At 42.3% G+C, this 72,089-nt stretch overlaps 1 protein-coding gene and 1 pseudogene across 1 annotated transcript; one reads left to right on the forward strand and one right to left on the reverse strand.

Annotated features, from left to right (window-relative positions):
• Positions 1-2,433: 2,433 nt before the first annotated feature.
• SHROOM4 (shroom family member 4) lies at positions 2,434-55,223 on the reverse strand. Its single transcript, XM_047075790.1, has 9 exons — positions 55,129-55,223; positions 53,966-54,100; positions 49,105-51,601; positions 42,938-42,999; positions 18,431-19,228; positions 13,437-13,586; positions 12,384-12,564; positions 7,308-7,577; positions 2,434-6,013 (listed from the first exon to the last, which is right to left on the reverse strand). The coding sequence occupies exons 1-9, from the start codon at positions 55,221-55,223 to the stop codon at positions 5,744-5,746; spliced, it is 4,458 nt and encodes a 1,485-aa protein (XP_046931746.1). The 3' UTR covers positions 2,434-5,743.
• Positions 55,224-66,245: 11,022 nt separating this feature from the next.
• Positions 66,246-66,345, forward strand: LOC124509771 (uncharacterized; annotated as a pseudogene).
• Positions 66,346-72,089: the final 5,744 nt, after the last annotated feature.

The raw sequence follows: 72,089 nt of genomic DNA on the forward strand, positions 1-72,089 counted from the left end.
TAAAAGTCTAATATTAGATATATGATATGTAAATATTTTTCTGATTATATGGATTATATTTTCACTTTATTGGTAGTATTGTTTGCAGCATAGTTTTTACTTTTAATGTACTCCAATTTATTTATATTTTCTTTTGCCACTTGTGCTTCTGGAGTTCTAAGTAATCATTGCCTAACACAGTATCAAGATGGTTTATTCCCATGTTTTCTTTTTAGCGTTTTGTAATTCTTTTGTGAATGTAATTCTTTAAATGTTTTATTTGTTTATTTATTTATTTATTTATTTATTTATTTATTTATTTTTGAGAGAGGGAACTCAAGCGGGGGAGAGGCAGAGAGAGAGGGAGACACAGAATCTGAAGCAGGCTCTAGGCTCTAAGCTGTCAGCACAGAGCCTGACATAGGGCTGAACCCATGAACTTTGAGATCATGACCTTAGCCAAAGTCGGATGCCTAACCGAGTTACCCAGGTACCCCATGTAAATGTAATTCTTACATTTAGGTTTATAATCCCTTTTTAGTTGATTTTTGTGTGTTGTAAGGAAGGAGTCTAATTTCATTTTTTTCTATGTGGATATCCAGTTGTCCCCCCATCATTTGTTGAAAAACTATTCTTTCTCTATTTTTTATTGTCTTGGAACCATTATCAAAAATTAACTGATCATAAATATAGGGCTTATTTCTGTACTGTCAATGATATTCTATTTATTTACATGTCTACTCTTGTATGTGTACCATACTGTCTTGATTACTGTAGCTTTGTAATAAGTTTTGAAATTGAGAAGTGTGAGTTTTCCAAGTTCTTTTTAAAGATTGTTTTGACTATTCTGGGTCCCTTGCAATTTCATATGAATTTTAGGTTTGACTTTTCAATTTATGCAAAAAAGACAGCTAAGATTCTTTCAGATTGAATGTATAGATCAATTTGGGGAGTATTGTTATCTAAAATAGATTTTAATCTAAGTACTTTTTTAGATTTTAATTTTTTTCAACAATATTTTTGTAGTTTTCAGTATAAAATTCTTACATTTCTTTCATTAAATGTATTCCTGTTTTGTTCTTATTGATGCTATTGTAAGTGGAATTGTTTTATTTTTTATAATTAAAAAAAGCTTATTCTGAGAGAGAGAAAGAGTGCACATGTGCTTGAGTGCATGAGTGGGGGAGGGGCAGACAGAGAGGAAGAGAGCATCCCAAGCAGGCTCTGTGCTGTCAGCATGAGGCTTCATCTCAGAACCATGAGATCATGACCTGAGACAAAATCAAGACTTGGATGCTCAATGGACTGAGCCACCTAGGTGTCCCTATTTTCTTTTTATAATTTTTTAAATGGAATTTTCTTAATTTTGTTTCCAAATTGTTGATTACTAGTGTGTAGAGACACAAGTGGTTTTATGTATCAAACTTGTATCCTCAACGTTGCTGAACTCATTTAGGCAGGTAGTTGGGAGCAGCATGAGAAGATCAAGAATATGCCTGGGAGTAGAAAAGAATGAATTGAATAAATCAGGACTAGAATATTAGGTTGTTACCATGTACTAAGTTTATGATAGGTTAGTGCTTCTCAGCCTTTAATATACATACAAATCCTCTGGGAATCTAGTTAAAATGCAGACTATTAGTGGGCATGGGGTGGAGCTGGGATTCTGCCTTTCTAACCATTTCTCAGTAGACAGCTGGTAACTTTCATTTATTATTTTCAAGCCACAACTATGCAAGGTACATATTATTATTCCCATTTTACAGATAAAAAATGAACTCAAAAGTTGAAAAAATAACCCAGGTTCATATAATAAGTGGCAAAACCAGGATTTGAACACATTTCACTTTAATGCCAAAGCTGGGCTCTTTCCACTCTACCACACTGGATACCTAGGAGATCAGTTGGAATTTAAACAATGTGTAGACTGAGGGAAAATGTATGCTTTTAAGTGTCAGAGTTGGTTCCTGGAGTGCATTTGGGTCTAAATGAGGTTATTTAGAGAGAGCTGGTCAGTGAGAACCTTGTTTTCCAGGTTGCTAAGAGGGAAGGTATAAGACTGGACTATTAGGTAGAAGATAGTAGAACTCAAGATTGGAGGAGGTGTAGAAGGTGTCTCAGCTCTCTGATTAGGCTAGACTCCAGAAGTGCACTATGTATACTACTGAGGTCTATACTTGAGACCTCACTTGAGACTCTACACTTGTTGAGTCTTCCTGAATTCTGAATTATTTTACTGGGGATAATGAATGGTATAGCATCAATGCTATCCCCAATGGGCCAGGGTAAGAGTTTAGGGATGTGGGTAAGACTCTGGTCATACAGTAACATATGAAGGACTATTGATATGTGACCAAATTGTTTTCCAATATTTTTCAGCAGAATATTAGAGAATTTCCATCACTTCAGTCAAAACACGTGAGATAATTTCTTTTTTTTTTTGTCCTTAGCACCTTTTATTGAAGTATAACCCTTGATGACCATCTGGCAGACATATCAATGTCAGCCAAGAAGGGAATGGTGGAGGACACAATTGCAGAAACTATAAGATTCAGAAAAATAATAATATGGCATAGATGACCCCCAACAGTTGTACAACAAACACTGGTTCTTTATAGAAACTGTCCCCTGCCCCACCCCCCTCTAAAGATCTACTAATCTTCCAAGAATACAATAGGCTGTTACAGAAATACTATTGGCATAGACAACTCCTTTGGCAAAGACAGTGGGAGTCACCAAGCTCCAGACAGAAGGGAGTGGCCATATATGTGCCCAGCTTCCTCCATCTGGGACTTGGTACTACTGACAGAGCAGCACCTTCAGGGAGATGGGGGGTTAAAGGTTATGGCTCTAGTGCCCAGGGCAGCTTTTTGACACGAGGTTAAATGGAAAACAGAACCTGACTCTGGCCTTGAAAAAAACTTTTTGTCTTTCACCCTCTCAGTTCCTCTGCTTCCAGTCTCTCCCTTTCTAGAGCTTTTAGTGTGTCTGCCTCTTTCTCTCAGGTTTCCCTTGAGCATTTACCACTATACCCTGGCTGGGTCTGCAACTGGTGGGACTCAAGGAGACTCAATTATCTAGGTGGGGGTGGGGGAGTGAGAAGGGACAAGTGATAGTAACTCATACTGATTCCTCTCTCTAGATCAACCTATTATCCACTGGGGCCTATATGAGTATCTGAAGAGAGAGGGCAAAAATTAAGACCAGTAATTGTTTTTGGGGAAATCCCTTGGCCTGCCTTCCAAACTGCTTACCCCTGGCAGGCCTTGCAAGAGGGCTGAGCCCAGGAAATGAGAACAGGGGAGAGACACCACATCGCAGCTCTGAAGCACTATGAGGCATGATGGCACTGCTGCCTCAGCAGCGCAGGGCATTAGTTCCCTTTTGGTACTTCACCTGTCTGCCAAGCTTCACTGCTCAGTATAGGTTGGTGGTTATATTGTTTTAGAAACCACCCTTCTTCTGTGTGAAAGTGAGCATCCTTGTGTTCTGGTTTCAACTTTAATTTCAGGTGGGATAAGGGACAAAAATAATACAATCAATAGTACTTTTTTGTGTGAGAAATTTAATGTACAAGCAATGTAACACTGACTAGAGAAACCCAGACCACAGTCATCATGCCCAGGCAAGTGACCACTCTTCCCTCGGCCTGTGTTCCCAAAAAGCTATTCTGGCCCCAGAAAATCTTAGAATGATGGACTATATTGGCCTCACCCCCCAATATAGGATGTCTCAACTTATTCATTGTTTATCCTGAGTCTGCTTAAGAAAAAAAAAAGATGGCAACCATAGCTTCTATTCATAGCACTCCCCCACCTTCCTCAAATGTGGCTTGGGTAAGCCTAGCCCTTTACGAGCCATTGGCCTTCGTGAATAGGGTAGACTTCCCCAGTTGAGGGGAGAATGGCAGGTTGACATTTTAACAGTGGTTCTGAGAGCAGCAGTGTACTAAGAGCATACCCAGGGCCCCCCTCAGGACACCCTGCTGGCCAAGATTCTTCCATTGTTTTCAAATACAATGAAAAGGAAACGGAAGCTAGAGACCACTATTTGTGGCAGCAGCAAAGTTCTTTGGCAAATCCTTTGGTTGAATGAGGCATCCCTGCTGCTACAGTTAACCTCCAAGGATCCTGAGGAACTCAGCAGTAACTAGAAGAGATGCCCAGGTTTGTTGGGCAGAGCTGTGCAATATGAACCGTGGGTGCCAGTGAGCAAGGAATGGGGAATTGAGCTGGATAACAAGCCAGAGTTTGGCCGCAATTCCCTTCCTGCCATCACCCACCTGAGGGATTTTCCAGGACAGAAACTGGCTAGTGGTGTCAGGGAATTGGCAACAACAGCAGCATTAGTTGTTTGTGTGCCTAAGATCCTGGCTGGATCATAATTTGCTCTGGGGGGCTGGCCCTGGCTGGAGCTTCCAGCTACCATGACTTTCAGTTCCCTGAGTCAGGCCACAGGCTGAGAAAGCAATTGTGAGATAGAGGAATCTCCTCCTGAGCTCACTTATACCCATTTCCTTAGATGGGAGATAGTAGAAAAATGGGTGATGAACTTTTGTCAGTTTTGGATATCTTTGGTTTTGAGAAAAAATAAGTAAAAAACTGAAATCCATTGGGGAATGCTAAGCTTATGGTCATTGCTGACTTTAGTATAGGGCCAGGCCATAGTAAATTAAGTTCAAGGTGAGAACTCCTTTCTTAGACACTTGTAGTGTTTGGTGGGAAGAATTCAAGGCCTTGGCATTCCCTCATCTAGCCATGGTGAATCCAGGCTGATCTGCAGAACACGCTTTCCTTCTAGGATTCCTTTTCCCTTTCCACCTCCCCTCTTCTCACCTTATTAGTTACAAAAGGAAAAAATAAATCAAAAAATAAAAATAAATAAAATCAAAAGGCCATTTAAAATACAACAAAGAACCCCTCACCCCAATAATGAAATGGGTATCCAGAAGTCAGCTTTAGTAGAGCTATTAATGGTCCATAGTGTGAAGCCCTTAGGGTAGGCACCGGTGACCACTGGCAATGAAAAGGCAAGATGGAACAGGAAGTGGTAAACCAGAAGTATGAGGACAGGAGGAGGGCCACACTAGTTGGAGTAGGCCTCTTCCCCCTCAACCAGATGCTGGGGCCAGTGGAGGTGGAGCCCATTTGTTTAAACCTAGCTTCGGCAGGGCACCTAGGGATTCCTGATCTTTGCTCACATTCTGTTTAGTGTAATTTCTCCTTCTGTGCTTCCCACTGTAAAGCTTAGGTGAGGCCCTTAAACTGGTGGGAAGTGATGCTCTCAAGACAGCCAGATCTCTGTGGGAAATGGCTGGGCTTTGAGCCTTGGGCAGAATGGAGCTGCACAGGCAGCTTCTCTCTGAGCCTTGAGAGGCTGATTGGGGTATGGGTGGGTGGTGAGTGCATGGTGTCTTTGCAGTCCTTGGACCAAGAAGAATGAAGGCACTTTGTTGGTTCTGTGTGTGGTGAGCACTTGCCTGTGCCAACCGTGGGAAGGGGAGTGTGGTTGTATGATCACCCTTTGCTGCAGGCAGCTCCTAGCTCTTGCATCTATTCCCTAGAGTAGAGGCTTGGGGGCCTCAGGAACTCCTAGCTGGTTGGGAGCAATGCTAGGTAAGGAGCAGTGAGAGATGTCCAAGGTAGAGGATATGGAACAAACTGCTAACTAAACTGCTATCTACTTGCTAACAAACTGCTAACAAAGACTGAAAGCACTTCCCATTGTGGCTGGGCGGGGATGGCGTGACAGTCTGCTGGTGGAATTAGAAATTGCTGGGCCCCAGGAGTAGGCTCTCCCTGAGACATTTGAGCTGTTCTTCCCCAAGCTTAATTTTCTCTTCCAGCTCTCGCTGTTCGATGATGAGAGCAGATTTCATCTTCACAAAGTGCTGGTAATCTTGGAGCTGGTCCTGAGGCAGGTAGCGGGAGACCATGCCAAACACCAACTTCTCCCGGCGGTCCACATGCTCCTTCAGCTCCTTGGCATCTGCCAACTGCCCTGTCAGCTGCTGCTTCTTCTCTATCAGCACCAACTGGGGAATCAGATAGACCAATTAAGAGCCATCCCAGTTACTAGTCATCTCCCTAACTCACTGCTCCACAGTGGAGCACGGCAGCTCCCCACGCTGCTAACTGATCAGTCCTATATTTCCTGCCCTGAAGTCCACCTTCAGGCAAAAGCTCTTCTGTGCTATGGCAGGGGGAGGATAAACACAACAGTGATACTGGGCGGGGCTACATGCATTCACCTCTTTCCATCTCTAAGCTGTCTTTAATCCATGGACCACCCCTGGGGTTAGGGTGGGGGAAGGCTCTGACAAAGCCAGCTCAGACCCCTTCCACCTGGAGAATAGGTATCACTATGACAGTACTTTCAAGATGGTATGTGTCTCTGTGTGGGTGTACATGTGTGAGTGTATGTGTCCGTGTGTGTATGCACATGCCTGAGTGCTTCTTATTGTGGATTCAAATTTGTGTCCCAAACCACTTGTATATGGAAAGGTGATGTAGGTTTGGTTCTGGAATGTACACAGTGTGGCCCAACCCATGAAAATGACAGACTCCCAATTTCAACTACTTGGTGAGACCTCTTCCTCTAACTCAGAGAGAAAGTGAGGTAAAATTGCTGCTGCTGCTACTACCACTGCTAGTACTAGTACTAGTACTACTACTACCACCATTATGACCACCAATACCCCCACCACTATTCTACTACTATTACTACCACCATCAGTACCAATACCACTACTACTACTATTACTGCTATCACCACCAATGCCACTACCACCACCACTACTGCTATTATTACCACTATCACTGCCAATACCCACACCACTATTGCTACTACTACTATTACTACCACCATCGGTACAAATACCACTAATACTATTATTACCACTATTGCCATCAATACCACCACCGCCATTACTACTATTACTACCACTATCACTATCAATACCACCACCACCACTACTACTGCTACTACTACTACTACTGGCAGCTAGAACTGATTCAGTGTTTACCCTATTCCAGGACCTGTTTTAAGTAATTACTGTGGACTAATTTAATTCTCACAATCCCATGAGTTAGGTAGTGTGTTCACCCCATTTTTGAAGAGACTGAGGTAGAGTACGGTTAAGTAAGCTGCCCATAGTCACATAGCTAATTACTGGTAGAGCCAAAATTGCAAGGCACTTAAAAGCCAGTGCCCCCACTCTTAACATTATCCTTTACTGTCTCCAAGACAAGCCAAACTTGAAAGAGGGGGCCCTGAGAAGAAGCTAATGACATTTACCTCCATCTATACCCCAGAGACCCCAACTCTACCTTCTCCTGGTTAGCTTCTGAATCAATGCTGTTGAGAGCATTCTCCACCCGGGCTAGTCGTCCAGAGAGTGACAGCAACAGGTTGACCACTTTGTCCAGGTCCCCGATAAACAAGCGGTATTTTTCAAACTCATTGGATTTACAGACAGCTTTCAGGTTGGCCTCCACCTCCTCCCCAAGGGCAGAATTGGCACTGATGTCCTCTAGCAGTCCTCGCTGGGCCTCCCGCAGGACCAACAGTTTTCTGCCAATGCTTTCAATAAGCTGTATCTAGGAGAAATAAACAGGAGAAGGCAAAGGATGAGAATGGGGACTGACAGAAACTGATCTGTGCTTGTAACCTCTGTTTTGGGATCCATGGAACAGATGGCAGGCTCTACCCATTACCAGAAACAAAGGAAACCCAAGCAAGTCATGAGCAATTCAAGTTTTTTGAATAGCCACCCTCCCTCTCATCTCTTCATATCTTGCAGGAGTCAGTCACCACCAAACTTCTTGGCATTAGTAAGTGATACCCATGGGCTAATTCTCATTTGCCAGATGTAACTTAATAAACACTTGCTGAGACTATTTTTTAATAGCTTAGTCTTGTTTAATTTATACTTGCTGAAATCTGTATTTTCAAAATAAATTTGAACCAGCATATATGTATGTGTATATCCCCCTACCCAACATCCCCACCAGCAACCTTCAGTTTGTTCTCTGTAGTTAAGAGTATCTTATGGCTTGCCTCCCTTTCTTTTTATCTTATTTTTCCTTCCCTTCCCCTATGTTCATCTGTTGTGTTTCTTAAATTCCACATATGAGTGAAATCATATGATATTTATTTTTCTATGATTTATTTCACTTAAAATAATACACTATAGTTCCATCCACATTGTTGCAAATGGCAAGATTTCATCCTTTTTGAACACTGTACACACACACACACACACACACACACACACACACCACATCTTCTTTATCCATTAGCCAGTCAATGGACATTTGTTTGGGTTCTCTCCATAATTTGACTATTGTTGATAGCACTGCTATAAACATCGGGGTGCGTGTGCCCCTTTGAATCAGCATTTTTGTATTCTTTGGATCAATACCTAGTAGTGCAATTGCTGGGTCATAGGGTAGTTCTATTTTAAACTTTTTGAGGAACCTCCACATTGTTTTCCAGAATGGCTGCACCAGTTTGCATTCCTACCAACAGTGTGAAAAGGATCCTCTTTCTCTGCATCCTCACCAACACCTGTTGTTGCCTGAGTTGTTAATGTTAGCCATTCTGACAGGTGTGAGGTGGTACCTCATTGGAGTTTTGATTTATATTTCCCTGATGATGAGTGATGTTGAACATCTTTTCATGTGTCTGTTAGCCACCTGGATGTCTTCTTTGGAAAAGAGACTATTTAATAAACAGGAACTGGAATGCTTGTGAGAGCATAGTTTGGAAAAGTATTGTCAAATATTTGCCTATGGCTTCATTCATTCCCCTTCAATCCACTGAAGTACCTCTGGTGTGTATGACACTGTGCCGGATCTTCCTTCCCTCCCTCCATTTGGCCTCTGAGGCCTTTTGGTTAAGACTGTGAGTTCTGAAGTCCCAATGACTAGCTTGGACTACTAGCTCTGCCAACTTCCTGGCTGTGTGACATGTGTGAATGTCTCAGTGTCTTACTTTCTTTATCTGCAGAGTGGGTACAAATTGTAGTACCCACTTCGCTGAACTGTAATAAGGACTGAACGACATGATGCATGCAAAGGACTTAACATGGACTAAGTGTTTAATCAAGGCTGGCTGCTATTGTTATTATTCAGTCTGGCCCTGCCCTACCATTCCAATCTCAGGGCTCCAAAACTTTCATGATTAGCTTCTCGTTCTCCTCTGTGTTCACCACACTCACCCTGGTGTTCCTGATTTGCATCATGCAGTTCTACCTGCTCTCAAACTCTTCCTTCACTTTGGCTATTCCCATTCTTTCTTCAGAGCCCAGCTTTGCTCCCACCCTCCCTGCTGGAAGCTTCTGCTTCCCTTAATAATGTCTTTCTTTTCTGAACTCTCCTGCCTTTCAGAAATAGGACCTATAGTGTAATTTGAAGTGGCTCATTCCCTGTTTCATGTGGGTACGTCTGATCCCTCTCCTATTGATGGTAAGTTTCTTAAGGGAAGCACTACCTGTGTCTTCTGATTTGTCTTCCCTGTAGGTATAACCAGTTCTGGAACTCCACTCCCAGGAAGGTAGTGTGGTAGAGTGGATGCTGCTGCTGCTGCTATTGTTATTATTATTATTACCAGGCACTCTGAGATAATAGATGATTGTCTACTGCAAAGTCCTAACGAGAATTGACCTGCCCCAGCAGATCAAGCATCGCATCATGGTTAAGAGCATGAACTCTAGTGCAAGAACTACTTGGGCTTGAACCCTAGTTCTGCCACAAAGCACTGGTGTGACCTTGAGCAAATTACTCAACCTTTCTGTGACTCAATTTCCCCATCTAATTTTTTTAATGTTTATTCATTTTTTAGAGACAGAGAGAGAGAGAGGGAGTGAGAAAGAGAGTGAGAGAGGGAGAGAGAGACAGAGCATGAGCAGGGGAATGGCAGAGAGAGAGGGAGACACAGAATCTGAAACAGGCTCCAAGCTCTGAGCTGTCAGCATAGAGCCCGACACGGGGCTCGAACTCAAACCACAAGATCATGACGTAAGTTGGAGTCAGGCTCAACAGACTGAGTCACCCAGGTGCCCCTCAATTTCCCCATCTAAAAAATAGGACAACAATAGCACCTACCTCATAGTATTGTTCTAATACAGGTTACATGCTTACAATAGTATTCTGTATCTTGTATGTATATACTGAAGTCTGCTTCAGTGCTTGTTTTATTATTATTCCTTCCCAGGTACTCTGGGACCATACATAGGTTTGTAGTTTTCTAGCATGTGCTCCTTTCTAGTAAGCTATTTAGACATGTCCAAGGTGACCAAGACCAAGAGAGCCTGATCTGAGTCCAGGGCCTATTATCATATTTCAGAACTGGCCAAAGGTCAGGAGATCACCATGATCTTAAATCTGAAGTGTCATAGGTTTACATTTAGGGGAAATTCTAAAACCTACTAGGAATTAGGAATCAATGATAGAAACAAGGCAACACAATTAGATACCAAAGACTCCCAGTTATATACCTACCCTCTGCTCTCCCAAACAGAAGTCAGTGCCAGGGTCAAGGGAGGGGTGGGGGCCAAACGGTCAACTTGGAAAATCACCTACCCACCCCAGCTCTTCAGTTCCCAAGATCTAGAAGGATGCAAGAAAAGAGAACCCTTTGTTTCTTGGCACCTGGGCTTTGCAACCTGAACTTCAACCCTGGAGAAAGTGTACTGGATAGATCTGAGGAGTCATCACAGACCCTGTTTGAGTTGAGTTGCTTTTCTAGGATATTGCAAATAGGTGACCTTCTTCACCTGTCCTCAGAGACAAAAACTGTCCTAGCCGCCCCTCCCCCTCGCACCCCCCCCCACCCTGATAATCACTTCAAATCACTATCTGCTGTTCTGTCCTTTGCCATTTCTGGTCATTTTTCTCTTTTCCTGGTCAGACTCTTATTAGGTTTGCTCCTAAAGAAAGTTCCTGAGTAAGCCAGGAGCAGCCTTGCCATGCTCAGGGAACACGGAATCCAAGGAGGTAGGCATCTGGATCAATAAAACTTTGATACCACCATGATTTCAATTACTTCCCTGACATTTTGCTTCAGATTTGAAAGTGGTGGGGGGGCCTCTTGCAAATGGCCTTCAGTTTTCCTACAGGTCACATCCTGAATGAAAATTATGGGCAGAGGAGCAATTTATGTTGAGTTCAGTTGTCCACAAAGTGGCAAATTGGGCCTTTGGGGTTGCCATGGAAATCCTATTTGCTTATGAAATAAAATGGGTAAGTACAGGGAGGGCAAAGTGATTCCAGGAATTTGATTAGAAAACCAGCCTAGCATAACACTCTCCAGTTCCATCCATGTGAAATAAGCCATACAGAGAAAGAAAGATACCATATGGTTTCATTCTTATGTGGATCCTGAGAAACTTAACAGAAACCCATGGGGGAGGGGAAGGAAAAAAAAAGAGGTTAGAGTGGAAGACAGCCAAAGCATAAGAGACTGTTAAAAACTGAGAACAAACTGAGGGTTGATGGGGGTGGGTGATGGGTATTGAGGAGGGCACCTTTTGTTTTTTTTTTTTTTGTTTTTTTTTGTTTTTTTTAAGTTCAGTGCTTTTATTTTTTTTATTTATTTTTTTATATATATATATGAAATTTATTGACAAATTGGTTTCCATACAACACCCAGTGCTCATCCCAAAAGGAAGGAGGGCACCTTTTGGGATGAGCACTGGGTGTTGTATGGAAACCAATTTGACAATAAGCTTCATATATTGAAAAAAAAGAAAAAAAGAAAACTAGCCTAGTGATGCTTAGAGGAAGAATGGGTAGGCTTCAGAACAACATAATTTCTGTTGATCATTCTAGTGCTTTTAAGAAATTATTGATTATTCTTGCAAATAAATACTAAAGTTTACCAGGCCATAATTTCTCCTTCTCTTGCTTAGTCAATCTATTCCATCTCCCAGAAAGTTACAGAGAATACAGTCAGTGGCTGGATTGGTTAGAACTCATTGGCAAAAACTCTGATGTGCCACGGGAGGTGAGTTACTTGCAAGGCTGGCTTATTTCAGAGGGGGATGTCATGATAAAGTAGAAAGTGAGACAGTCTTGACTTCAAGTCCTAGATCTACCACTTAGTCTGTAACCCTGGGCAATCTAATCCTCTCAACCAGCAAAAAGGGGATCGTTGTCGAATTATTTTAAAGATTCAAGAGACACAGTGATGATGATTATGATTTCTACTACTATTATTACTAGTATTTGCTGGGTCAAAAGGAGACTGGAGAAACATTTCTGAGAAACACAGAGAAGCTATTTGATTTCCATACTGAAAATATGGGAATATACCAAGTTGTTCTGGAGAAGCATAGAGGACAGGTCAACTTCCAGATACTTAAACTAAATGCTGAAAATCTAAGTCATATAAAAAAATGTCACCTTTTTTTGAGCCAGTTCATGGTCAACTTCTTCCTCTCCCAGGCCAGTCTCTGCCATCTCAGGTTGGTCTTTCAACTTGTTCAACAGCTCTGCCTTGGCCACCGAAATATTGTAATAAGCTGAGTAAGAGGTGGGGATCCCTGGGGCCCCTGGAGGAGGTGAGACGTGCTGAAACTCTTGTCTGTGGAAACAAAGAATGACCATTTGAGCACTTCTGCTGAGAGGCTCTTGACCTTTCTGCTTCTTGATTTCCCCATTTGTAAAAATGGGACCCTGCTTCACCAATGGAGCTATGAAATAAGGAAATAATGGACCAGGAACCACTGTTGAAACGTAAACAGGCCACATGAAGATTACCTAGAAGCCAAGTCAAGGCCAACTTTGAGAACTTGGGAGGCTATTTCTATGCCCCTGACTTTCATAGGTAGGGGGACTTCTTTAGAGATGATTTGGTTTGTTCATCACCCCACTAAGATCCAGAAAAACTGGCAGGTCCCCAAAGTTCTGGGCTTCTGATCTTCCATGATGCCCATGGGTTTATGGCCCCAGTGTATGAATCCCCAGGGAAGGAGGCGGTGATAGGGATATGGCTGAGACCTTACCTCTTCATTCTCCAAGACTGCTGACCTCCCTCCTACCCATCCCAGATCCCCACCTGCTTCTGCTCTATCTAGTCGGCTTGCTTACAAAAGCACCCTGTGGCTTTCCTGGACACTCTCATCATTTCTTCTTTCCTGATGGTGCCACTCCTGCTTGAAATGGCCCCTCCACTGCAGATCTCCCACAGCAAAGAGGTCACCCATGACCTCAGCAGTGGTCACCATGTTGGAAGCCGGGGTTAAGACCCGTGCCAGGGACTTGTCACGGCCTACCGCATATCTCATGAGCTCTTCTGAGACTGCCTGTGAGGCAGGCCTTCGGCCTGGGAAGGGATAGGATCTCTCCACTTCTGGCATATCCCCAGTGGCCCCAGTCTCCTCCATGGTTGCAGAATGAAATGGGGAAAAAATGGGACCAGTGGCACCCAGGGGCTTGACAAGTGGAATGGCAGACCCTGTTGTCTTGGATTCACTGAAGCCCATGGGACTGAGGTGCTGCTTCTCAGAGCTCCAGCCCATGAAAGAGAACTGCTCCTCAGGAAAGAAGTAGCTCTGGCTCCATGCTGGCTTGGGTTTGGACTCTTCTGCCATCAAGGCTTCTGGTCTGGTGTGAGGAAGGAAATAGAAAAGCTTCAATGTCAGGTTTCAGTGATGGAAGGGCAAGTAATTCCACCCATGGTTTATGTGAGAAGGAGGCCAACCCCCCAGTATATTCTTGTTGCCTACCAGCCACCTCTACCCTCCACCTGTCTGTGTCACTGCACCTTTGCTAACCTCTAGTTGTCTGAAAGGAAAAATAGGAGTAACTCATTAGTCATTTTCGCAGCTACTTGCAGCTCTTAGATAAAGGTCAAAAATAATGGTTAAAAGGCTCCACAGCTATTTACTGATTCATGCTATGCTGTCTTCTAATTCATCACACAAAAGAAACTTGGGCATGCCAATATTGCTCATCTGAGGTATTCATTTTACATGTAGGTTTTTAAGCTAATAACACTAACAGACGAGCAATACTAGCTAATATTCACATAGTGCTTACCATGCCCTGGAAGCTGTCTTAAGATATGTGTGTGTGTGTGTGTGTAGATATATCTATAAAATTTAATGCTCATGACAACCATTTTATAGATAAGGAACATGAGAACTGAGAGGGAGAGTGAGTTCACCAACGTCACCAGCCAGTAAACGACAGATCCAGGATTTAGACCTAGGTAAGCTAACTCCAGAATCTATGTTTTTAGCCATAATGCTATATTGCCAAAGGGACAACTTGATATAATATAAAACTTTGCATGTAAGGGCTTTTCTGGCTGGACTATATCTATATTAGCAAACAAGAGAACATTCTGGAGGGAATATGAATGTATGAACTTAGGGAATTCTTACTTATAAGAAAAATATATTTAGGGTATGTGTGAGAGTTCTGACTCAGAAGTTACTAAAAACACAGAATGAAGAGGAAAAAGGATGTGGCTGTATGTCAATTATATCTCAGTAAAACTGGAAATATATATATGTATATATATGTATATGTATTTTGATGAACCTGGGTGGCTCAGTCAGTTAAGCATCTGACTTCGGCTCAGGTCATGATCTCACGGTTCACTCTGCTGACAGCTCAGAGCCTGGAGCCTGTTTCAGACGGTGTGTCTCCCTCTCTCTGCCCCTCCCCCACTCATGCTCCATCTTGCTCTCACTCTCAAAAATAAACATTAAAAAATTTAAAAAAAACACCTGGAAATATTTCTAAAAGGATGTGCTAATTATAGACTGAGTTCACAGCAGACACAGCCCTGCACCATATTACAGTGTATCATATTAGGCACCATATGTCTTAGTGTTCCTTTCCTCATAATCTCCACTAATAGGGCAGGGGGTACAGGAGATCTTTGAGAACATATTCTGCAGTTGATAATGAACATTGAAGCAAAAATCAGTTTCCTTCTGCAGAGCACTGAGAGGAAATGCATGGAGTTCAGGAAGCAAACTATACCTATACTTGAACCAGTTTTGAGACTTAAGCAACACTTGGAAATTTCACTAACTTGCTCCTACATGTATCATAGTGTTTTCTAACTGAATAGTAGGTGGGTTACAGAGACACTCTGGTTTGACTTGGCTGAAATTAGGATGTCTTTGGGGTTTTTTGCATTTTAGATTCAAAATATGTATCTACTTGTTCTAACACTTCTCCCTTTACAAAGCCTTTTTTTAAAACAAAATTTAATGTTTATTTATTCTTGAGAGAGAAAGAGAGAGAGAGCACACAAGCAGGGGAGGGGCCTAGACAGGGAGACACAGAATCCAAAGCAGGCTCCAGCTCTGAGCTGTCAGCATAGACCCCTACACGGGGCTTGAACTCATCGACTGTGACATCATGACCTGAGCCAAAGTCGGATGCTTAACCGACTGAGCCATCCAGGCACCCCAAAATCTTTTTAAAAATTTTTAAAATGTTTATTATTTTGAGAGAGAGAGAGAGAGAGAAGGAGAGAGCACAAACGGGGGAGGGGTGGAGACAGAGGGAGACATAGTATCTGAAGCAGGCTCCAGGCTCGAGCTGTCAGCACAGAGCCCAACGTGGGACTGGAACTCATGGACCTCGAGATCATGACCTGAGCCGAAGTCCGACACTTAACTGACTGAGCCACCCAGGTGCCCCTCCCTTACAAAATCTTAAAGCCACTTCCTTCTGGTTAGAACTCTATGTTCTGCAAGAATCTGGAATAAGATCTCAAGGAGCCCAGAGATCCTATGAGGATGCAATGGGCACAGTGAACCAGACGGCCTGGGTTCTGGCTACCTGTGATCTTCTGCAGGTTCCTTTAGCCACCTGTAATTCCTCATTCTAAAAGATGTAGCACACCAATGATATCTATTTCATAAGTTGGTTGTGAAGATTAAATCAATCAACACATAAAAGTGCTTACTTTAGAACAATGCTTGGCACATAGTAAGCAGGCCAAAAATATTAGCTATGTTGGGAATAATGCTGTTCCTTAAATCTAAATCATTCAAAGAAGCATCTATAATTGATTTTTTGCAGCCACAAGCTAAAGCTGTGTGCAAACAAATGTTTCTCCTCGCATCCCAAAGTCATCAAAAGAAATAAATCTCTGGAACAAGTTACAAGATCTCTAGTAATAGCAGTTTCTTTCTCTCTGGCCAAGGGGCCAAGGTACATGAAGGAGGCACATGAAGGAGGAAGGACTAGGAGGCTGAAAGGGGCAAGTCTGGGGCCTGGAACTACTACCTCTTGTACACACTGCCCTACAGGGAACAAGAGGGCCTGGTAAAGGCCCAGCCTATTGCAAGAACAAGATCTCTCTGAGAAAGGCTGCCTAGAATGGCAAATTAAGCATAGGTTTTAGAGTCACAAAGATCTAACTTTGGAATCTTTGCTGTGTAATTCTGAGTTAGTCTCTTATCTTTCTTAGCTTTAGTTTCCTCATCTGTCAAATGGGAGTAATTAATGGCCCGCAGTCATGTAAAATGACTACTAGTGTCTGGCACACAGCAAATGCTTAATACATGTTTGACCCTTCATTTTTTTGTTCTTTCTTCTGAAATGTTAAGTGCCTACTGTGTTCTAGGTCGCCTTCCCTTCTCCCTGCTGTGACCAGTAACAATCACAGTCACTTTCCACAAAATGTTTTCTAATTACAGTAAGAACACTTCTGGCTAGATGGATAGCTTGAGAAGCAGGTGCTAGGGATCTGATAGATTCTCACAGTATCTAGGAGCCAGGCCCTGTAGTGCCTTGCTGGTGGCACCTTATGCCAGAAAACTTCTCACTTAGCTCCAGATAGCCCAGATCTCAGTAAAGGATTTGTGTGCCAGTAAAAGACATGATAACAAGGTTCTTCTAAATGCTTTATTTATGTTTGAGAGAGCGTACAAGCGGGGGAGGTGCAGAGAGAGAGGGGGACAGAGGATCTGAAGTGCACTCTGCACTGACAGCACAGAGCCCGATGTAGGGCTTGAACTCACGAACCTCAAGATCATGACCCGAGCTGAAGTCAGATGCTCAACTGACTGAGCCACCCAGGTGCCCCAACAAGGTACTTCTTTTTTTTTTATGTTTTTATTTATTTTTGAAGGAGAGAGAGAGACAGAGCATGAGCCAGGGAGGAGCAGAGAGAGAGGGAGACATAGAATTTGAAGCAGGCTCCAGGCTCTGAGCTGCCAGCACAGAGCCTGATGCAGGGCTTGAACTCACGAACCGTGAGATCATGACCTGAGCCGAAGTCGGACACTCAACCGACTGAGCCACCCAGGCGCCCCCCAACAAGGTACTTCTAATAGCAACAAATCTCAGGCAAGTTCCTTCTATAAAGGGATTTAAAGAAAGCACTTCTGGGATAGATACCAGGCCCCCCCACCCCCCACCCCCATCAGAGCATTGCCTGAGCTCTCAGAAGGATGACTGGCAGAACTGAGGCCCAAGCTCCTCTGCTTCCGAACCAAGCGGACAACCAGGTGCTACAGGGCATGCAGATGAGCACTGGCACAGGGAAGCCGACACCAGCAGTCCTGGGGCTAGACTACACTCCTGCTTTGGTCTCTCTGCCCAGGCAGCTCACCCAATCAACTACCACCTATTGCCCACTGAGGCAAATGCAAAGAGGCGGGGGGACAAGGGTGGGGGGAATAGAGAATGTGGAAGAGGAAAAGAGTGCCATTACCTATTATAAGGAATAAGCAGGGCATAAAGGGCCCAACTCCAGGTATACCTTTGCTGCTGGGGGTAAGGCAAGAGCTTAGAAGCCCAGGCAGGGCCTAGAATGGAGGTAGGTCAGGTTGTGAGCTGGCCTCTTATTCTAGAGAGCAAGCAAAAGAGAAGGCAGAAAAGGGCCTGAGCCAGGCTTTTGGGAAATGCCATAAGGGAACAAGGGTTTATGCCTTCTGGCTCAGGGGCGCCTGGGTGGCTCAGTTGGTTGAACATCTGACTTTTGATTTCGGTTCAGGTAATGATCTCTCGGTTTGTGAGTTCGAACCCCACATTGAGCTCTGTGCTGACAGTGCAGAGGCTGCTTGGGATCCTCTCTCTCCTTCTATCTCTGCCCCTCCCTTGCTTTCTCTCTCAAAAATAAATAAACTTAAAAAAAAAAAAAAAGTAATGCCTTCTGGCTCACAAGCCTGAAACTGATGCATACCTTAAAGACAAACTGAGGAATAATAGTGTATTTTGATAGTGATATTTAAGAACACCAGCAGCTACTATTTACTGAGAACCTACTATGAGCTACACGTGGGGCTCTCGGCTTTATACAGATTATCTTCATATTTACAACTGTGTAGAATAGGTATAATCATGCCTATTTTCCTGGTGAGAAAAATGAAGCTGGGAACAGTTTAATTCATTGATCAAAGGTCACACAGCCGGGAGGTGATATTGCAAACTCATGGTGCAGCCTCTTTGGGGAACTTTCTTTCATAAGCACTTACTTGGGGGAATCAGTGGTCTCCTTCTCTGATGTTCTCCAAAGGCCACCAATACCATAATAGCAAGGGGGCTGAGCCTTCTCAGGTTGAGAGCCCAAGTGTCCCCTTATTGGAGGCAGGAGATTGCTGGAATGGAGACCAAAGGACTCTTGCTCTGCTGAGAGGCTTTCTGAGCCCTGCCTTGAATCCTCCAGGTGGCCAAAGACCGGGGGTTGTGGCTGCTCCAGGACCTCTTCAGGATTGAGGGCACTGGTACCAGTGGTTTCTGAACTGAAATACTGGGGTGGCAGCTCCTCCTCCTCCTCCCCCTCCTCTTCCTCCTCTGCCCCTTCCTCCTCTTCCTCCTCTTCTTCCTCCTCTTCCTCCTCCTCCTTCTGCTGCTGTTGCTGCTGCTTCTGCTGCTGCTGGGCTGCACGGAAAAGCCTGTACTTCTCCCAGTTGGGAGGAGGAGGGCGAGGAGGAGGAAAGGCCTTCTTCCTGGCTCCTAGAGGATTCGGCTGGGTCTCAACCTTGGTAAAGAGCTCTCTCCTATGCTGCCGCCAGGCCAGGGAGCTCTGGGGCTCCAAGCTTATATGGCTTTCAGAGAAGGCACGGTTGCGCAGTGGGTGGGGCATGGAGGCCATGGAGCTCCCCTCCTCATAAACAGAAGTTTCCTCTGTTTTTTTTGAAGAGTGCTTGAAGTCTGCAAGGAGGTCAAGAGAAGAGACTGCTCGGTAGCTTGACAAGCCCAGTGCTGGGTTCTCAAGGCAAGGATCGAACGGAGTTGCCCACGAAAAGCTAGCCTTGGAATGAGCCATTTCTCTGCAAAACAGCAAGATGAGGATTGTGTAAAACAAGCAAGTTGCAGGTGGCCCCCTATTTTGGATAAAATCATTTATGTAAAATTTACAACGGCCAAAAACAGATGCAAATATTCATAGTAGATGCAATAATAAGAATAGTAATACTAACACATAATATTGATAGCTAACACTTATTGAGTGTGTACTAAATGCCAGGTACTGTTTTAAGTGCTTTCCCAGTGTTAACTTAGTTAATACTCAGAATAACCCTAGGAGATAGCTATTATTATCATCCTAATTTTACAGCCAGGAAAACTGAGGCATGGGCAGTTTAAGTAACTTGCTCAGGGTTGTAAAGCTAGTAAGTGGTAGAGCTGGGATTTGAACCTGGACAGTCTAACTCCAAAGTTTGGATACATGCACTACGCCCACTCTGTAGCACTCAGATTGAATGTGCTGTGTACTGGGGCTTACAAATCTGGTTATCCTGTTATATTGTTTTTGTTTGATTTGTTTTTAGTCACAAAAATTTTAAATATTTAGAAACATACAGAGATTGCTATAATAAATATTCATGTTCCCACCCACTGCCCAGGATTAGCACATTTTATTAAAAATTTTTTTTTTACATTTATTTATTTTTAAGAAACAGAGTGAGACAAAGCGTGAGCAGGGGAGGGGCAGAGAGAGAAGGAGACACAGAATCTGAAGCAGGCTCCAGGCTTTGAGCAAGAGGTCAGCACAGAGCCTGATGCGGGGCTTGAACCCACAAACCATGAGATCATGACCTGAGCCGAAGTTGGACGCTCAACTGACTGAGCCACCCAGGCACCCCGGATTAGCACATTTTAATACCATGCCATCTATACTTTATGATTTTTTAAAGAAATGCTAATAGCCTTTGTTTCACTCCCCACTTCTATTCCCCTGCTGCCTCTCCAGATGCAAGCTATATCATGAATATGACATGTTTTCTGTCCAAGCTTTTATATTAGCACCACAAAATATCAAGCAGGAAATTTACAAATGCTTGCTACTTGGGGTTTAAAATAGATCCTCCTAATGCAATTCTCCTCAGAATTCTCAACAGGAATTTTTAACAACAGCATTTTTTATTAACCTGCAACATAAAGTAAGATATAATATTAAAAAGTATTTTGCTACAGAAGAATTGAGGGTAAGGGATTAAGCATGTTATAAAGCAATTATAATTAAAACAGTGTGTTACTGATTAATATAACAGAATGAAAACTCCAGAAACATATCAAGCTATCTATAAAAACATCATCTATAATTCACCTTCCATAACAAGGAGATAAAAAATGATATTAAAAAATGTTTTGAGATAACTGCAGAGCAGTGACATTTAGAGCTGTACCTTCTATTATATACCAAAATAAATTGCAGCTTCAAGAGTTAAGGGTGTGTGTGTGTGTGTGTGTGTGTATTTTAATAGATATATGTGTATACATGTATATATAGTATATGTTTATAAGAAAAAAACACTATGAGAAAATTAAAAAGACTATCACTTGTGAGGCAAAATGAGATTCTTATAAGCAATAGAAAAAATATTTCAAGAAAGAAGTACAGGTTTATTTAAATATATACAAAAACATGCATAAAAAGGCAAACTTCTGTCTAATAAAGAGTGACCAAAGTCAAAGGACATCTCTTTAGGCTCAGAGTATAAAGAGTTAAGCCCTCTATACCAGAAGATCTGGGCTTCCTGCTGTAGCCTGTGAGCAATCAGCATCATGCTAAGTAAGTACTGCTTAGTGACAGGAAATTCCAGCAGTTTAATTAAATCATCAGACAGAATACCCATTCAATAGTCATGTTGAAAACCGAGAATATTTCTTTAAGAAATAATAATATACATAATGATAGCCAAGCTCAGATAGAATGAAGAACAAAATCTCTTTCACTTAGCTCATCTCCAGTCCCCATCCTGGCTAGCTCATCACTCACATGGATCAGAAATTCACATCCATAATCTCATTTGGGCCTTTGGCCACCTATAGTTCCTTAGGATTATAACAACTCCTTGTGTGCAAACTGTTCCACCTGGCATTTCCTCCATCAGGAAACAAACAAACATGATGGTTACTGTAAAGTAAAAGGATGACAAATGCTATAAGCAGAGGTCTTTCCTGACCACCTTATCTAAAATAGAGATGACTTATCCTTAATTATCCTTTTTCTATTTTGTTCTTTCTCAGTACATACATCCCCACCTAATATTATATCACATATCTAATTTTACTTGTTTATTTTGTGCTCTACTAACTAAAATGTAAGCTCCATGAGAGCAGATATCTTGTGTGTCTAATTTATCTAGTACCTAGTGCCTGGTACACAGTGGGTATTTAATAAATATTTGCTTAATAAATAAATTAATGAACAGAAATACCACATTATCCAGTAATTCCACTACTGGGTATTTAGCCAAAGAAAATGAAAACACTAGTTTGAAAAGATATACGTACCTCTATACATTCACTGCAGCATTATTTACAATAGCCAAGATATAGAAGCAAGCCAAGTGTCATCAATAGATGAATGGATAAAGAAAACAGATAAATGGATAAAGAAGATGAATGGATAAAAAAGATGGTATGTGTATACACACACACACACACACACACACACACACACAGAGGAATTGTACACAGCCATAAAAAAGGATGAGATCTTGCCATTTGCAACAAGATGGACCTAGAGGGTATTATGCTAAGTAAACTAAGTCATATAGAGAAAGATAAATATCATATGATTTTCTTCATATGTGGAATCTAAAAAACAAAGCAAACAAACAAAAAGCAGGAATGGACCCATAAATATGGAAAACAACCTGATGGTTGCCAGAAGGGTGCAGGTGAGGGTGGGGGTGAGCTTGATGGGCAAAACTGGTAAAGGGAAGTGGGAGATACAGGCTTCCAGTTACCTTTGTGAGCATAGCATAATGTATCGACTTCTCAAATCACCATGTTGTACACCTGAAGCTAATGTAACATTGTGTATCTACTATAATTCAATAAAAAAATAAATGAATTCATGCCAAAAATGAAAAAAAAACAACAGCCATGATATTCATAGCATAAAAAAGTTGAATTAAAGGCAAAAATCAACAAATAAGACAAAGAATGGTGCTATAAATTAGTGGTTAGAATGCATGATTAAGATCTAACTACTCTGAATCTTTATGTATCAAATAACATAGCATCACAATTCAGAAAGCAAAATCCATAGGAAATGCAAAGGCAGAAAAAAGGAGAAATAAACTATGAGACTGTTTCAGCTGATGACAGACATGACAGTCAAAACAAAGATAATGGGAACATTTCAACTTCTCTATTTTCAAGGGTCCATTGAACCTTTTTAAAATTGACTACATATTAAGCCAAAAGGTAAAATAAGTACAAACTACAGCACCTACTCATAACACAACAACACTAGAAATTAGTAACAAAAATGAGAAAATTTTCTATGTATTTCTAGTACATAGAAAATAAAAGGAAAAAAAAATATTCTCCCTTCTAGTCAAAGAAGAGCTCTAATCTGAAATTGTAGAATACCTAGAAAATAACAACAAGAAAAATATCAGAAGCTAGAGAATATGACCAATTAAAGCAGCAGTCAAAGGAAAATCTGAAGCCTTTGATGCTTACATTAATAAATAAGAATAAATTAAAATCACTGAATTAAGCATTGAGCAAAAGAAGTCAAGAAAAGAGCCACAAAAATCAACCCAAACAAAGCAGAAAGAGAACTGATGGCAGAAATTAACATACTTGGAAATAAATGATAGAATTAATAATTAAAGCCAAAAGCTACTTCTTCAAAAGAAAACATAAAACAATAAAAAAGATAAACCACTTGCCAATCTAATTAAAACCCTAAACACACAAAATTAGAAATGGAGAAATAACCACACAGAGTAAATGAAAAGAGTAGGAGAATAATTTGCTCTACTCTATGAAAAGAAATTTGAAAACTTAGAATGGTTTTCTAGGAAAACAAAAATTACCAAAACCGATTGCCAAAGAATGGGGGGTATCTAAACCCACCTGTTAACCATTGGAAAAAATGTTGATAAATTTGACAAAAAAGCACACTCACATGGTCTTGCATTAATTCTATCAACCTTCAAGGAACAGACAACCTCAATACTATTTATACTTCCTAGACTCTAGAATCTATTGAGGGAGAAGAAAAGAATCCTGTGTAATGTCAATACCCAAACTCAACAACTAGAACATACATAATGAAAAACTGGAAACCATTTTCACCTAAGAATATGAATGCAAAATTCTCACCATTTTTTCTATTTAAAAACATAAGTATTAGGACATTAGTATATATCAGGAATTTATTTATAAACTACCAACATATATTGAAAGTGCATGCTCAAAAAATTCTTTCTGAAAAAGGTGCATGATCCAGAAAGTTGGAAAACACCAGTCTGGAACAGTTGTTCCTAATCAGCATGGCTCCTGATCGAAATTACCTGGAGAGGTTGTTTAAAATGCAAATTCACAGCCTCCCCCCCCCCCCCCGCCCCGCAAATTTGGACTAACTACCTCTGTGGTGGCGCATAGGAACCTGCCTTTTTAACAACTGCCCCAAGGGATTCTAATACAAGTGGTTCAGGGACCACACTGTGGAAACAAAGGTCCAGGGTGAAAAGGATGGGAGTGCCGTGGTCTGGGGTGGAGGTTTGGGGGCAGAGTTATTTGTTACAGTTAGGTTGGTTTCCAATCTATACAGCCTGACTTCCATCTCTCACCACACACATTCCCACATCCTTTCCCTGCCTCTCTCCCCCTTCTCCACCTTCATCTCCAATCTAGATCTTATGAAATGCAGGTGGTTGCAGCCACATCTCCATGATAGTACTCAAATTTACCACTCTTTCCTTTTCCCTCACAAGGGCACAGGAAAGGCAATAGAGCAGAGTGGAAAGAACAATGTCAGAAAGACTTGGGTCTGAGTTCCAGTAAAAATTTAAAATCTGGCTCCATAACACAAAAGCTGCATGACCTTGAGCACAGTAATTTATCTCAGTTTCAGTAAAATATTTATCTTACAAAGCTTCTGTCAGGATTAACTATATAAAAAGGACCTAGAAATGATGCTGGGCACATGGAAAGATGATTAATAATAACAGAACTATGTTTATTGTTAGAACAAAGTCCCTAACTCAGGGCCACAGCATATCGTTGTGCAAGTTGTGCAGTGTACTACCTTCACTGCTGTGTGTTTCAGCCTTTTTCCTCATTCTCATCAAAGGAATTGGACTGCAAGGTCCCCTGGTTAATGTTTAGCCCTGCTCAATAGCCAAGAAACCAGGAGATCTTGGGTCTCAGCTCAGCCACATGTCTGCTAGCCAGGAGGCCCTCACCAACCAAGGATTTTAACCCGAGCCTCATTCACTCACTGTTCTCATCTACTAAAAATGGACATATAATAAAAGGCAAGTTGAGGCTTAAGAGCAGTGTGAAAATCAAAAGGATTAGATATTCTAAGTTATCTTGTTTGGGCACCAATTGCTTATGTCAGCCTTACAGAATTTGCCTATAGGTAGCCAACCCCAGAATCAGTCGGAAGAAACATACAGTGCTCTTCTAGACATTTGGTGTCCCAATTCTTGGCACTGTAACCTTATCTGGAGGCACTGGGCTCTGGCAAGGCAACTTGGAAATTTCTATTCTCTGCATCAATACTGATTTTAAAGGCACTCCCCTCTCCCCACTTACAGGGCCAGCATGAGCTTTGCAGAGTCACTTCTGACAGGGAAGCAGAAGTGGGAATGACTCCACAAAGGAAAAGAACCTTCAATGGGATCAGCTGGGTCAATGAGCACATATTCTTTGCAAGGTGACCAGATCAAAGGGGAGCAAAACCGATATAGCCCCTCCCTTCCAGGCACTACAGATGAAGCAGACTGGTGAACAGAAGGCTGCCATTGAAGTGTGTCAGGCTCAAAGAAGGATACTGGCCCCTAGAGGTCCTATTTTCAGCAGGCTCGAGGTTTCTATATGCACAGATATCTACATCTGTGGCTTTGGGACCAAGTGGAGTGGAGTGAAGGATAAGGAGTTTCATGAAGGGAAAAAGAACTAGAGTTTCTTTCAAGTGTGTCTTAGGCACTGTTTCAGGCACTTTCATGTATGTATTTCTATTAGTCTTCCCATCAACCCGTCAAAGTCGGTGCCATTATTGCCAGTTGGCAGATGAGAATCCTGAGGCTTAGAAGGAGTATATCATTTTCCCAGCTAGTAAGAAACAGTAGTGTCCAGACTGAAAATTGCCTTATCTGACTCCAAGGGACAATCCCATCGAATCAAGGACTCCTAAGGTGAGGCAAAAGGTACTTGCACAGCAGTCATTTCCAGGTGTCCATGGAGACATTAGCTCTTTCCATGGCATCATGAAAGCTAAGTGTAAGAAAGGGCTTTGTTGACACCAGCAAGGAGACTACATCTCAAAAACAAAAGCAAGTTGCCTGCCAAGACCTGGGCTGTTCTCTTTTCCTCTTGGCACAGGTTACCTTTTCTTCTGATGAATAGATTTGCCTGTTTTGTTAAAATCTTTCTTTTTTTTTTTTTTTTGAGCCTAATAATGACTGAAAATGAAACCCAGTATTTGCCGAGACTGAAAAATCTCCCCTGCCTCTTCCTCAGCTCTTCTGAAGTTTTCTTGTTTGGAAATTTTACTTTTAAACCCACCACAATAGCTTGGCATTCCGGGATCTCGGCAGCAAGGGCACACAGGTCAGCCCCTCTCCCCTTTCCCTTTCCTCAGCAGCCAAAAGATAAGGTTGCTCCAAGAGAAACAGCCACTCCCAGGTTATTGCTGAAGGAAATATTTGCAAGATCCAGGAAGTGAGACACAAGGAGGCTTGCACAGGGAGGGGAGAAGGGCCAAAGAGTTTGTTGTTGCCACCCTTCTCTGCCTCTGGCATCACAGAACTTAAAGTAAAGAACAACTCATCTGGCAATGACAAATGCAAGTAGCAAGACTCATCCTGAACCTTCTACAGCCCCCCAGGAGGCTGTTGTAAAGTGTCCTTTGAAGACATCAGAGAAGTCATTGTATTATTGGGACTGTCCTGGGTAAAGACTAGCTCCCTTTCTCCAATGGCCCCAACTTAGAATTTTGAAGAGGTCTTCCCATTACTCCTTTGGATTTTACATAGTGTCATGGACATGGTGGCAAGGGATGATAACAATCGGTCTTGTTTACTGAGAGCCCATCATGCATCGGGCATAGGGCTGGACAGCAGACAGACCTGATTTCATTTAACTCTCAAAACATCTCCTGGCATAGGTTTTCTTTTGTCCATGTTAGAAATGAGGCTCAGAGAAGTTAAACAACTGGGTGAACACAAAGGGAATAGGGGCCAGGAGAAGTAACAGCTGAGGTCTGACTTCGATGCCCACGCTTTTGCTAATAAAACATGCTGCCTCGCCAGGGTTCTGATAACCTCCTCAAGAGATTTAATAAAAGGCATTTTAGGAATAAATAAAACACTGTCAAGGGACCTGGATGGTCTGATATCCACAAGAACAATTCCGCTGAGGATCAGGCTGGCCAAGGCAATCAAGGTTCTATTCTCTGATATGCAGAGGTTCTGAAACTTGGGCATGCATCAGAGCCACCTAGAGGGCTTATTCAAACACAGACTGCTGGGTTCTATCCCCAGAATGTCTGATTTAGTAAGTCTGGGGAAGGGTGGAGAATTTTTGTTTCTAACAATTTCCCAGATGATGATGGTACTGCTGGTCTGGGACCACACTTTGAGATCTGCTCTAATCATCATTACCTACCAGGTTCCCAACTCATCAGGTTATCTTAAGAGGTATAAAGCCATTTGGAAAAAAAGAAAACTTCTCAAAACTAAATTCATTCAAGTAACTATATATATATATATATATATATATATATATATATATATACCATCCATGTGACAACTGGGCTGAAGATTTACAAAATAAAATAATGGGAATACTGGAGGTCCAAAAAGTTCTGGGAATCCTGATGTTATTCAAGGAAATTTGGTGCCCAACCATGGTTAAGCAATGGATGGGTCAGGGAAAGAGAGGGAGTGTTGTCTATTTGAGTCCTCATGTATACCAGATGTTAATGTACTGAATTTTAAAGAATACAATGGGAAAGTTATAAAGAACATGATTCTATCTTGTTTAAAAGTTTAAAAGGCATTTTTGGGGCACCTGGGTGGCTCAGTCAGTTAAGCATCCAACTTCAGCTCAGATCATGATCTCGCGGTTCGTGAGTTCAAGCCCCACATCAGGCTCTGTGCTGACAGCTCAGAGCCTGGAGCCTGCTTCAGAATCTATGTCTCCCTCTGTCTCTGCCCTTCCCCTGCTCATGCTCTTGTGCTCTCTCTCTGTCTTTTTTTATTTCTCTCTCTCTCTCAAAAATAAACATTTAAAAAATAAAAAAAGACATTCTTGTTCAATTATTAATGAGAATTATTATTATGGAGTAGTTTTCTGTGATGCATGTATTTAACATTTAAGAGTAACCCTAAAAATTCAGGAAATGTAGTAACTGGTCATTTTGCAAAGGATATGAATTTGACTTCAAGGCATCACAATACTGGCTTATAGGACAAGTCACCAAAGAAAGGAGAGAGCCTAGTCAACAACTTGGCATTTCAATGTGGCTTGGTGGGTTTCTATTTGCAGTTGATGTACACAGGCGCAGTAACTGTGGCAGAGAGAAAATGTGCTTCTTTTGAATAATGGCACTGAAATGCAAATTATCTGCAAGCTAGTACTGGACACAGAAGTGATGGAAAGTTCTTAAGAAAGTGATGCTTCTCAGCTAGAAAATACAATGTTTATTTGTGGGGTTGGGGAGGTTCTATGTTGGGGTGGTAGTGACAGATTTGGAAATTCGCAAAGGTCTGGTGATGTACACCCTCAGAAACATCAAAGCTCTTACAGATTTAAATAAGCAGAAGTGTTGGTTGATGGAGAATTATATCAAACTGAATTCTAGGTAACAGTGAGATCAAATGTGTTTAATAAGTAATATTGTCTATCTGTCATTAGTATGTGGATCTTTCCAAAGTCTTTGATCTTTAACTTCCCAGGCCTAAATCAAACCAACCAGTTCTCTTCTTGAGATTTTCTTTTTCATTATAAAAATCCAGCAATTTGACATATACCCAAAAAACACCATGCACATTCAATTCCAGCTACTTACACTTTGCCAGTTGCCTTTCTGAATTTTCTTTGTGTATGGCTACTATCAGATTCAACATGTGATTTAGGATTTAGCCCTTTTTTGGTTAATATTATTACAAATACTCATTTCTGTGCAAGACCCAATATTTGTACACCTGCCATTATTAATGGCTATATTCTGTTCCACGATGATAATATATTAGCATGGTAAATGGTTTCCCCAATTATAAATAGCACTATTATGAATATATTTAAACAAATCATTTTTTCCTTTTTAGGTTATTCCCTTGGGGGTCTGCTGGGCCAAAGAGTATGAACAAATAGCTTTATAACTTCTGTCACATATTTCTAGATTGCCCTCCAGAAAAACTGAATCAACTTATACTGCTCCCAGAAACTGTTTCCCCACAGCTTTGTCAAGATAGTGTTTTGTAATTTCTATTGATCATTTCCATTAATTGTTGATAGTTTAATAAGCAAGTTGTGATATGTGGAAGTTGTTTTTGTTTGCATGTCTTTAATTGCTAGTGAGCTTGTACTTTTCCATGCAGTTATTTTACTGCCTTTATTTTCTCATGTGTAAAGTCCCTGCCCAGTTTCCTTGCTCTTTTATGAAGCTGAATCTGAAAGCTGACTTTCTATATCTATATCTGTTCTTTATATTTTTTGGACAGTCAACTGTTATCAGTGATGCTGGCCCCAGATATTTTTCTCATTCTGTTGTTCAGCTTTTTATTACATTTTGTTGTACAAAGGTCTCCCCCCCCCAACTTTCATATATTTAAAATCATCCATCTTGTCTCTAATGGTATCCTCCATTTAACAGACCCAAATTTATCTTCTATCCAAGCTGGAATAAATATGCTATTTCACTGTCTGCTTTTTTGAATTTACTACGGAGTAAAGTGTGTACTAGTTATCTAAGTTAATCATTCTTGGGTGCCTGGGTGGCTCAGTTGGTTAAGCATCCGACTTTGGCTCAGGTCATGATCTCATGGTCCATGAGTTTGAGTCCCGCGGTGGGCTCTGTGCTGACAGCTCAGAGCCTGGAGCCTGCTTCAAATTGTGTGTCTCCCTCTCTCTCTGCCCCTCTCCCACTCGTGCTCTGTCTCTGTCTCTCAAAAATAAAATAAATGTTAAAAAATTTAATTATTCTCCATAATGATACCTACAATTCCAACATTAAAGAAAGAATGATTGCTTTCTCCAGTTCAGGGATGTTTCCAGTGCTCTATATTCTTAGAATAGCTTGAATCTATACCTAGAATCTTTAAAAAAAACATTTCACTGTTTTCCTGTTTTCAACCCACTATCATATGGTTTTGATAATTGTCACTTTATGACAGGCTTTAAAATCTGATAGGGTAGGTCTACCATCATTGCCTTTTTAAATAAATGTATTCTTTGGTATTACTGCCTACTTGTTCTTCCAGATAAATTTCACTATGAATTTGGCAAGTTCTATAAAGTCCCACAGTGACTCTAATCAGTAGTGCATTACATCTATATATTAACTTAGGGAGTGTTATAATCATTGCTATATTTAGTCTTCCCAAATTGAAGCAGAGTACAGCTATGCATTTATTCAGGTCTTTATTTCTCCCATTAGAGTTTTATAATTTTCCTTGGATAAGTTTTGTGTGTCCAGGATTAAATTAATACCCAGATATTTAAATTCCCTTTGTCACGCTTTTGACAAATCCTTCCATGCCTCGGAAGACTGCATTCTTCTTAGATGCAAAGCCTTCCTGAAAAGTGTACTCTTCCTAATACAATGAGATTCAACTCTGAATTATCCATTTTCTTTCACTCAGCAAATAGGAAATGTGTACTAGATATTCTATACTCTGCTCATGGTGTGGTTTGATAAAAGGAAGGAAGAAAGCCCTAGGCTGAGAACTGAAACAACTGGGTAGTAGTCCAGTTTTGTCACATACTTGCTTTATAATCCCAGAAGCAAAGGGCTTTGGAGTCAGATGCCTGTTTGACCTTGGGAAAAGGACTTTAATCTATCTGTAAGTTCCCTTGTCTGTAAAATTGGGTCAATAAATGGTAACTATCTTGTAGGGTCATGATAAATAATGAATAATGAAAGGGAAATGCTTATAGCACTGCCTGACACATAAGAAACACTTAATAAACGTTAGCTATTATACCTTTTGTTGTCGCTGCTAATAATAGTATAATACTACCTTTCCTGAGTCTCAGCTTCCTTCAGTGAAATGGGAAAAAATAAGGCTTAACTGCATAGGGTTGTTGTGAGGATTAACTGTAAATGTGGCCATGTGTATAAAAACACTCTACACACTTTAAAGCTCTGTGCCAAGTGGTAAAATGGAAAGGATCACAGGAAGCAATTGTAGGTACAGAAAACCAAAAGAGATAATCTGGAAAATACTTTCTTTTGGCTTTTAAATACATAGCTTATGTATATAGCTTTTTCTCCCAGCAGAGCTACTCACCGCCGGTTTTCCCTCCTGCTAATATTATAATGCATTTGCATTCTCTGCACACAAACCAAATTAACAGTGGAGGGATACAACCAAGAGTGTAACTACCTGGAATTAAAATTCATTGCAGGCTTCCAAACAAAGACAGTGGCTCAAGAATATACATTTGATTTTCCCACCTACACCCATCATTCCAATTGAGACAGAAACGACATAAGAAATGTTAAAAATTTGTGTTGTGGTGGTTGGAGGGGAAGGTGAGTGGAAACTCCATCAAGATTTCTCTTCTTAAATGTCATCTCTGCCCTTGACCTTCTCATCTTCCCTGAGGTCATAAACTGTCATCCGTCTTAAGAATCCATACTCTTTTTCCTTCCATTGACCTCTCTCTTCTGGTTTTAAATTTAAACCAGTCTCCCAGATCCTGACCAAACCTTCACTTAAACCAGTGGTTCTCATCAGTAGCTGGAATCAGAATCACTTTCAGGGCTGTTAAAACACAGACTGTGGGCCCCATCCCAGTTTCTGATTCAGTAGGTCTGAGTGGGGCCTTGGGATTTTCATCCCTAACAAATTCAGAGGAGATACTGAGGGTGTTGGTGCTAGGAACACATTCTGAGAACCACCAACTTAAAACTCATTGCTCTAATTTCCACCCCATTTATCTCCTTCCTTTCCCTGGCCAACTTTTTCTTTTAGAGCATTTTGAAGTGTTCAAATTCTTCCTTTAAAATGTTTTTCAACAAATGGTGCTGGGAGAACTGGACAGCAACATGCAGAAGGTTGAAACTAGACCACTTTCTCACACCATTCACAAAAATAAACTCAAAATGGATAAAGGACCTGAATGTGAGACAGGAAACCATCAAAACCTTAGAAGAGAAAGCAGGAAAAGACCTCTCTGACCTCAGCCGTAGCAATCTCTTACTCGACACATCCCCAAAGGCAAGGGAATTAAAAGCAAAAGTGAATTACTGGGACCTTATGAAGATAAAAAGCTGCACAGCAAAGGAAACAACCAACAAAACTAAAAGGCAACCAACGGAATGGGAAAAGATATTTGCAAATGACATATCGGACAAAGGGCTAGTCTCCAAAATCTATAAAGAGCTCACCAAACTCCACACCCGAAAAACAAATAACCCAGTGAAGAAATGGGCAGAAAACATGAATAGACACTTCTCTAAAGAAGACATCCGGATGGCCAACAGGCACATGAAAAGATGTTCAACGTCGCTCCTCATCAGGGAAATACAAATCAAAACCACACTCAGATATCACCTCAGGCCAGTCAGAGTGGCCAAAATGAACAAATCAGGAGACTATAGATGCTGGAGAGGATGTGGAGAAACGGGAACCCTCTTGCACTGTTGGTGGGAATGCAAATTGGTGCAGCCGCTCTGGAAAGCAGTGTGGAGGTTCCTCAGAAAATTAAAAATAGACCTACCCTATGACCCAGCAATAGCACTGCTAGGAATTTATCCAAGGGATACAGGAGTGCTGATGCATAGGGGCACTTGTACCCCAATGTTTATAGCAGCACTCTCAACAATAGCCAAATTATGGAAAGAGCCTAAATGTCCATCAACTGATGAATGGATAAAGAAATTGTGGTTTATATACACAATGGAATACTACGTGGCAATGAGAAAAAATGAAATATGGCCTTTTGTAGCAACGTGGATGGAACTGGAGAGTGTGATGCTAAGTGAAATAAACCATACAGAGAAAGACAGATACCATATGGTTTCACTCTTATGTGGATCCTGAGAAACTTAACAGAAACCCATGGGGGAGGGGAAGGAAAAAAAAAAGAGGTTAGAGTGGGAGAGAGCCAAAGCATAAGAGACTGTTAAAAACTGAGAACAAACTGAGGGTTGATGGGGGGTGGGAGGGAGGGGCGGGTGGGTGATGGGTATTGAGGAGGGCACCTTTTGGGATGAGCACTGGGTGTTGTATGGAAACCAATTTTACAATAAATTTCATATATTAAAAAAAATAAATAAATAAAATGTTTTTCAAATCACACGGTCACCCTAACACATATTCATTGTATTAAAATTAATGAAAGGAAACTGAAACCTTCCTACAGTGCTAGTGGAAATGGGAAATGGTACAGCCACTTTGAAAAACAGGCTGTTCCTTGTAAAGTTAGTTAATAGAATTACCATATGGCCCCCAAATTCCACTCCTAAGTATGAGAGAACTGAAAACATGTCCACACAGAAACTTGTACATGAATGGTCATGGCAGCATTATTCACAACAGCTAAAAAGTGAAAATAACACAAATGTCCACTAAATAGATAAGTGGATACATAAAAAAGTGGTATATCCATACAGTGGACTATTATTTGGCAAAGAAAAAGCATGAAATACTGATACAGGCTACAACGCAATGAACCATTTTAGCACACGAAGTGAAAGAAGCCAGACACAAAAGCCCTCATATTGTATCATTCCATCTACTGGAAGTGTACAGTATAGGCAAATCCACAGGAACAGAAAGTAGATTTGTGGTTGCTTGAGGTTGATGGTGGGAATGGGGAGTGACTATAAATGGGCACAGGGAATCTTTGTAGGGAGATGGATAGGTCTTAAAATTGGATTGTGGTGATGATTGCATAGCATCATAAATTTACCAAATCTCACTGAATTCTACACTTAAAATAGGTGAATTTATGATGTGTAAAGTTCTATACATTTTTCTTCTATGAATACCCGTCACAGACCATCATGCCATCTACTTGCTATGCCCACCGCTTTACTAAGTTTGCTTTCTTGAAGGTCACTTGCGATTCCCAATTGTCAGAGCCAGTAGTGATTCTCTCTGTATCTTCTGTGATGGTGCACTGGCCAACCTCTTCTGCCACACCAGCTGCTTGCCCATTCAGTTTCCTTTACTGGTTCTTCTTCCTCATCCTACTCCCTGCCTGGATGATTGACAAACCTCCTGCAAAGAATCCACCTGTCTTCCTCACTAATTTCAAGTTCAACATATCTCAACTCAAGCTTATCTTCTGCACCAAGCTAGCTCCCCTCTCTCACCTGTCCCAGCTACTTCAATAACTTTCTCCAGGTCACCTGGGGCTCAGAGTGTTGTTGTTTTGCCCAGAGTTATTTTTGACTTATTTCCTTTCTTTCCCAAATTCCAGTCACCAGTTCTCTCTACTCTTCCCTCAAAACGTGTCACTTATTTGTAAGCAAATCATTTGAACAGACAATTCACTTGAGAAACAATGCAAATATTAAATAAACACACTAAAACATTTCAAACTAGAATAATCAAAGTAAGCCAATTAAAATTATAATAGGTGCCATTTATGCCCATTGCATTAGAAACATTTTCCACAGATGGCAAGATTTGGGGGAAACTGGTATCCTTATATATTGCTAATGCCTCCTGGGAAAACAATTTGGTGAAATCTATCAAGAACAAGAAGAATGTTCATATTGCTTCAACTAGTAATCGCAACTCTAGATAATTATTTTAATGAGATAATTCACAATGATAAAAAGGTTATAGCTACTCCAAATTTTTCTGCAGCATTACTTTATAATAGCAAGAAATTTGAAACAACCTAATTATCCAACAATTTGGGAATGATTAAGCAAATTACAGCACATTAAGCTGGTGAAATATGCAGCCATTAAAATTTATAACGATTGAGGAGGCCTGTATAGTAACATGAAAAATTGTTTGCCAAGTAATGCTGAGTGGGGAAAAAAAGAAGCCGGACACACAAAAATCGCATCTACGTAGTTTTTATATAACTATGCCAAAAAAATCTCCATACCTATAGATAAAAGCTGGTAGGGAAATAAAAACAATCAGGGTGTTTGGGTGGTAGGAATAAGGCTACTTTTTCTTCTGTTTTTAATTTTCTGTAATTTTGTTTTCACAGTAAACATCTCCGCGCCCCCCCCCTCCAAAATATCACACATACTTATCTATCTTTTCTGCTTCATTCCTACTGCACCTCCAACTTCCCAATCCAAGGCCCTCCTCTTTCATGCCTGGATCACTTACCCTAATTTTTCTTCCTCCAACCTATCTAGGCTACAAATGCAGCAAGGTTGCCTCAGTACCACATTTATCACATCATTTACCTGATCGATAACCTGCAGTATCTCTCATATTTGTGATACTATATAGTTTTCAAGGCCTACCTATCCTGGTCCAATATTTCACTCTTCACCCCTTTCCTCTACTGTTACTGCTGCTGCTGCTCCCCCGTATTCCTCTTTATTATTACAACTAACATTTACCGAGGGTTTACTGTGCCAGGTTTTGTTCCAAATGCTTTGTACCTATTTTCTAATTTAATCCTGGCAACAATCACCTGAGCTAGGTACTCTTACCCCATTTCACAAATAAAGAAACTGATAGGGCAGAGAGAGGAAGAGCCACCCACTTGCCAAGGTTACACAAGCTAGAGAAAATAAGAATCTGGATTTGAAACCAGGCAGGCTGATTCCAAGGCCAGAACCATTAACCCGTGAAGTTTATTTCTCCAACATACTCTGCTTAGCCCCCTTGGGTTTTTCCTCCTGTAGGTCCCAGCCTTCAGTTTTCTTACCCTCCAGTAAACTTAAATAGAAAACAATTTATCATGTATTGGCTCCTTACCACGTGCCAGATACTTCTTGTTTAAACCATGTATTTGACACTTTTCATCTTACAACAACTTATCAGAGTAAGCAAAAGTTAAGTTTAAATCCTGGTTTGTCCCTTTGATAGCCATGAGACCTTCAGTAAACTACTATAACTTCTCTGAGCCTCATATCTTTCTCTGAGTCAGTGGTTCCCAAAGTGTGATCCCAGGACCAGCTGCATGAGCATCACCTGGACGACCTTGTTAGAAATGCGGATTTTTAGTTTTATTCCATACCTACTGAATCACAGTTTCTGGAAGGGGTGGGGGGGGGGTAAGTGTAGGATCCACCTGTCTGTGTTTTAACAAGCCATCCAGGTGTTTCTAAAGCACATTCAAGTTTGAAAGCCACTGTTCTAGTTATAATAATACATACCTGACAGGATCTTGGAAAATACAAAACATAACATGTGTAACTTAGCTTGCAGCACATTGTTTTGTAAGTGGTAATTTATGATTATTGCTACTTAACTTTGTGTGGGTTAGTCTTCCTTGCCCAAGCTGTGGGTGGACAGGCATTGTGCTTCCTGATGCTCGCTCTCTAATATTCCCCTGCTTGCCTAGAAAAAGGCAGTGCATACACTAGGTTTTGAATAAAGTCCTCTTAATTCACTGGCTGACTGGGAAGAGAACCATTTTGTAGAAGCACTGTAGTTGAGTCTAGTGTCTCTAAAGGTAGACCACCTGGGTCTAATCAACTCACTACACCTGTGGGATTTTAGGCAAGTGAATTTATCAGTTTCTTCTGCCAGAGAGACTAATAATAACTACCCCTTTAGGTTATGGTGATAGACACAGTTGACCTTTGAACAACGTGGGGGTTAGGGACACCAATCCCCACCCCCCATGCAGTTGAAAATCCATGTATAACTCTCAACTCCCCCAAAACTTAACTACTAACAGCCTACTGTTGACTGGCAGCCTTACTGATAACATAGTCAATGAGCTCATATTTTGTATGTCTTAGGTATCGTATGCTATGTTCTTATGAGGAAGTAAGCTAGGGAAAAGAAAAATGTCATTAAGCAAATCATAAGTTGTGGGGGGGGCACCAGGATGGCTCAGTCAGTTGATTTCAGCCCAGGTCACGATCTCATGGTTTGTGAGATTGAGCCCCGTGTAGGTGTAGGACTCTGTGCTGACAGCGTGGAGCCTGCTTGGGATTCTCTCTCCGTTTCTCTTTGCCCCTCCCTCACTTTCTCTCTCTCAAAATAAATAAACAAACATTTTAAAAAATCATTAAGGAGAGAAAATATATTTAAAGTACTGTATTGTACTCACTGGAAAAAAAATCCATGTATAAGCAAACCCATGCAGTTCAGACCTGTGTCATTCAAGGGTCAGCTGTAAATATTTGTAAAGTGCTTTGGTGCCTAGAATAGAGCAATGTGCTCAAGAAATGCTAGTTAGCATTATTATTTTTGTGTCATTTCACCCATTCAATGGTGGAGGAGGCTCTGTTTCCTCAGTTGGTAAGCCAACGGCAAATACCTCTTGAGAGACTTCTCTGTGTCAGGCGCTATGTTAGGCACAGAGGATAAGTCTCTGTGGTAAGAAGAAAAGGCCGAGATGTGGTCTCCTCTCTCAAAGGTCTCAGTCTAATATGGGAAACTCAGCAGATCCACAGCAGGGAATCAGACCAGCCAGAGAGTTCCAAAGGCCTCAGACTTCTGAGACAGGATGCTTAGGGATCCTTTTGAAAGGTTTCCTTTGGGATCCTAATCGATGAAGTTGTAAGGGGAAAAGCATAAACTTTGGGGCCAGGCAAACCTGGGTCCAAATTCTGGCTTCATCGCTTATTGGTTGTGTGACCTCATCTATAAAATATGTAATGAAATGAAATGTTGTGGGGAATAAATGAGATTATGGGTTAAAAAAGATCCAGTCAAATACAAGGATAAAGAGAAAATTCTGAAAGCAGCAAGGGGTAAACGTGCCCTCACATATAAAGGGAGACCTATAAGACTCGTGACTGATCTCTCTTTTGAAACTTGGCAGGCCAGAAAGAATTGGCACGAGATTTTCAGGGTGCTAGACAGAAAAAATATGCAGCCGAGAATCCTTTATCCAGCAAGTCTGTCATTTAGAATAGAAAGAGAGATAAAGGTCTTCCCAAACAAACAAAAACTGAAGGAATTTGTCACCACTAAACCAGCCCTACAAGAGATCCTAAGGGGGACCCTGTGAGACAAAGTACCAGAGACATCACTACAAGCATAAAACATACAGACATCACAATGACTCTAAACCCGTATCTTTCTATAATAACACTGAATGTAATGGATTAAATGCGCCAACCAAAAGACATAGGGTATCAGAATGGATAAAAAAACAAGACCCATCTATTTGCTGTCTACAAGAGACTCATTTTAGACCTGAGGACACCTTTAGATTGAGAGTGAGGGGATGGAGAACTATTTATCATGCTACTGGAAGCCAAAAGAAACCTGAAGTAGCCATACTTATATCAGACAAACTAGACTTTAAATTAAAGGCTGTAACAAGAGATGAAGAAGGACATTATATAATAGTTACAGGGTCTATCCATCAGGAAGAGCTAACAATTATAAATGTCTATGCGCCGAATACCGGAGCCCCCAAATATATAAAACAATTACTCATAAACAGAAGCAACCTTATTGATAAGAATGTGGTTATTGCTGGGGACTTTAACACCCCACTTACAGAAATGGATAGATCATCTAGACACACGGTCAATAAAGAAACAAGGGCCCTGAATGAGACATTGGATCAGATGGACTTGACAGATCTATTTAGAACTCTGCATCCCAAAGCAACAGAATATACTTTCTTCTCGAGTGCACATGGAACATTCTCCAAGAGAGATCATATACTGGGTCACAAAACAGCCCTTCATAAGTTTACAAGAATTGAAATTATACCATGCATACTTTCAGACCACAATGCTATGAAGCTTGAAATCAACCACAGGAAAAAGTCTGGAAAACCTCCAAAAGCATGGAGGTTAAAGAACACCCTACTAACGAATGAGTGGGTCAACCAGGCAATTAGAGAAGAAATCAAAAAATATATGGAAACAAAGAAAATGAAAATACAACAATCCAAACGCTTTGGGACGCAGCGAAGGCAGTCCTGAGAGGAAAATACATTGCAATCCAGGCCTATCTCAAGAAACAAGAAAAATCCCAAATACAAAATCTAACAGCACACCTAAAGGAAATAGAAGCAGAACAGCAAAGGCAGCCTAAACCCAGCAGCAGAAGAGAAATAATAAAGATCAGAGCAGAAATAAACAATAGAGAATCTAGAAAAACTGTAGAGCAGATCAATGAAACCAAGAGTTGGTTTTTTGAAAAAATAAACAAAATTGACAAACCTCTAGCCAGGCTTCTCAAAAAGAAAAGGGAGATGACCCAAATAGATAAAATCATGAATGAAAATGGAATGATTACAACCAATCCCTCAGAGATACAAACAATTATCAGGGAATACTATGAAAAATTATATGCCAACAAATTGGACAACCTGGAAGAAATGGACAAATTCCTGAACACCCACACTCTTCCAAAACTCAATCAGGAGGAAATAGAAAGCTTGAACAGACCCATAACCAGCGAAGAAATTGAATCGGTTATCAAAAATCTCCCAACAAATAAGAGTCCAGGACCAGATGGCTTCCCAGGGGAGTTCTACCAGACGTTTCAAGCAGAGATAATACCTATCCTTCTCAAGCTATTCCAAGAAATAGAAAGGGAAGGAAAACTTCCAGACTCATTCTATGAAGCCAGTATTACTTTGATTCCTAAACCAGACAGAGACCCAGTAAAAAAAGAGAACGACAGGCCAATATCCCTGATGAATATGGATGCCAAAATTCTCAATAAGATACTAGCAAATCGAATTCAACAGCATATAAAAAGAATTATTCACCATGATCAAGTGGGATTCATTCCTGGGATGCAGGGCTGGTTCAACATTCGCAAATCAATCAACGTGATACATCACATTAACAAAAAAAAAAGAGAAGAACCATATGATCCTGTCAATCGATGCAGAAAAGGCCTTTGACAAAATCCAGCACCCTTTCTTAATAAAAACCCTTGAGAAAGTCGGGATAGAAGGAACATACTTAAAGATCATAAAAGCCATTTATGAAAAGCCCACAGCTAACATCATCCTCAACGGGGAAAAACTGAGAGCTTTTTCCCTGAGATCAGGAACACGACAGGGATGCCCACTCTCACCGTTGTTGTTTAACATAGTGCTGGAAGTGCTAGCATCAGCAATCAGACAACAAAAGGAAATCAAAGGCATCAAAATTGGCAAAGATGAAGTCAAGCTTTCGCTTTTTGCAGATGACATGATATTATACATGGAAAATCCGATAGACTCCACCAAAAGTCTGCTAGAACTGATACATGAATTCAGCAAAGTTGCAGGATACAAAATCAATGTACAGAAATCAGTTGCATTCTTATACACTAACAATGAAGCAACAGAAAGACAAATAAAGAAACTGATCCCATTCACAATTGCACCAAGAAGCATAAAATACCTAGGAATCAATCTAACCAAAGATGTAAAGGATCTGTATGCTGAAAACTATAGAAAGCTTATGAAGGTAATTGAAGAAGATTTAAAGAAATGGAAAGACATTCCCTGCTCATGGATTGGAAAAATAAATATTGTCAAAATGTCAATACTACCCAAAGCTATCTACACATTCAATGCAATCCCAATCAAAATTGCACCAGCATTCTTCTCGAAACTAGAACAAGCAATTCTAAAATTCATATGGAACCACAAAAGGCCCCGAATAGCCAAAGGAATTTTGAAGAAGAAGACCAAAGCAGGAGGCATCATAATCCCAGACTTTAGCCTCCACTACAAAGCTGTCATCATCAAGACAGCATGGTATTGGCACAAAAACAGACACACAGACCAATGGAATAGAATAGAAACCCCAGAACTAGACCCACAAACGTATGGCCAACTGATCTTTGACAAAGCAGGAAAGAACATCCAATGGAAAAAAGACAGCCTCTTTAACAAATGGTGCTGGGAGAACTGGACAGCAACATGCAGAAGGTTGAAACTAGACCACTTTCTCACACCATTTACAAAAATAAACTCAAAATGGATAAAGGACCTAAATGTGAGACAGGAAACCATCAGAACCTTAGAGGAGAAAGCAGGAAAAGACCTCTCTGACCTCAGCCGTAGCAATCTCTTACTCGACACATCCCCAAAGGCAAGGGAATTAAAAGCAAAAGTGAATTACTGGGACCTTATGAAGACAAAAAGCTTCTGCACAGCAAAGGAAACAACCAACAAAACTAAAAGGCAACCAACGGAATGGGAAAAGATATTTGCAAATGACATATCGGACAAAGGGCTAGTATCTAAAATCTATAAAGAGCTCACCAAACTCCACACCCGAAAAACAAATAACCCAGTGAAGAAATGGGCAGAAAACATGAATAGACACTTCTCTAAAGAAGACATCCAGATGGCCAACAGGCACATGAAAAGATGTTCAGCGTCGCTCCTTATCAGGGAAATACAAATCAAAACCACACTCAGGTATCACCTCATGCCAGTCAGAGTGGCCAAAATGAACAAATCAGGAGACTATAGATGCTGGAGAGGATGTGGAGAAACGGGAACCCTCTTGCACTGTTGGTGGGAATGCAAATTGGTGCAGCCGCTCTGGAAAGCAGTGTGGAGGTTCCTCAGAAAATTAAAAATAGACCTACCCTATGACCCAGCAATAGCACTGCTAGGAATTTATCCAAGGGATACAGGAGTACTGATGCATAGGGGCACTTGTACCCCAATGTTCATAGCAGCACTCTCAACAATAGCCAAATTATGGAAAGAGCCTAAATGTCCATCAACTGATGAATGGATAAAGAAATTGTGGTTTATATACACAATGGAATACTACGTGGCAATGAGAAAAAATGAAATATGGCCTTTTGTAGCAACGTGGATGGAACTGGAGAGTGTAATGCTAAGTGAAATAAGCCATACAGAGAAAGACAGATACCATATGGTTTCACTCTTATGTGGATCCTGAGAAACTTAACAGGAACCCATGGGGGAGGGGAAGGGGAAAAAAAAAAAGAGGTTAGAGTGGGAGAGAGCCAAAGCATAAGAGACTGTTAAAAACTGAGAACAAACTGAGGGTTGATGGGGGGTGGGAGGGAGGGGCGGGTGGGTGATGGGTATTGAGGAGGGCACCTTTTGGGATGAGCACTGGGTGTTGTATGGAAACCAATTTGTCAATAAATTTCATATATATATATATATAAAAAAAAGATCCAGTCCAGTGACTGACACTTAGTAGATTATTCAAAAATGTTGGGTTCCTCTCTTTTCTCATGGCCAACCAGAAACCTGATGGGTGTCCCATACTTTGGAGTCAAAAGAAAGCCAAAATTAATCCTGAATGTACCACCAAATCACAGGGGGTCAGAAGACCGGGATTCTAGTCCACTTCCTTGATGCTCCCTTCATTGGTGCCCCCACAGAGGCACAACTAAGGGCCTTCTTCCTCCTTCATTTCTAGAGTTTGAGTTAAAGAATCAATATAATTTCAGGGTATCTTGTATAATTTGACCTAGAGAAGAACTGGCTAAAAGAACACATCAAGGAATTTCATGAAAAAGAAGGCTGCCAGGCTGATTGATGGAGAGCAAACTGGAAAAACTGTCCACTCCTTCTAGTCACCTATGGCTTATCTCTGGGGAGCATGAGCACTGGGTGCCAAGCTCCTCACATTACAGGAGTAGACTCTCTACTTTTTTTTTCCTTAAGGGTTTTGCCCAAGCAACTCTCTTCCCTTTAGTCCAGGCCATATGTGCTGTTTGCAAAAATGTCCCTACCTTCTTCCAGGAATTTTAATCTATCGTTAGCATGATCTGCCCCTGGATATGCCTTAAGTTCTTCACAAGCCCTGTAAAAAGAAAGGTGGCAGAGGCCAAAAAACGGGTGGCTCCAACAAAGGAGGCAAAGGCACAGTGGTAGCTGGACAGTCTTATCTCGTCTCTGTCCTTTCCAATTAATTGTCCAGTGGCTGCTGTGGATGTGAGCATACTTTATGCCGTCTCACCTATATTTCAGCATGATCTGCTCCCACATGTCCTTGTGGGTGGGCAAGACTGCCCCAGGCCTCTGAGCTGATGGGCACACTTCCCCACAACATACTGACTACTATGTATTCCAAAACGTCATAGTGATCAGTTTGGTCTGTAGCCTAGCTGTCTGGGGAGCAGGCTAGATTACATCTGTGGTATGAAGTTCTTGGTATGGACACACCAGGCCAGGTTCCTCAAAAGAAACTGAGCAAACAGAAGATCTTAGCAATTTCTATAGAAGTCTCAGAGACATCAACGCACCCCACTCCCTGAGTGATCACTTACCTCCCTGATGGGCTGGTCTTCCTGTTTCCTGTTACTGGTTTCCATTTATCCCCAGAAAATTCCTGCAAAGCAAAATTCTGATAAATTAGGGAGCTCTGAGCAGCCAGGTATCCAGATGTCTTCAAAAATGTGAAGAGGTCAGAAGCCTGTCCCTGGCCAGACCCCGCTCCCCGCACTTGGTTTCTTCTACTTTCCCACACAGGCTAGAGAAATATGCACCTGGAGTGCTGCCTTTCTGTCCAGAGGCCTGGTGAACTGCTGGGGGCATGCAGAGACTAAGAGAGTACTCAGAGACCTGGATCATGTGCTCTAGAAACTCCGTGTTTCCCTCTCTTTCTCCACTCCCCTCCCAAACCATCTTGTAAACCAGTTTAGCACGTTTGCTGTTTGCTCTGGCTCTTGTGAAGGAGGTCTTTTTGTTTATTCTGCCACATGAACCTGCTCATTCCTCTTGCCTCTTCTAACATAGAAAGCATCTTCTTCGAAGCCCTGGCCCTTGAAGGGGCTTTCAGGCCTGAAGCCCCGTGCTGCTCTAACCTTTTCCCAAGGTGAGGCACACACAGAGCATGCATGCCAGCACACCTTTGTACTGCAGGGGCCCTTCCTTCTCCTCCCAGATCCACTGGTAGCGGCTGAGGCGGGCTCATCTCTGGGGAACACGAGTGCCAGGTGCCACGGTCCCCACATTACAGAAGCATTCTCTCCACCCTGGCCATTTTTTCCTTAAGGGCTTTGCCCAAGCAAACTGTAGCTCAAGCCATATGTGCCATTTGTAAAAATGCTCCTCCCTTCCTATTCTAGCTCCAAACCTGATGCAAATTTGCCTTTTGACATTCTCCCTGACTTTGCATGCAGCATTCTGTACCTGGCAACCCAAAGCTTAACTCAACAGGAAAGCACAATTTTTCCTAAACCTCACTGATCTCCCAAATTCCCTCTTCCTCCAATGCTGTCATTAGTCCTATTCAAAGTTTTATTAACCTTTGCCCCAGTAAAAAAAAAAATTTGCTCCCTTTTGGGGGTAAGATACTTAGTGTCTGTCATTCTGGCTAAGACACTTATTAGCTGTGCTGTCTGAGGGAAGTTATATCACCTCTCTGAACCTCAGCTTCCTATCTAGTAAATAAGGGCTATGCCATCAAGCTTTGCTGGCTTCCCCGGAGTGAGTACAAAATGGGATATGCATAGAGAATGCCTAGCACAATGCTTGGCATGCGAGAGGCTGTAGATGTTAGCAGTCACAAGAAAGATGAGGTTTTATAGCTTTCCCAAGACCAGAGCGGTCCCTGCCTGTACTTGTCATATTAGAGCAGCTCTGACCACTTGTTAGACTTCAAACTCTGCCTCAACACCCTTCTGAGATGTTCCTGCCCTCAAAGACACTATTACTCCTTCAGGCACAGTGGGAGCCAGGATTTCCTGTCCATGCCCTGTGGAAAGTGCTCAGTAAATAGCAGTGGCCAAACCAAAGTCCTGTCCCAATTTGCAACCTCCTTGTCAGCTCCCCAGTATCACCTTACTTTGTTTCCTTGAATCACTTAAGTTGGTGTAAACTGCCTGTACTCTATGGACCAATGAGGCAGTGAGCCCTACAGCTTGTCGCAGACGGGGTTCAATTGTTGCCCCAATCGAAGTTATACTGCTAGAAGGCATCCTGCCATACTGGAGAGGGCCTGGGCTTTTCTTTCTCTTTCTTTTTGCATTCCAATTTTCTCTTTATTTGATTGGCCCAGGTTAAACTTAATGAAAATGCTAAATATTAACAAGGTTATGGGGAAGACAAGCACTGTCTTCAGGAGGAGAATTTGACAATATCAACCAAGGCTTTTATTTTTTTATCTTTTAAATAGTATACTCTATTTTTTTAATATAATTTACTGCCAAGTTCGCTAACATACAGTGTCTACAGTGTGTTCTTGGTTTGGGGTGTAGATTCTCATGATTCATCGTTTACATACAACACCCAGTGCTCATCCCAACAATGCCCATCATGCATTTTCCCCTCTCCCCTTTCCCCCCATCAACCCTCAGTTTGGGCCTGGGCTTTTCAATTAGCTTATGGAGAGGCAGTGTAGCACAACTAGGAGCTTGGCCTCTGAAGCTAGATGACATGGATTCAAATACCACACCTGCCCTTCCCTAGTGGTATGACTTCAGGCAAACTACACAGCTTCTCTTTAGCTTATCTCCCCCAGCTATTTAATAGTGAGATCATCATAATAACAGTACCTATTTCCTGACTGCTTCCAGGACTAAATGAGTTGATACATATAAAGTGCCTAGAATAATACTGAGTGCAAAGTGGATACTCAAATGTCAGTTATGGTTATGTTGCTCAAGTTTTGCATTTGCCACTTGCTAGATGTGTCACCTCTGTAAGCCTCAGCTTCCTTGGCTATAAAATGGGGATTCTAGGGGTGCCTGGATGGCTCAGTCAGTTGAGTGTCCGACTTCAGCTCAAGTCGTGATCTTGCAGTTCGTGAGTTCGAGCCCCGCATCGGGTTCTGTGCTGACAGCTCAGAGACTGGAGCCTGCTTTGAATTCTGTGTCTCCCTCTCGCCCTGCCCCTTCCCTGCTTGCACTCTGTCTCTCTCAAAAATAAATAAACATAAAAAAATAAAAAATAAAAAATTATTTAAAAATGGGGATCCTATTATACCTTAATCTCAAACAATTGTTAAATGAAATAATCTGATAATATGTGAAAAACTAACTGGCATGAAGTATGAGGAATGTAAGTGCATGCTGATTTTAGTTCTCTTAAAGTACTAAGGAGCTAATTAGCTCCCTAACCTCTTTCAGGGGCCATAAGGAGCAGAATCTCAACCCTACTTCAGACAGCCACCGACCATCACAAGCACCTTGGTCATTTGACCTGGGGTGTCCTATCCCATATTGTAAGTTTTCCTATGTCTGGCATGTACATGTGTGTGTTCAGGTGGCAGGGGAAGAAACAGGCATGAAGTGGCTTCACATATCTGAAAGCCTAGTGTATAAGTAGACTTGCTGAGCTGGTCTAACTGGCATCGGGAACCCATTGTGTCCCCTTCCTTCAGAGTACAAAAGGAGAGGCATGGTGTGGGCACAGGCACACCTGCATTGCTGCTACCAACTGCTGCAACCTTCACATTTCATCTCCTTCTCTTATGGAGCTACCAGCTCTGGGCCAATACTCCTGCAAGCCATCATGTCCTTTCCCCCAACTTCAGCCTACTTCCTCTACTGTCTACTCGCAGGACCTTCTTTCAGCAAACATTTCAAACTAAGCTCAAATCTCCCTTTAGTTTAGGAGACAATAACTCACACTCAAAAGATGATAACTCTCTGGTAGTCACTGTTCTAAGTGCTTTACCCTTGTTCCACCATTTAATCCTCTCAACCAACTTATGAAGTAAGTTATTACTTGCATTTTTTTTTTTCACATGGGGAAGCTTAGGAATTTGAATGCAGGCAGTCTGGTTCCAGCATCAGTGATTTTTTAATCATTATTTTATATTTCCTCTCCTCTTTGCTTCAACATTTTGTCTTAAGTATTTCCAAGCATCCAGAAAAGTTGAACAAGTTTACAATCATCTATATACCCACGACTTAGATTCTGCAATGATTATGTTACTACATCTGCCTGATTCCATACCTATTCACTCCTCTACCCATCCACCAATCTATCTTACATTCTTGATGCATTTTTAAAGTGACAAAGAGATTTATCCCCATAAATTTGAAAACTTAAAGAAAATAGACAGATTTTTCTTGATGAATTACCAAAGCTCACTCAAGAAGAAAAAGATAATTGAAACGACCTGTATCTATTAAAGAAATGGAATTTGTAGTTTAAAATATTTCCACAAAGAAAACTCCAGGTCCCGATGGCTTCGATGATAAATTCTACTAAACATTTAAGGAAGAAATAATACCAGTAGTATGCAAACTCTTTTTGAAGATGGAAGAGGAGGAACAACCTCCCGACATATTTGGTAAGGCCAGCACCTTGTCATGAAAACCAGACAAGGACATTATAAGAAAACTACAGACCAAAATCCCTGATCATCATAAACACAAAAATCCCTAACAAAATATTAGCAAATCTAGTCTTGTTCTTATTTCAAAAATCAATCAATAGAATTCACCGTATCAATAGAGTAAAAGAGAAAACTATAAGATCACTTCAATAGATATAGACAAAGCATTTTAAAGAATCCAGCATCTGCTCCTGACGAAAGCTGTCAGCAAATTAGGAATGGAAGGGAACTTCCTCAAGCCGTCAAAGGGCATCTATGAAAACTTATAGCTAACATCAAACTTAATATGGAGAGATTAGGAACAATGCAACACTAGCCACACTTACTATTTCTACTAAACATTGTGTTGGAGGTCCTAGACAGTGCAAGAAGGCCCCCCCCCCTAGAAAATGTATACACAATAGAAAGGAAGATAAAAAACAATTTCATTTGCAGATGACATGATTGTCTATATAGAAAATCTTTTTAAAATCTACCACAAAGCTACTAGAACTAGTGAGTTTGGCAAGGTTGCAGGATACAAGACCAATATACAAAATTAAATTGTATTTCCATATAGTATTAACAATGAATTTTAACTTGACATTAAGAAAACAATACCATTTACAATAGCATCAAAAACATGAAATTCTAGGGATAATAGCTAAATATTTGCAACATTTGTATGCTGAAAACTATAAGTTGTATACATCAATATACTTCAAAAACATCAGCATACATATTAAATAAAGTTTGATATTTGTTTATAATATTTGTAGGCAAAATTTACTTGCAGGGAAATGCACAAGTATTAAGTGCACATTTGTTGAGTTTCAATGAATGCATACACCTGTGTAACTCAAATGGTTATCAAGATACAGAACACTACCACCATCTGACAAAGTTCCCTCATGCGTTTTCCTGCTCAGTCTCTGTGGCACCTTCCATAGGTAACCAGTGTTTTCTTGTTTCCCACAGAATAGCTGTTATAGAATGTTACATAAAAGGAATAGCATATACTCTTTTGTGTAAAGCTTCTTTCACCCCTAAGTTTCCTTTTTTTGTTCTTCAAAGAATGTGTATTGAAGAACTCCACACACTAAGTCATTCAGGAGTGTCTGCCTCTGCAACAACAGTTCAACACAGGAATTAACTTCTGATTTGAGTGCACCAGCCAAAAGGTGGCGCTAGGGAAGTCATGGGGAAGGAACCTGGCAGTGAGCTGGTAAGGACATAGGGGATCCTCTCAGGAGTCCCTTGGGGGATTGGCGGTAGCCTGTGTTTGGGGGTGGGGGGTAGGTTATAACCAGAGTATAACAACAGCTAGTCTAGACCTGGGCCTCTGACAAAGATAGGCTGGAGAAGGGCATAAGGATTTGTTTTTTAGAAAACCTGGGGGACATTTACAAGTTTTGCAGGTCCAAGTAGTTTTTCAAGCAGGAATTGGAAGGGAATAAGTGCTATTTTCTGTCAGGCATTAGACCTGTTTGATCTTCACAACTGATATATGAGGCAGCCATTATTTTCCTCTACTTTAGAGATGAGGTAATAAGACTTCTCTCAGTACTGGCCATTTTATGAGGTAAAAGTTCTGTTTTTTTCCCCTTTAAAAATCATGTACCTGTGGGGCACCTAGGTGGCTCAGTCGGTTGAGCATGTGATTCTTGGTTTCGGCTCAGGTCAAGATCTCACAGTTTGTGAGTTCAAGCCCCACATCAGGCTCTGCGCTGACAGTGTGGACCCCACTTGGGATTCTCTCTCCCTCTCTCTGCCCCTCCCCTGCTCATGTTCTCTCTCTCTCTCTCTCTCTCTCTCTCTCTCTGTCTGTCTCAAAATAAATAAATAACATTTTTAAAAGGTCATGTAATGCAAGTTTTGGTGGTTGAATGACTTACTTGCTCAAGGTCACTCAGATACCAATTTTACAGTCAGGATATACATCCCAGTTCTGTCCATTTTGTGAGGCAAATGTCATTTTCATCTAAAGATGGGTTAACTGCAACTTTGGTGGCTGAGTGTCTTACCCAAGGTTACTAAGCTACCACTTGGATAAGCCAGGGCTATACAGTTTAAAGGAATTGTAATCATTACATTTTCCAATGATTTGCCTCACTTTCTCCTCACCAAGAGAATAATGGAAGCAAAACTATCCAAGAACCAAGTCCTTACCTGCACTGTCAGCTTCCTGGGTTTCCAAGTGTTGCTAGGTGCCAAACTGCCATCCTCAGGGCTACTGTGCTGGGGATTATGATAGCAAGCTGAACACCGGATGCATTGGTGGTGGTGGCACCGACAGTTGTAGCAGTTTGGCATCATATTTCTCTTTCGCAAAGCAGGGCAGATTTCCCCAGAACAATACATGCAAGGGTCATGGACTATGGCTCCCTGGACACTGCAGGAGTAGGAGCAGGTCCTGTGGTAGTCAAAATCCCCACAGTGCAGCGACTTACAGCACATGGATGGTTCTAGACCTTTGCTTGCAAAACATTCTGAGTATGTAGGAGTTTCTGACTGAAGGGGTGACACCGAATGATATGATTTGTCTGTGGCATGATATGGTTGGTCTGTAGAATGATATGATTGGTCCATTGGATGGCGCCTCAATTCCCTATAGCTGGAGCTCATTGGCTGGAAGTTTTGGTCTATAGGTTTTGGTCTCTGGGTAAAAGTCTTATTGCTATGAGTGGTTAAACCTGGCAAATGTGATGTAGATAAGGATTTGCTACTCTCTTCAAAGAACTTTCTTCTGTCTGCAAAGGGAAGGAGGATGGCTTCCTCCCCAGCTTGGGCAGTAGAAACCTTCAATTCCTTGCTGTCACTTGGGTTAGAAGGGCCTTCTATGGATAGTGCCACATGTGGCTGTAGGTTGTTCTCTGGAGACCATCTCCAGTGACCTCCACAGACTCCACGGTGAACATTTGTTTTCTCAGAGTCTGAGGAGGACAGGTCAGATGCTTTCCACCAGGTGTTCAGGCCAAAAGAGGGCTGGCCAGGCCTCTGGCCGGGGCTTATTTGTCCCTCTAAGCCTGTCCTGGATTCATGGCTCTCAGTGGCTTGGGTGAGGCACTCTGAAGACCTAGCCTTGAGTATCATGCTCTTGTTGAAGAGCTTGTCCCTGGGGCTAGGTGGTTTTTTATATGAAGATAGAAGACATGAGTTCGAGGCAGAACGTGGAGTACTTTCTAGGGGCTCCTCAGTCTCTTCCACTGGCTCCTTAGTGTCACACAGCTGTGACAAGGGATTCTTGCTCTTCTGGAGCTGGGCCTTCCTCCTCTGAATCTCATTACGCAGATTGGTAGCAAAACGCTCACTCTTACGCCGGTTTTGGATTGAGCGGCCCCGGGGCCCTCTATTTCGTCTCTCACCTACCTGGCCACGTTCCTTGGGTTCACTGTCCCCTTCTTCAGTAGCCTCCATGCTGCCAGCTACTTTAGTGGTTGAATAACAATCCCTTATTTGTTGAACAAGGGAGCCAGAGGCAGAGGGCTGCTGGCTGGCTAATTCACTGCTTGCTCTACAGGCTCTGTTTGGGTCCCGGAAACTTATCTCTGGAGGGTGTCCATCAGCCTCTCCATGTGGGGAACTGCTTGGGCTCTGGTGTCCTGAACCCAAAGACCTGTCATCCACTTGCCTGGTCTTTCTCTCTTTGCTAGGCTGGTCCTGGGTTCTTCCTGTGGAGGAACATGGACTTTTCTTCCCTGTGTGGCTGCTATGCAAAGGTGACAGAGTCCACTCATGCCCATCCTCCCCGGTTGGGAGCTCCATTCCCTTGCTGCCCCTCATATCAAGGTGTACATGCTGTAAATGGGATTCCAGAAGCTGTTCAGGGGCACTATGACGATGCCCCGTGGGTCCTGTGAGGTGTGGAGGGCTTCCAAGAGAAGCAGCCTTAGTTGGTTCTGCTGAAGCCTTCTTGAGTGGGCTGGAATCTATGCTGGAAGCTTTGTCATACACTTTTGGGAATCCAACGGCTTTGGCTGAGGCCTCCATCAGTAGATGCTCAGAGTCCTGCTGGCCGGATTCAGGACCTTGGCTGAGCTCACAGTTCTGATGGCCCTCATTTGTCACTTGGTCTTGCCCGCTGAGGCAGCAGAATCTGTTAGGGTTCCTTGGGGATAGCACGGTGTCTAAGCTCACTATCTCCTTCTGTTGCAAGGAGTCCACATGCTCAGAGGTCCAATGCTGCTCTCCATTAAGGAGCTGGGCTCTGGAGGCCTGAAGGCTGTCTCGCCTCACTGGAGGCTGTGGTGGGCCTCTGATAGCCTTGGCAGGCCCAGAGTGGTGGGCCTCCTGTGGACAGGATGACATCTGGGAGCTGGGAGTCAGGTGACCCCCATTGGTGGTGCGCCGGCTACCTCCAGAGGTCTCAGTCACATTGGGCTGGCCACTGGCAGCTTTTGTTGGCCCCGGGCCTAGCATGATGCAGTCTGCAGAGCCTGGCTCTTCTGGCTTGAGGGAAAGGGCACAGTCAGAGGCATTTGAGCTGGCTGAGAAGGAGCTATAGGCTGAGTCACGCTGGTTGGGGTACATGTTCTGATCCATGGGCAAGAGGTGGCCCTCATAGGAAGGTTGGCCTGGTTGCTCCAGGCTCTCCATGCTGCCAATGGAGCTGCTTTTCTCAGTGCTGCAGTGCCGGGAGAGTGGACACCACTGCACACACACGTCACTGCAAGACACAGGGCACACTGGTTAGTTAGCCAAATTACCACATCCCTCTCCCGCCATGGCCAGCCCTGCCATGGGAGAAGGCAGAACAACTCAGAGGCACCCGTGCCACATATAAGAAGGAGATAAGGCAAAAAAAGGAAGAAGGGAAACAGAGAAAGATATGGATAATGGGGCGCCAGAGAGACGTGGTAAAATGGGAGACAAAACAACATATGGAAACAGGAGAGGGCAAGATCCCAAAGAGTAAAAGTGTAAGAACTCCACTGGGGCTTGTGCTCTGTTTCCCTGCCGCCAGTGAGTCTAGAATTGCTTCTGGCCTGTCACTGTCCTTAGGAAGTCAGCATGTGGCTCTCTGCCAGGAGAGACAATCACAGAATATTAGTATTAGAGAGAGACTCTAAAGGGTTGATTCAATTTCAGCCAGCCCACTTTGTAAATCACTGGCTGTCAAATTTGAATGTGCATCAGACGCACAGGGAGGACTTGTCCAAACAACACAGGTTTTCGGGCCCCATCCCCAGAGTGTTAAGTCTGGGTGAATCCTGAGAATTTTTGCCTTTGACAAGTCCCCAGGTGATGTTGGTACTCTTTGTTGGTCCAGGGACCACACTTTTGAGAATTGCTGGAGTAAAGTGAGCCCTGCAAAAGGAAGTGATTTTGTGGAGGTGATTTTCTCAAGATCACCCAGCTGTAGCTTGTGACCCAGACAGGGCTGGAATTTAGGCAGCGTCTGGTTCTCTTCTTGGTAGTAGTGACCATTTACCAAGGACCTACAATGTGCCAGGCACTTTACAATGTCTCATTTCAGACTGAAGGGGACAGATTATTATCCCCCCACCAATAACTGAGAAAACAAGCTTAGCAATGTAAATTGACAAGCTCACATAGCTGCTAAAGAAGCAAAGCTGGAATTTGAACCCAAGCCTCTGTGAGTCCAATGTCTTAGCTCTTCTGCTATACTATTTGTTAAATTGGAATAATAATAATATCTGTATTATTAATAATAATAATATAATATCAGGTTGCTTTGTTGGTGGCATCAGTTAATAAATGTAAAGCTCTTGTCGCAGCCCAGGCACCTAGCAAAGGTTCAATACACAGCTAGCTGCTGCTCTCTTGCTTTTTGTTTTAATTTATATTGTTATCAGCACCCTCTGTATCACTAGTGTTGATATTATGGCTGGCCCTGCATACCCATCACTCCCTCATCCCCGATAGCAAAGCCAAACCAGGGAGACCAAGGAAGGAACCGGGATAAGACACAATCTTGAATTTTAAGTACCATTTCCCACAAACAAAGCCAAAGTGAGCCAAGTCATGCCAGTAACTCCCTATGCCTAGAACCTCTGAGGTCACAGACTGTTCTCAGAAAGGCCATAGTTCATAGACCCAGAACTGAGAGGTGGCAAGGGCTCCCGAGATCCCCAGATCAGCCTCCCTTCATACTTGCTTCCTGCCTTGCCACTTAGCCACTCTGCTCATGTGACTTCTGGACTAAGAATCCATCAATTCCTTGTTAGTAAGGCAACCTGCCACCCACCCTACCACCCTTCCTGCTGCAGACAACCACACTCCCACTCAAACAGGAGCCAAGCTAAGAATGTGTTTCAGTGTATTCTTCCAGAACAGAACTGCCTCTGCCCGGAGCTCCTGTCTTTTGGTGCTAAATAAAGTCATTGACTGAGGGCAAACTCAACCCTTAGCTTCCCTGAGCCTCATCACCAGAAATTCCTTCTTAGAGGGAAGTTCTTATTGTGGAATGGAAAATATAGCTGAGGCCAGCAGCCCTCTGGGCTCCGAGTTTGCAGAAAAATTTCTCTTCCCCTTCTGGGCAGCTGTTTTCACAACAGACAATACTAGGCCCCCTGAATTGAGAGATCCTCATGGCAAATAGACCCTGTTCTTCAGAGAGGTGCCCATTCTGAGGGCTTTGGCCCTGTGACAGAGCTGGTGAACTCTGGATGAGATCACCAGTGAGTCATTGTAGCTAGAGAAGAGAACCAGAACTGAGCCCCAGTGCCCTCCTGCACTGAGACCCGGGGGGATTAGGAGGAACTAGGGGAAAAGACTGAAAATGAGCAGCCACTGAAATAGGATGAAAAGTAGAAGAGTGTTGTGTCTTGCAAGCCAAGTGCAGTATTTCAGGGAAACATTTTCTAGAAGGAAAGGGACTGTCCCAAAGTCACAGAGAATTAGCAGTAAGTAGCCTAGGACTAGAACCCAAGTACTATGGATTCCCACTCCATTTTCCATTATAGCACTCTGGGCTCTATAGCATGCATCTGGAACTAGAGCAGAAGGGTAGGAGTGGCCAGATGGTCTACCCTCCAGTTCATCTTGAAGGGGAGGGCTCTAGACTCACCTTGTGTTGCAGCCGGAATGCCAGGACAAGCTGAAGGCTTCAGAAGGGAAATGCATGGTGGTAGCCACTTCAGGGCATCCTTCCAGCAGCTTGGCCACATGCCATGAGTGTGGCCTACTGACAGGGGTGTTTCTCCTACAGCAAGAAAGGGACAGGAAGTCAGCTTAGGGAACCAGAGCTGAAATCACTTCCCATGCAGCTTCCACCCCCACCCCCTCTTTCCCTTAAATGAAGTAAAACATCTTGCAAGGAGCTGGTATGGGAATCTTAGTGGCCCTCTTCGGCTCCCAGCACTCAAATCTCCTTCGTGCTGAGGATGAGGCATGGACATACAGAATGTCAGTTTCACAGGGCTATCTTGCTCATGGGTGTATCCCAGGCACACACAGCAGTGCCAGACCCATAGTAGATGCTCAGTAAGTATTTGTGGAATAAATGAGTACTGCTGCCCAATCAACAGTGAGCTTACCCTAAGTTGTCTTTGAGGAAAAAAATCAATCTGGACAAACATCCCATTTTTCTCTAAGAAAAGAATAGGCAAGGGGTGCGTAGGTGGCTCAATCAGTTAAGTGTCCATCTTTGGCTCAGGTCATGATCTTGTGGTCAGCAAGTTTGAGCCCCACATCGGGTTCTGTGCTAACAGCTGGGAGCCTGTATCCTGCTTCAGATTCTGTCTGTCTGTCTGTCTCTCTCTCTCTCTCTCTCTCTCTCTTCCCCTCCCCCACTCACACTCTCTCTCAAAAATAAATAAACATTAAAAAAATTTTTAAAGAAAAAAATAGGCAAGTGATAGAGAAGTTCAAAGAAGTCAACACCAGGCTGCAAATCCTCCAATTTTCACTTGTTCCTGTGATAAGCATTCGTTATATGTTTACTTCTTCACAATGTACCGTCTGTGTATAGCTCTGGGGATACAGAGATGAATCAAACATAGTCTTTGCTTACAGATTAGTGGGAGAGAGAGCTAATTTGAATAAAGCATGGTGAAGGCACTGAGGGAGTGAAGGATAAGATGGGCACAGAGGTGAGATGCCTGAGTTTGTAGGCAGAGAGGGAAAAGGAGCCCCAACTCCTGCCAGGGAAAACAGCACGAAGTGGTGAGTGATGCAGTGCTGGGCTGACAGACTGTCTGCTCTGCATGGAGGGGGTACATAGAGGGATACAGGTCTGAGGCCAATGCCCTGGAGGCAACCACAAGGTGTCTGGTGCTGGAGGCTGCAGCCATACTCTTGTACTGACTGGCATATACAAGACCCATTCCTGTCCTCTGGTATATTCCCCGTGAATAGATGCCACCCTTACAAGTGGAGAAGAATGACATGGGGAAGAGCACACGTGGGACCTGGGTAATTCACCAGAAGATAAGGAGAAGGTTGATTAGATGGGGGGGGGGGGGGAGGAAACAGAGAAAAAGAAAGAAAGAGAGAGAAAGAAAGAAAGAGAAGAGAAGAGTGAGAGAGGGAGGGAACCTGGGTGGCTCAGTCAGTTAAGTGTCCTACTTCAGCTCAGGTCATGATCTCACAGTTCATGAGTTTGAGCCCTGCATCGGGCTCTGTGCTGACAGCTTGGAGCCTGGAGCCTGCTTCAGATTCTGTGTCTCCCTCTCTCTCTGCCCCTCCCCCACTCATGCTCTCTCTCTCTCTCTCTCTCAAAAATACATAAACATTAAAAAAATTAAAAACAAAGAGTGAGAGAGGAAACAAATGACACAGTGGGAGAAAACTGAGAGAGATTATAGAGGAATACATAGTAGAGAGAAATGGTGATAGAAAAAGGGATGAATGACAGAGTAAGAGGAGGATAAATAAGTAGATGAGAGACAGAGACAGAGACAGAGAGAGAGAGAGAGATGATAGCCTCTTTAATTTATTCAGTCATTTACTGTGGCAGGCTCCATGCTAGACACTAACAGTGCAGAGTTGACTAAGATAATGGCCCCTGTTTTGAACAAGCTTGTAATCTAGTGAGATAAATCAGCTCTCTACCTCCTAGGAGCAGTAGTGGATAGACTTGAGCTGGATTCCATCCTGGCTGGGAATGCCCCTCACCCTAGTGGAAACACAGAAAATCCCAGCAGTACAAGGTTCTAGAGGCCCAAGGCCTAAAAAGGCAGTCCTGAGGAGAACAGCCTTGCTAGGGAAAACAAGGGTTGAGTGGTAACAGGCCAGACATGGACAAGGAGGTGTAAGAGGAAGGGCAAGGGAAGCTGCTTGTCAAAGGTCAGGAACCAGAGCCACAGGTCAGCAGCACTGGCTAGATTTATGGGGAGAAAAGCCAAGTGAGGCCCCCACTTTTAACTATAGTGTTCTATTATGGGTTTCAGAATGCCCAGCAGGGAATCTAGAGGTACAAGAAGACCTTAGAGCAGGAGGAGGTGGGGTGCCTGTTCCAGAGTTTCACACACAAAGCCATGTTGTTAGAAATCTTTCCAGCTAATATTACCTGGTAGTCATCCAATAACAACTGTAGATAAAGCAGCTGACAGAAGTACTGTGTATTGCTACATACTAAGAGCCATGTGTTTCTACTAGGTACTATGCTTCCAGGTGCTGAGATACAGTGGAGAACAAGGCACCTCTCTTATTTTGGGCCCTTCTTCCACATCCAGGATTTCTGAAGAGTCCAGGATTTAAAATGTGAGTGGTCAGCCTTGATACCATCTTCCCCCAGCCATCCAATCTTTCATTGAGTTCTACTGGGTCTTCTTTTATATCTTTCTGGCTTTGCCTCTTTCTCTCTCTCTCTCTCTCTCTCTCTCTCTCTCTCTCTCTCTCTCTCCATTTTCATTGATTCTATTCTACATAATTACACTTCTCCACAGAACCCACCACCAACACCTTCTGTTCTAGTCCAGGCCCTTAACACTATAATGTCCAAAATACCGTGTCAGTCTGCCAGCCAGTCTCTCATTGTTCCATCTCCAGTAATTGCTTTTGGGTCATATCACATCAAACACCAATTGAATTGTGGCATTCACCTATTCAAGAATCTTCCCTGGCTCCATGTTTCTTCCCCTGTCTTGCATCAAATATAAACCGGGTGAGATGTTCAAAGCTGTCTATGAGCTATCTTTACCCACCTGGCCCAATCTCCCATATCTGTGCTCCAGTCATGTCCTGTAAGCAACTTTGCACTTTTGCCATTGGTTCTCCAATAGAATCTAGCACAGGCTCTGTAGATGGACCACCTTGGTTTGAATCCCAGCTCTCCCACTTATGAGACTATTACTTTGCACAGGTGACTTCACTTCTCAGAGGTCTAAAATGGGGATAAAAAACCTAATTCGTGGGGTTGTAAAGATCACATGAGACAATGTATGTCGAATGCTTAGAACAAGGTCTGGTAAGCCCTCAGCCTATCTTAGTTATTACTCTGACTATTCTCTTCAGCTGGAATCCCCCTCTAATTTTGTCAGTCTGCATCCCACCTATTCTTTAAGGTGCTGCTCAAGTACCATGTCCTCCAGGGTGCTTGCCCTTACTAATCTAGTCCTCACAATTTATCTTATAATAATATTATGTTTTATATTGCACATCATCATTCCATGTATGACAGTCTCATCCCACCAACTGTATCAGGCCAGTAAGGAAGGAAACAAGCATGAGTGAGATGGATCTCGGTTCATATCCTAACTCTACCAATTTGGATGTGTGACTGTACGCAAGGCACTTAACCCATCTGAGCTTTGGTTTTCTTATCTGAAAAAGGGAACAATAATCCTTACCTGGCTAGGTTATGGTGAGGATTAGGGATAATATTTTCAAAGCATCTGAGACACAGCCTGATACATAACAAGTAGTCAATAAATAGCACGTACTATAATAAAGGTTATCAGCTCAGACTTGTCCTTCTGGATTGTTCAAAAGTACTCCCACCAGATTTGTCTATCTGCTATCAAGGTTTGGCTACACCACTCCTCAGCCACAATTTGAAATGTAGCTAACAAAGGCATCTACTATCTAGGGTCTCTCCAGGAGTTGGAAACAATCCCAAAGAGACAGAAGCAAGGCAATAGGGATTTGGGACCACTGAGAGAAAACCACAAGTTATGGGAAGGAAAATCCTAGCAGAGGAACTGTAGCCAGAGCTGGAGACTTCTAGCCCTAGTTTGGAAAAGGAGAGGAAACTACCAATAGGGTCTAATACTCAGTCTAGTATTATTACTAAACATCCCTAGACTTGGAGACAGTCTACACTGACATTCCACTCCTAGCTGTGTTACCTTGGGCAAGTCACTTCTCTGAGTTGTAGGTTCTTTGTAAAACTATGAAGAGAACCCCTTACTCACGAATTATAACCTGGATTAAATGCAACCCTGTGTGTGAAACCACTCAGTGTAGTACCTGACATACCATGAACTTTACAAAAACAGAACAGGGACCATTAATTGACCACTTAGATGTGCCAGGCACTAAGCACTTTGTATATATTAGTTGATTCAGTCCTCACTCCAACCTTATCAGTAAGAGCTATTATTATCCTCAGTTTACAGATGAGGAAACAGAGACGCAGATAAATTGCTTTTCCAAGAGCACACATAATGAGGATGAGGCTCAGAACCTCCAGCCCTTTCTAGGATACCACAGGACTCCTCCTCCCCAAAGAGGGACTTGACTCAACAAGCTTGTATATCTGAGGCTTCTAGCTGTTTCTACAAGAAGCAGTCAGAAAGGGAAAGTCATGGTGGTCCTTGAGTTTAAACCATACCCTCTTCGGGCAGTGGGGAAGAGTGATGAAGAGAAAGAAGCAGACAGTTGAGAAAATGCCAACCACCAAACATGCAGCTCCAGGCTTAGCCATGGAAGGAACGGCGTCAGTGCCTGCCCTTTCTCCCAAGACTGGCTCAGGTACTGTCATGAACACATACCGTACCATTCATTACTCCAAAGTTCCTTTCTTAGAAAGCAAAGATAAAGGGATACTGAAGAAAGAAAGCAGAAGGGGGAAGAGAGGCAGCAGCCATGGCTACCAGCAGCACCTACCATGGAAGTTGCTCCTGGTGGGGAGACGGCTTAGGAGAAAAACTGGGTATCCAGCCAGCTCAGGTGCTCAACAACCCCTCCAGCCAGCTCCTAGTGCTTCTTTCTGCAGGCTGGATCTTCCCTTAGGTGAGACCCATCTGCCTTCCTGTTAAGACCTCCTGAGATGAGGGGCCATCAGCCCAAGCTGCTGAGTGCGATGCAAAGAGCTCAGGTACAGTCAGGTCCCAGTTCCAAGAACAGAGAGGAGTGGCATTGAAGGCAAGGTATGGCCATCAACCGTTGGACCCAGATGCAGCCACAGCCAGAGGAAGGAAAGCCAGTGTCAAGAGCAGGATAGGAGTGAAGACGCTGCTCCAGAAACCAGCCAGTACCCTGGTGGCAAAGGGAAGGATGAAAGGCAGTTCCAGAAGCATAAACAGTCCCCCTGTTCCCTACTCCAGCCTCCTCTGAGCCCTGGCCCACCCCCTTCCACAGCTCAGGGGCCAATAAGGAAGCTGGGCCCCCAGCCACTGCTAGAACTCAGGAAAGGAGCAAGGAAATGATGTTTGGGAAAGATAAAGCTAGTGTCTAAAAAGAATTTTTAAAAATACACGTAAGAGAGAAAAATACCCCAGACACATACACTTAAAAGAATTCCTGTGCTTCCTGAACTGAGCTGACCCCACCCAGCCATCTCCGTGGGTCCTCTGGGCCCCAGAAAAGGAAAGCCTGGAGCAGCCAAGCCTAGCAGACTCCAGGTCCTGAAGAGCAAGTAGTAAGTACTACAGCTTATTTTACATGGCTGGGGGATAGTGACCTAGAGATTTTCCAAGGTGAATGTCCTGCTGAGCTATACAGACTTACAAACCAGTCTCAGTCATATTTACAGGGTCTGCACTTCCTATGGGCACCTGGAGAGATCCAAAGAAAACTTCATTTTGCAACTGAGATGGTGGTGCTTGGAGTCAGCATCCCTGGCCCTGCCATGAATTCTCTCTGAACTCTGACAACTTACTCCCATTCTCTGAGCTTCTGTTTCCTCTCTGCAAAATAAAACATTGGACTCCATTGTCACAAACAACCCTTCCAGCTATAGCATGTTATGATGTAATAGTCCTAGGCCCCAGGCTGGGGCTTCAAATGATGTCCTCACTGACCTATGTGATAGCCAGAAACCAGAGTGGCCCCACATGATTTTGTTGTATATCCCAGGCCCAAAATCAGGCATCAGGGTTTAATTTCTCTCAGGAATTTAGGGTTGGGGGTTTCCTTTTGTAATACTCCTGATCCCCACTCCAGGTTCCCTTGGCGTCTGGTCCTAATTCCAGCAATTTCTGGCCCAAGAAGGCTTATGTGAGCTCCCTCAGGACAAGAAGTATGCTCAGGACATTTCTCTCTGGGGAAATCATGCCTGGAGGCCCCTTCCCTTCTCTTTCCTCTGTACCACCTAGTGAAGTCTGGGTTGACTTTTTGTCGACTCCCTAAAAGACAGGTGCCATCCAAGTAAGCCCATAGGCTCTCCTTTGGTAGTTAGTACTGTATGGGCAAAGTTTGGGGATTTTATGGGTGTATAATATGGCTTATAGTCTCAGCTTTATCATTCACTACTTGTTTGGTCTTGGGTATGTCACAGAGCCTTCATTTTCTCATCTGCAGGCATTCAACAAATGGTACCTTCTGTTAATATTATCTTCTACACAAAATAGCAATGGGCAAAGTACTGTTAATAGCATGAAAAATGACTTCTTCATTCCAAATGAAGATTAATGAGAAAGGACTAATTTAAAGAAGGTTCAAAACAGATGGTTACCAGAGGGGAGGTGGGTGGGGGGATGGTTTAAACAGGAGATGAGGATTAAGGAATGCACTTGTTGGAATGAGCACCGGAAGACATACGGAAGTGTTGAATCACTACATTGTACATCTGAAGCTCACATAAGGATGTATGTTAACTACCCTTGGATTAAATAAAAACTTAATTAAAACATTTAAAAGAAGAAAAGAAGGTTCAAAAGCCAAACCTATACTCTAGAGAAGAGCTTCTCAAACTTTAATGGGCATATTAATCGCCTGTGATCTTGCTAAAATGCAGATTCTGATTTAGCAGGTCTAGAGCAGGCTCCAGATCTAACTTTCTAACAAGCTCTACAGTAATGCTGATGCTGCTGGTGTGATCACCATCCTTTGACAATACACTGGGGAATACAGTACCATTAACAGTATACTAAAGAATAATTCTTGGTCTGAAAAAGCATGAGGATGAACAGTTTCTTCTCATGTCATTCCTCAGGCCTGGGTGCCCAGCCTTCCCTAATCTTCTGGTTATCAAGTACCTTCCTCCTTTCACTCAGCAACCCAGTGCAAAACAGTGCTTTCCTGATGAGATCTGCTGATCCCCACATCCTAAAAAAATAAAGAACAATGAATTTGATAGGAGTTGGGTCCTGTCTGTAGCCAGGTGAGGCTGAGAAAATTATGAGTAGAGGAGCAAGCATGTTCATGGGACTTCCTGAGGTACAGGTGGGGCAGGCGGAGGAGATGCGGAATCACCAAATGAGGTGATATGATAGGCAGGTGGGCACAGGTGGAATATACCTGAAAAATTCTTGGGCAAAGGAAGATAAAATAGGAACACTTAACAGTGTGGCCAATTTGGGATTTGGAAAAGAGGCTGGGGGTTGGGGTGAGGGTAAAAGGGAATCCTCTCACTTATCAATGCTGAGTTCCAGATTACATTATCAAGTATAACCTCCTATATTTGGGGGAAGGTAAAGATGACTGCTTCTTTCACAAGCACTCAGAAAATAAGAACTTGGCATGGATGCAAGATGAGGATGGGCACCTGAAGGTGAAAGTGGCAGATAAGCCAGAAGCTAGCTCCCAGAAGAGTCCTCTGGTAAACACTTGTGAGAGATGAGGAGAGGGAGATGCAAAAATTCTGGATGGGGTGCCTTAGTGGGCTCTTGCCCCAGTATCTTCTGACAGCATTACCCATCTCTGATTCTGGCTCCCAGCAGACCCATTAAGCAATACTTAGAGGCACACAGAGAAAGAGAACCATGGCTTTGCCCCAACCCAGGGCAAGAAGGAAAACATGGCCTGTGTTGCTTGGGATTGTGCTTAATCCGAGGTCTGGGATATAACCTATTGCAGGCTCTTTCCTCTTTTGAAAGTGTTTAGATGAGGAGAAGCACAAAAGAGTGTCCTTGATTAGTTTTGTTTACTTTCTGTGGTTCTTCCAGCCTCCCCCTGAACAGTACATTCAACTTGCCCCACATGAAGGAGTCCAAGCTTATTCTGGCCAGCTCTGCAGGAAGGGAAGCCTGCGTACAGACCGGTGGACAGAACAATGCATGGCTTGTTTATCTGACAAAATAGGGGAAAAGCTGCTTGATCACCATGGAAGGATACAGAGCTACTAAGGTCCACTCACACCCCACTGCTAGTGGGGGACCTTGCGGCCTGGTGATCCAGGGACCCTTTCTTATTACAGACCAAATCAAGGGGGAATGTGTGTGTGTGTGTGTGTGTGTGTGTGTGTGTGTGTGTGTGTATGTGTATATATAATTTTAAAGACAACTTTTACAACGGTGGCTTTCTTGTCTGTCTGGGAAAGTCATAGTTTCGGTCATCTGAAATGTGGGTATTTTACATAGGAGGGTCTTTGGTATGTATACTTCTGTCTCCCCACACTCCCTACCTCCTCCAACCTTCCCTCACCTCTCTGAACAGTCAGGTCAAGCTCTTTCATGTAAATATGCTGGATCCACCTCTCCACCCTCCATCTCAGGATCCGTCCCTGGCTAAAAGGAAACCAAGGACAGTGAATAAGAAAGGGAATATTGCAGTGGAAATAAAGACTCCCTCAAATGCTGTTGTATGTGTCAGGAGGTACCTTTGGGCTCTCCAATTAGAGAATGATAACTTTATCTGATAAGGGTCTTTATATTTGACCTTCTGTTTTCATGTATCAATTTTCACATTGAAATCTTTAAAACAGGGGGACACCTATTTTTTTAAAGAAGGCTGGAAAGAGGCAACCTATGAATGATGCAGGAGAGCTTTGCAAATATTAGGGGCTAAAAAGTGCTTAGTATTTTAGAAGCACAGTACCTGTAATTCTCTTTCAGAGTGGGATAGAGAGTATATTTTATTTCTATGTACAGTCTAATAAGACATAGCCATCATAGACTGTTTGTTGTCAATGATCCCAAAGGCAAGAAGGTTGACGGTTCATATTTCACAGCTTCGAGAAACAAGGTGAGCAAGTCAAGAATCTGAATAATGAAAGAGAGTTTTTCTCACTTCCCTGTATATACAAAAGCTAAGAGTGAAACACCAGAGGGCTGAGGGAGACTTCAGGAGAGAATATAGGGAAAATGACAATAGGTTCACAGAGAATCATCTGTTGAGCCAGCTTCTGGTGTGATGCCCAATTTCCTAAGCCAACACCCAGAGTGATAAAGAAGGTGGAGGATGTTTGTCCTCCAGCTCTGGTTTCTATTAGTAATATTTGTAGTATCCCTTGGGAAGGAAGATATGGGAATAATACAAGATTTCCTTTCTTTTCCCTTTAAGCCAAATATCTTCTTCAGCTTAGACTCAGTACTGGAGATGCCACTTTTTCAAGAGGATGGTGAAACCCACAAAGGTTTTTCCTAAAGTTAAGTCTCAAAGCCCTTAGAATTACTTCTGGCCAGTCTTCAACTCATCTCCACTACGAAGGACATGGAGCCCTACGACAATAGCCAACAATAGTGAGGACCCTGGTAGAACCAACAGTACCCACTCCCTCTGCTTTGTGCAAACATGAAAATGAGGAAGGGTCAATGCTCAGCAGAGCTGGACCACAGTGAGCCAGGTGGAAAGCAGTGGGAGATGAGGTTGGGAAAATGCCAAGACCAGATTGTAGAGTTTTCAAAGGCCAAAGCAAGAGGTATGCATTTAATTCTCAGTGCAATGGGAAGCTGCTGGACATTGTTAAGCAGGGGACTACCATGATCTACATTTTATAAATATCTCACTTGGCTGATGAATTTAAGCAGGATGAGAGTAGAATCCAGGCAACCAGTTAAAAAGGCTCTCATAGGTAAGAGATAATAGTGGTTTGTTCTAGGGAAGAAGCAGTAGGGTAGAGAAAAGAAGTTTGATTCGAGAGATCTTGAAGAGGTAGAGCTGACAGTACTTGTTGATGGACTGAATGTGGAGAGTGAGGGAGAAAGAAGAAGCCATGATATTTGGGTCTTTTGGCATCTGTACCTTCTTAACACAGAGTTCATTCCTGAAACTGACTCATTAGTAGTATATATATATATATATTTTAAAATGTCGGCAATCTTCACCATTCTCTTATTCAAGCATTTATGGAGCTTCCATCCACAATTTAAGGTGCTTGGAGAGGTACTATGGAACATGCCAAAATGAAGATGATATAATCCCTGTGCTTAAAGAATTTACAATGTGAGAGGGGATGAATAGAAATACCTAAGTAACCACTAAACCCTAACCAGAAAGTTATGTCATTGAAGGAAATGCTAACAAAATGAGGGTTTAAAAAAGGAGAAAGCACAGGTTAATTAAGGAAGACTTCACAGTGCCTCTGGGCTAAATCTTGAAGACTCAGTTTATTTATTATTTTTAATACAATTTATTGTCAAGTTAGCTAACATACAGCGTATACATTGTGCTCTTGGTTTCAGGAATAAATTCCTGTGACTCATCACTTACATAACAACACTCAGTGCTCATCCCAACAAGTGCCCTCCTCAATGCTCATCGCCCATTTCCCCCTCTCCCATACCCCCCCACCGCATCAGCCCTCAGTTTGTTCTCTGTATTTAAGAGTCTCTTTTGGGTTTGCCTCCCTCTCTGTTTGAAACTATTTTTTACCCTTCCCTCCCCCATGGTCTTCTGTTAAGTTTCTCAAGTTCCACATGAGTGAACTCTGTCTTTCTCTGATTGACTTATTTCACTTAGCATAATACCCTCCAGTTCCATCCACATTGTTGCAAATGGCAGGATTTCATTCTTTCTCATTGCCAAGTAGTATTCCATTGTATATATAAACCTGGCATGACGTCTCCAGTCTCCTCCAGTTTAAACCCAGTCTCGGTTTAAACTGGAGGAGACTGGAGACGTCATGCCAGGTTTGCATAAGTAAGAGTGGGAAAAGAAGGAATATGCTGAATGAAGCACAGTTTATATAAGGCACACAGGAAGTAAAGTTAAAATGATGCAAGAAAACGGTGGACTTTAAGTGTCAGTGTATTTACCTCACATAACCCAATAGGCAAGAGAGAGGCTTAGGAAGATACAGAATAGGAGAGCAACATGGTAAAAGCAGTATGTTGGGAAGGTTATTTTGGTAGTCATGTGTAGGTTGAATTGTGTGGATAAATACTGAAAGCATGAAGTGAGGAGGCTTACACAATAGATACAATAAAAGGTAGAGCTAGAACACGACAGTGGGGATATGACAGAAGGGAAAGACGGAAAGAGAACATGAGACACAGAACCAACAAGGTTGGACTACTCATTAAATATGAGAAGGGGGTTAACATGACCATGAAGCACGTGGAAGAAAAGTGATAGTGCCAACCTAGATAGGGAAGTTGGAGCAGGAGCCAGAGACATGTTTGATTTTAGACATGAATTTGTTTAACATGCTATCAAATTATGTAGATATACACGCCCAGCAAGCAGCTCAATGTCTGGGCCACAGCGCTAGAAAGAGGTTAGGGCAGGGTATGGACATGTGGTCATTATTCTGAGAGAAGGCAGCTGACATGCTGCATTGGCTATGACTGCCCATGGTAAATGTGTGCAAAGGAAAGACCGTGGATGACAGGTCCCTGTAGAACAGCTAGAGTTTAGGTGGGAGAAGAAGACATGCTAATCAAAGAGACAAAACAATAAAATGTCATTTTCTTTTTTAAAATTTTTTAAATGTTTTTTAAATTTATTTTTGATATATATAGAGAGAATGCATGAGTGCAAGCAGGGAGGGGCAGAGAGAGAGGGAAACACAGAATGCAAAGGAGGCTCCAGGCTCTGAGCTATTAGCACAGAGCCCAACATGGGGCTTGAACTGAGGAACTGTGAGATCATGGTTTGAGCTTAAGTCAGATGCCTAACCGACTGAGCCACCCAGGCGCCCCGTCACTTTCAATGATATTGGTAATATATATATTTAAACTAAGTGTCAGTAAAATTTCAGGGAAATGGGCATTCTTGTACATTCCTGGGTGGGAAGGGATATGGGTATACATTTGCTAGAAAGAAATGTGCCATATCAAGAGACATCAAAATGTTCCTATTGTGCTTGCTTCAGCCAACATACATGAAAATTGGAATGATGCAGAGATTAGCATGGCCCCTGCAAAGGCTGACATGCAAATTTATGAAGCACTCCATTTTTTCTTCGCTGGAATTAGACAGTATTAATGGTTGTGTAACCTTGTGAATATACTAAAAGCCACTGAATTACACACTTGAAGGTAATGCATTTTATGATATGTGAATTATATCTGTTTTAAAAAATGTTCCTACCCTTTGATACAGTCTTTCCACTCCTAAGATTCTACCCTAAGAGAGCAATTAGAGATGCACACATTGATTTGTGTACATGAAGTGTCATCTACTGCAGAGTTATTTATAAAGGTAAAAACAGGAATATCCTAACTGTCCAACATTTAGGAAGAGTTAAGGGAGGTATTGTACATCTACATGAAGGAAAAATAATCTGCCATTAAAAGCCATGTTTCTCAAGACTACTTAATGATCCTGGAAAAGGCTCACAATATAGTGGCAAGTGAAAGAAAAAGCATCCAAACCTGTACATAGTATCAGCCCATTTAAAAATATATATATGGATGTACATATATATTCATATACAAGCCTACACATATTATAGGGCTGAATGCTAATACATCAATATCTTACCAGCAGGTGTTTGTCTCTATGTGGCAGAATTAAGGGTCATTCTTATTTTTTATACCTTTAAAAAATTTCAAAGCTTTCTACACTACACATGTATTAGAGCTGAATGAGAAAAAGTTTTCAAAGAAAAAAGACACCACTCTACATGGGCATATCATTTACCCTGACAATCATCTGATGCAACTGTCTGATACATTCCTAAGTTAGGAATATGCAATACTCATAATACTTGTATAATTGTAATACTCGTATACTTAACTATTTCAAACATCTGTATTTTGCCCTCAGATAAATCAGCCTAGAGCCCGCCAACCTAACAAAATGCTTCCCCAACAAATGCTTTGCTCTTTGGTGGTGGATTCCTCTGTCTATTGTACTAATTAAAAAAACCTCCATCTGACAGTTTTTTTTTTTTTACCACAATATTAGCAATGGGAGCTGTTCTTTGCTGTCAGAGGTGGCCAGGGCTGGAAGAACAAGGGGCAAGTTGAAGGAGACCAGGCAAAGGAAAAGAAAGGTCAAGTCAAAGCCAGCATCAAGGCTGTGCCCAGTGGATTGAAAAAAATTGCTACTCAAGGCCTTGTTGGCTATAGTTTTTTCCCAAGTGCCTCATGAACTTGGTGGGACAAAATTGCATGGAGAGGGGACAAGCCACAGGAAAATCTGGTGGGGGTGTGTGGCAGTAAGTACCATCTGTAAAGTCATCTGATTGCTAATATTTGTACACCACATTCACAGTTCACACAGAACTTTCATAGACACCATTCCATTTAATTCTTAAAACAACTTTATAAACTCCACTTCAGGAAAGAAGAAACTCAGGTTCAGAGGTGAAATAAATCACACAAGGCTTGAACTGAAGTTCTTTGCCCCCAAATTCCTGTGTTTTTTCCCTGAACAGTGGTTCTCAAAGTTTGTTATATAGATCAGCATCAGCATCACCAGAGACCTTCTTAGAAACGAAACTCTGGGGCCCTACTCTGGACCTTCTGGATCAGAAACTCTGGGAGTGGGTTTGAATTTTAACAAGCCCTCCAAGTGATTCTGATGCATACCCAAGTTTGAAAGCCATTGCTTTAAAGAATGCTACCATATATTTTTTAAAACAGATTTTTAAATGGCTTCTTTAAAATACTGGCTGCTGATGCTTTGACTTAAGTGGGTTTTTGTCTTCCAGGGCAGGCTGGGAGACTCTCTTCAACTGTCAGTGGCTGTATACACAATATAGGGGGCTGCCTGAATAGAATGCGGGATCCAGGGGTGGGTGGGAACATACTACTTCATGGTGAGGAAGGTCCCAGAACCAAGAGGGCAATCCCCTGCTCACATCTTCCCTGTTTGAAGGGGATATGAGCTGGAGAGCAGCTGCCATATATTTATCTCCTCTTCTGAAGTTTCACTTCATAAAAGCTTTCACGTGGTTCCACAATGTCCTGCATGATCCCCTGGGAAATTTCCTGATCTGATGTATTTACATTTACAAACCTCTGGTTGACCAAGCTTTTCATTTCTTTGGTTTTCATTTTTTTTTACAGGATTTTCAAACAAAAATTTAGAAAAAAAATGCAGCAATTGATACAAAATTATTTTCCTTCTGGGTAGCATGAACTCCCCTACTCATGCCTCCCCAACCCACTCCCTATCCAATTTCCTCACTGCAGGTAACTGTTCTCTCTCTCATTCTCTGTCTCTCTGTCTCTCTCTCTCTCATACATACATACACTCATGCACTCAATCATACACATTCCTTTCCCTTGGGATGGAGAATAAACAGATCATGTATTTTTTTTAAAAAAAAATTGGACTTGACTTAAACCGGATTTTAAATTTTGTCAGGGTAATGTTTGTAAAATTGAAACAAAACTCATACATAAATATAGATTTATTCTGAAAATGCTAAAGCTAAAAGAATCATGGAATTAAAATTATAAAGTATTCAAAATTCTAGCAATGAACAGAATTTGTTGTTATTCCCTTTTCTTCATAGGTACTCGCACTGAATTCATTCATTCATTCATTCATTGGTTAGTTATTGAGAGCCAAGCAAGCACTATTCTGGGGTGCTGGGGACAAAGCAATGAACAAAACAGACAAGATCTCAGTCCTCATGGGGTTCAACTCAAAAAATATGAAATATATGTCAGGTCGTGGTAAATGCTCTGAAGACAGAGAAAGCAGGGTAAAGGTGGACTGACTGACAGGAGTGTGTGGGGGCCAATGCTATTTCAGAAAGTGTGGTCAGTGAAGGCCTCTGTTGGGAGGTGATACTTGAGCAGTGGCCTAAGTCAGAGAAGTAGTCAGGCACATAAGAATGTGCCTCAGCAGAAGGATCAGCAAAGGTGATGGTCCTGAGATAGGATCACTTTGCCATCGTCCAAGAACAGCAGGCAAGTCAACGTGGCTGGAATGGAATGAGCAAGACAAAGAAGGGGAGGAAATGAGGTTGAGGAAGGAGCCTGGGGCCAGGTGAGTGGCTCATTCTAAGGACTCTGGATTTAATTTTAAGAGTCATGGAAATAAACCCTGTTTCTACTATGTGTCTAGTGGGGGCCAAAGAGTCTAAAAGTCTGCACCATGATCCTTGCCTTCAAGAAGCTTTCAATCTGGCACAAAAACAGACACACAGACCAATGGAATAGAATAGAAACCCCAGAACTAGACCCACAAACGTATGGCCAACTCATCTTTGACAAAGCAGGAAAGAACATCCAATGGAAAAAAGACAGTCTCTTTAACAAATGGTGCTGGGAGAACTGGACAGCAACATGCAGAAGGTTGAAACTAGACCACTTTCTCACACCATTTACAAAAATAAACTCAAAATGGATAAAGGACCTAAATGTGAGACAGGAAACCATCAAAACCTTAGAGGAGAAAGCAGGAAAAGACCTCTCTGACCTCAGCCGTAGCAATCTCTTACTCGACACATCCCCAAAGGCAAGGGAATTAAAAGCAAAAGTGAATTACTGGGACCTTATGAAGATAAAAAGCTTCTGCACAGCAAAGGAAACAACCAACAAAACTAAAAGGCAACCAACGGAATGGGAAAAGATATTTGCAAATGACATATCGGACAAAGGGCTAGTATCTAAAATCTATAAAGAGCTCACCAAACTCCACACCCGAAAAACAAATAACCCAGTGAAGAAATGGGCAGAAAACATGAATAGACACTTCTCTAAAGAAGACATCCAGATGGCCAACAGGCACATGAAAAGATGTTCAGCGTCGCTCCTTATCAGGGAAATACAAATCAAAACCACACTCAGGTATCACCTCACGCCAGTCAGAGTGGCCAAAATGAACAAATCACGAGACTATAGATGCTGGAGAGGATGTGGAGAAACGGGAACCCTCTTGCACTGTTGGTGGGAATGCAAATTGGTGCAGCCGCTCTGGAAAGCAGTGTGGAGGTTCCTCAGAAAATTAAAAATAGACCTACCCTATGACCCAGCAATAGCACTGCTAGGAATTTACCCAAGGGATACAGGAGTACTGATGCATAGGGGCACTTGTACCCCAATGTTCATAGCAGCACTCTCAACAATAGCCAAATTATGGAAAGAGCCTAAATGTCCATCAACTGATGAATGGATAAAGAAATTGTGGTTTATATACACAATGGAATACTACGTGGCAATGAGAAAAAATGAAATATGGCCTTTTGTAGCAACGTGGATGGAACTGGAGAGTGTGATGCTAAGTGAAATAAGCCATACAGAGAAAGACAGATACCATATGGTTTCACTCTTATGTGGATCCTGAGAAACTTAACAGGAACCCATGGGGGAGGGGAAGGTAAAAAAAAAAAAAAAAAGGACGTTAGAGTGGGAGAGAGCCAAAGCATAAGAGACTGTTGAAAACTGAGAACAAACTGAGGGTTGATGGGGGGTGGGAGGGAGGGGCGGGTGGGTGATGGGTATTGAGGAGGGCACCTTTTGGGATGAGCACTGGGTGTTGTATGGAAACCAATTTGTCAATAAACTTCATATATAAAAAAAAAAACAAAACAAGAAGCTTTCAATCCAGGGTGCCTGGGTGGCTCAGTCAGTTAAGCGTCTGACTAGATTTTGGCTCAGGTCATGATCTCATGGTTCTGTGAGTTCAAGTTCTGCTTCTGGCTCCAAACTGCCAACTGCTTGGGATTCTCTTTCTCTCTCTCTGCGCCTCCCCAACTTGCACTCTTTCACACTCTTTCTCTCTCTCAAAAATAAATAAACATTAAAAAAAAGAGAAGCTTTCAATCCATCCATTTGAGGAAACAAGCCAGAATTACAGGAGACTTGAGGAGGGGTGGGGATTCTTGATTTCTCACCTATACTTGGTGAGGCAGACTTTTGGTGCAGTCTATGGGATTTTCCATGTATAATATCATGTCATCTGCAAAAAGCGAAAGCTTGACTTCATCTTTGCCAATTTTGATGCCTTTGATTTCCTTTTGTTGTCTGATTGCTGATGCTAGAACTTCCAGCACTATGTAAAACAACAGCGGTGAGAGTGGGCATCTCTGTCGTGTTCCTGATCTCAGGGAAAAGGCTCTCAGTTTTTCCCCGTTGAGGATGATGTTAGCTGTGGGCTTTTCATAAATGGCTTTTAGGATCTTTAAGTATGTTCCTTCTATCCCGACTTTCTCAAGAGTTTTTATGAAGAAATGGTGCTGGATTTTGTCAAAGGCCTTTTCTGCATCGATTGACAGGATCATATGGTTCTTCTCTTTTTTTTGTTAATGTGATGTATCACGTTGATTGATTTGCGAATGTTGAAGCAGCCCTGCATCCCAGGAATGAATCCCACTTGATCATGGTGAATAATTCTTTTTATGTGCTGTTGAATTCGATTTGCTAGTATCTTATTGAGAATTTTTGCATCCATATTCATCAGGGATATTGGCCTGTCGTTCTCTTTTTTTACTGGGTCTCTGTCTGGTTTAGGAATCAAAGTAATACTGGCTTCATAGAATGAGTCTGGAAGTTTTCCTTCCCTTTCTATTTCTTGGAATAGCTTGAGAAGGATAGGTATTATCTCTGCTTTAAACGTCTGGTAGAACTCCCCTGGGAAGCCATCTGGTCCTGGACTCTTATTTGTTGGGAGATTTTTGATAACCGATTCAATTTCTTTGCTGGTTATGGGTCTGTTCAAGCTTTCTCTTTCCTCCTGATTGAGTTTTGGAAGAGTGTGGGTGTTTAGGAATTTGTCCATTTCTTCCAGGTTGTCCACTTTGTTGG

Source organism: Lynx rufus, unplaced genomic scaffold, assembly GCF_022079265.1.
Source record: "Lynx rufus isolate CCGP_SWC_20201006 ecotype Redwood Valley unplaced genomic scaffold, mLynRuf1.p SCAF_14, whole genome shotgun sequence".
Classification (NCBI taxonomy): Eukaryota; Metazoa; Chordata; class Mammalia; order Carnivora; family Felidae; genus Lynx; species Lynx rufus.

Bases quoted from the DNA above. Each gene is read 5' to 3' on its own strand.
- SHROOM4 (XM_047075790.1), bottom strand. From the start codon at position 55,223: ATGGGTCTTGTATATGCCAGTCAGTACAAGAGTATGGCTGCAGCCTCC. The intron at 19,229-42,937 runs GTAAGTGATCAC...GCTGTTTTGCAG, and splicing joins AAGACCAGCCCATCAGGGAG to AGAAATGGCTCATTCCAAGG. The intron at 7,578-12,383 runs GTGACATTTTTT...TATTTCTCCTAG, and splicing joins ATGAACTGGCTCAAAAAAAG to ATACAGCTTATTGAAAGCAT.